The following is a 64,297-nucleotide window of genomic DNA, read 5'->3' on the forward strand; positions in this document are numbered from 1 at the left end:
CCACCACCACCGCCCACCACCGCCGATTACCACCACCACCACCTCCGATTATCACCACCACCAACCACCGATTACCACCACCACCTCCTCCCACCACCACCACCACCGCCTATTTAAGAAATGTAACAACATCAATGCAATCACAATTAAGTTATGTGACATGATAATTTTATCGAGTATAAAAGACGCCAGCCGCAGCCTGATTCTGCCATGGGACCACTCCGGAGGTATTTTCCAACAAACCCTTCACTTTAATTTGATTTTGATTGCTTCAATCGAATAAAAATCATCAAAATAGGGTTTTAGTAGGAGTTACGGAGCCATGTTCGGTTAGGCCGATTTTCCAAAAAACCCTAGTTTACTAACCGAACTTCTTGAAAATGAAGAACACGAAGAACAATTCGGTTCTATTGGATTTAAAACTAAGTCACCGAACTCTCTGTTCGGTTGTTTCGCAAAAAATTTTAAAACTACAAAGTAACCGAACTCCACCCTTAGAACCGAAAAAAATAAATCCAGTCTAATCGAACTGTGTTGTTGTGGCCACTATGTTGAGTTCCAAAATTACCGAACTTATCCAATAAAGTTCGGTTTTTTCGCAAAAAATTTTAAAACTACAAAGTAACCGAACTTAGCCAATAGACACTGGAACTTCACATTTTTTTGTTTGTTAAGTTCGGTAACTTCACAATTTTATCGCAGAAACCGAACTCAAAGTTCGGTTAGTTAGTTGTTAGGTTCAAGTGTGCGAAAGAACCGAACTTTGTAAACTTATATACTCTTATATTGCGTAAAGTTCGGTTAGATCAAAAGTGCATGCAGTTTGCGAACCAACCGAACTTTGTACACCAAAGTTCGGTTAGTTGAGAACCAACCGAACATAACGGCGTAACTCCTAGAAATTCTATTATTAGAGAGTTCGGTAACTTGCGTGTTTGGAACAAGTAACCGAACTACACTTTCAGATGAGTCCGGTTACTTGTTCATCTCACAGGGCAACCGAACTACATCTTCAGATGAGTTCGGTTACTTGTTCTTCATATAAATTAACCGAACTGCAGCTTCAGATGAGTTCGGTTACTTGTTCTTCATATAAAGTAACTGAACTGTTCAAAATCCAGTTCAAATCCGGATCATTTTGAAGATTAACAAATATTCTATGAGAGGATGGAGATGAAGAATCAGATGAGTTTTCATCATTTGAATACTCAAACTTAGTGAATTGGAAAAAAATCTATTTTCCATGTTTTCTCCTTCATCTTCTCTAACTCTACTCTCTCAATAATTCTACTCAACTAATAATAAACCCATCTTTTAATTTAATCTCACTAATTGTTTTTAACTAAATCATTCACTAATCATCATCCAAAATTAATCAGGAGGGTAATTTAGGTATTAATATAAATATCTAGATAAGGGGTGACCTAGATTTACTTCTAATGTCTTTACCCAAAATAAAACCATGGTCCCCCAAAAAAACCATGGTCCCCAAAAAATCGTTCGAAACAAAGACACCTAAAAACAATAAATAGGTAACTGCCAGACAACCCACCTGCTTAGAAATTGTGCATACCATGAGATGCGTGGATAGTAGTAACCTGACAATATGGGTCCAGAGGAAAAGAAGCAAAATAACCCTGTCAATTAGAGGGATTCGGTTGTTGCAATATTTAACCATGTCAAAATCAACGTTTGGGTAATGTCCTGTGACCCGAAATTTGAACTTCAAATCAATCTGTCATCAAAAATAATATTGGATTATTTTTTATTCCGTTTGGTGCCAAAGAAACAACCACGAAACCTTATTATAGTTGTGAATGTTTTGTTGGAAGAGACAACATTTAAGAGGAACGCACATAGTCCTGGACTCATGAGAGAGATCCTAACAATTAAACGGTAGTTCGAGGGGATATCAACGTTATTGTGAATCTACACTTTTCTAATGGTTGATTTTTTTCCCTAATGATTAGTAAACGTGGTGAGAATTTCATTTAAGCCAACCAAATATTTGAACCAATATGTAATCGGATTAGGTAATAACCTACCACCTCCGGTTAGAGAGAGAACTGTTTAGTTTTTTTAGCATCTTTTAATAGCGGAGAAATTATGTTTAAATCCTCAAACCACGATTTATAAAGGGGATACCAAATTTATGAAGGAATACCAATCCATATATTCAACGGTTAGAATTGTTTAGTTTTATATGGAATTGTAGCTCAGATTTGGTATCCCTCCTTATAAGTCTATCTATCTATCTAACTAACTAGATGATAATTGAGGCTCCGGATCCCCTGTCCCCAGCTTCCCTATCCCCAAGTGTACCACCAATCATTATATACCACCCGTCCTAAAAATCCTCACCTAGTTTAACTCTGTTATCTTTCAAACACGGAATGATTATTATCTAATAAGAGAAAGTATTATGATGATATATATTCACTCTCCTTCTTTTGATTTATTTGATGAACGATGGAGAAAACGACAAGCTATCTCTAAACATAAATTCTTAAAGATATTGCTGATAAGATAGTGGTTCCTCCATGACCATTTCTTTCTCTCTTCCTTTCACCACTTACAGGAGGTTAATCCACGAGTGAGTTGGGGGAGTTTAATGTATTTTGGATATTGGGGATTTTTAGGGAGTGTAAGAGAGTATGGGGAGTTTGAGAGAGTTTGGTGTTTTAAGTGTCGGGAGTTTGAGAGACTCTCCCAAAATCTCTATTCTTTTGAGAGATTTGGAGTGAGGCAAAAATACACTGTAAACTCCCTAGAACTCCCCAAAAAACCCAACTCCCTAGCATTCTAGTTTTTACCACTAACAGGGAGTTTAAGAGTTTCTTCCAAACTCCCCCACGACTAACTGGGTTTTTTAGGGAGTTTGGGAGACTCTTCTAAACTCTCCCACGACTAACGGGGATTTTGAGAGACTCCTTCGAACTCCCCCACGACTAACAGGAAAAAACCCAACTACACCCAACTCCCCCAACTCCCTTGAGGACTAGCACCTTGTTAGAGTTTAAACTTAAATAATATTAGTTATTGCCATTAAAGTACCCTCTGCTCAAGTTCACGTATCGGATCCAGTACTGCGAATTCTCGTAGATCTTTGCTCCCACATTAGATCTTGCCGTGTACCTTTGTAATTGAGCAGAAATAAGAGTCATACTCACTTTTTTCATGATATGATGTTGAATATTTTTTTATCTTTGAAACTTTTATTTACGATTAGGGGTCTTGTTACTCTTGTAGTTGATATCCAAAGACTTAATCAATATGTAGTTTTTTTTTTGATAACTGGAGAATTTTATTGCTTAAGTTTTTTCAGGCTCAAAATACCTGGATAACAAAGTTACTATATGCTGTTTATCATGACTAAACTCTTCAATCACTGACTTATTCATCCGAACTGATTTGGAAATGGAATCAGCCAATTGATTAAGATATCTACTAACATAACTAATCTTAGAAAACTGAAAAGAAGCTAACAAGAGTTTAATATCTCTCAACACTTTCCTATTTTCCCATCTCACAAGTAGGGTATTTTTATTTATTGAGTTGACAACAGTTTCTGCATCTGCAACTAGATGAATCTTGTCTAGCTCCATCACTTTAGCCCATTGCAAACCTTCCAACACTGCTCTACATTCTCCAGCCTCAGCATCAATCACTCAAGATGCATAAGATCCTTTGAAACCGGAGCAGTCACCTGCAGTATTGTATAAAAAAATACCAGATCCATAGTCATTGGTATCTTGATCAAAAGAAGCATCAACATGGAATTTAAATACTTCAGACTCTCCCCTGCAGTGCACATTAAAGTTGTTACTAGAATTATTATCATGTAATCCTAAATCTGGACTCTTAGTAAGATTATTTCATAAACTATCTAGCACATAAGAACTGAAGCTAAGTAGATGATGGTTAATTTTAGAGACAGTAGAAACTGGATTTAGATACTTATATATCCTGAAAGATGCAATCGCATCTTTCTTTCCAGATTACCCAATATCCCACCATTAATAAGCTTCTCCAACTTTGTAGATCGTCTACATTAGAATTTTGAACATCTTGAAACCAGGAGATAATCCAGTCCTTTATTGTCTGACAATTGTTGAGGATTTGATCAATGTTAATATTGAGAAGCCTCCAGACTGCTTTAGCATGATTGCATCTGATTAGTAAATGGTAGAGAGTTTCATCCTTCTGCTTGCAGATCTCATAATGAGTTTCCATGTCGTGCATGGCATGACATAATCTGATTCTAGTAGGAACAATGTTCTTCAGGCTTTTCCATATGAAAAGTTTCACCCGATATGGAAGTTTCATTTTCCAAAGAGCCTTCCATACTGCTTTTGGTACAGTGTCAATAACAACTTGATTTTGAACTCTTGATTCTATAATCTAGTTATAAGTACTTTTCACAGTAAAGTTACCATCTTTACTGGGAATCCAACGAATTATATCATCTTCTTGTTGAGATATATGCATACTTAATTTTGTCCACAACCTCTGGTAGAAAAAGCTCATTAAGAAGTGGCAAATTCCAGTTGTTGGTCCCATGGATAATCAACTCACTAACAAAAACATATTGTAAGTGTGTAGGATGAAGAGGTTCAACTTTTATGTCTAAACCAATGATCCATTTATCCACCCAGATTTTTGTACCTTTACCATTATTTACCTCCATGATGTAATGTTGCTGAAGAATTGAAAGACCGAGCTCAATTCCTTTCCATGTCCATGAAGAATTGTTTCTTTCACCAGTAAAATGCAGAAAGTCTTCTCTCTTAAAGTATTTAGCTTTGAGTATTTTTGTAAGTAAGTGATCAGGCTGATGATAGATTCTCCAAGCTACTTTAGTTAATAGTGCATGGTTTAGTAATTCCAGATCTCTGAAAGCAAGACCACCCAAATCTTTAGAAATACACATATTCTTCCAAGATAATAAGTTCAAACCTCTATTAGACTTAAATCCCCACCAGAACTTCCTTTGTAGTGTATCTAGTTTCCTAAGAAAGGTTTTAGGAACCTTAAAAGTACTCATTTGATACATGGGAACTGATTTTAGAACTGCTTTAACCATAGTAGTTCTACCAGCTTGATTAGGCCTGTCAATATCTGTCCGATATCCGGAATCCGTTTCCGATTATTCGAGATCCTATAGGATTTTATCCGTTTTATCGGATATAATATATTATCGGATATTTCTTTCTTACCATATCGGAATCGGATTAGCCCATATCCGTTTGTTTAGATATCCGATATGCTAAGGAGTAAGGACGTACTCGTAATTTTCTCCTACCCTAGTTATTTCACTCCACTAGACACTAGTAGTAGTGGAGGACTCGAGAAGTCATTTATTTTTTTCATTTTTTCTTCTCTTCTTAGTTTCTCAGTCGCCTCTCGTCGCTCTCGAGTCTCCACTATGTCTCTGCCTCTCTAGATCAATCAATCACTCAGTTGTTTATCAATCACTCACTCGCTCAATCAGGTACTGATTCTCTTCTATTTTCTATGTTCGATTTTTGTGTTCGATTCATCGATTCACATGAAAATAGGGTTTCTGTCTTGCAATCAAAAATTAAGGTTTGATATGACTTACATGTATGGATGAAATTAGAGAAAGATTTGAGATGTGTTTAACTTAAATATTGATAGTTATTAGTTTTAGGGTTTGATTGGATTGATCTATTTTTGAGATGGTTTTGTATTCAATGATTTTTCGACCAACGGGTTTTGTATTTGGTAATTCAACTGCCTCTATGACTATAACTACCTAATCTATTCAATTTATGCTTGGACTACATAGAGTTCTTCTGTTCTGAAGCTATTTTTTTTTACAATTTCTTTGCTAGGGTTTGAATTTGGCATGTTGTGTTACTTCATGATACAGTAAATTTGGGTTTGATATGAAAATTGGTTGAACTGGAATACACAGCAAGCACTTGCGAAAATGTTAAAAAAACCAGTAAGGGCAAGACAGTTGCAACCTCAAAGTCAACCCTTTTGCCTCAATCTCAATCAAATGCTATCGTTTCTAGGGGTGGTTCACAATCACAAAGTGTTCAAGCTTCAACAATTGGCTCAACACCGGGTACTAGTGACACTAGGAGATTACCAGAACTAGAAGATAACCTAGCTGATGATAACATGCCAGGCTCTCATACAGATGATGAAGATGGAGAAGCTGGTGAGGATCCACTGATAACTGCTCTAAAGAAAAATCTTAGAGCAATAAGGTCACCAGTGTGGGATGAATTTGAAAGGGATTGTAAAGTAAGACACGACAAGAAAACACACGTGAGGGAAGCTGTTGTACTAGGTACATGCCATCATTGCAAGAAGGTAGTTGATGATGATAGTGTCAGTGGTACTACAAGATTGCGTAATCATCTAAAGATTTTCCAAAAGAGGCCACATAACAAGGATGGACAACAACAGATTTCTACTTCACTGAAAACAACAGGTAACAAAGCTTCAAAATTAGCTAATTGGCAGTATACATCAGTGGAGAGGAGAGTGACAGATACTTATCTTACTTTCTATAGCATTTGCTTGTGTTTATTTTCATGTATGTGTGTGTAAGAGACTTACTTAGAGACATAACTACTTAAGAATAATGTTTTAAGACTTTTTGAAGACAATTTGGATGGTATGTATGAGAAATTTAACTTAAATATCACCTTTGCTGCTCTGCATATGTTTTACAGACAATAGTTATTTTTCTTGTCAGAATCGGATATTATCGGATAAATATCCGATATCCGATAGCTTAACCTATCGGAATCGATATCCGATTTTTGATATCCTATAGGATATTATCGGATATCTGATAGTGCTTAACCTGTCGGATATCAAAATTCTAAATATCCGACGGATATTCTTCCATTGACAGGCCTAAGCTTGATGCATGTTGATCCCTTGCCAAATACCAAGTCTTCTTTCAAAAGCAGTTTGTAGTTCCTCAAAGGCCTTGACTTTAGATTTACCAATAATAAGAGGAGAGCCTAAATATTTCTCATTTTTCTCCATAGTTTTAACTCCTAATATGCTACTAAGAGTATTACACACAGATGGATCCATATTGTTGTTGTAATGTACTGACGATTTTCCAAAATTAATGACCTGACCAGATTGTGAACTAAAATCCTGCAGAATTTGTAGGAGATTATGCACACTGGTTAAATTTGATTGAATAAAAATGAGACAATCATCTGCAAAAAGCAGATGATTTATAGGAGGGGCACCTCTTGCAGCAGTAATTCCCTTGATAGCCTTTGAATTATGAGCCTCTAGAAGAGTTCTTGAAAACCATTCCATTGCAATGATGAATAGATAAGGAGATAAAGGATCTCCTTGTCTAATGCCTCTTGTAGGAGTGAATTCATCACAAGGAGAGCCATTAAGAAGAACAGATAAATAAGTAGTACTAATGCACTGATGAATCAGATTACACCAATCATCACAAAAGCCAAAACTCTGAAGAACCTTAAGAAGAAAAGGCCACTCTAACATGTCAAAAGCCTTAGACATATCCAGTTTGAGTGCTAACCAACCACTTTCTCCTTCCTTCCTTTTCATAAAATGAATTAATTCACGATCTATCATTGTATTATCATTAATCAATCTCCCAGACACATAAGTAGCTTGATAAGGAGATATAATTCTTTCCATGAGTAGTTTCATTCTTGAGACAAGAATTTTGGATATAATTTTGTAAGAAGTATTGCATAGCCCAATAGGTATGAAATCTGCGGGTGTACAAGCTTTCTTCTTTTTTGGAATCAGTGAAATGTAAGTTTTATTAAGATGTTTTGGTAAAAACTTAGTATGGAAGAAATTTTTAACCATGTTACAGACATCATCACCAACTATGTTCCACTGAGTCTTGTAGAAACCAGCTTGAAAACCTTCTGGGCCTGGGGATGACCAACTTTCCATACTTTTTAAAGTTTTCACAATCTCTTCAATAGAAGGAGGTAAGAGAAGTAATCTATTGTCTTCTTCAGTGATTAGTGTAGGAATATGAAGATAATGTTGCTCCTCAATGGAAATATTATTTTAAGAACTTATACTCTTAAAATGATTAGTGAGCATTGCAGCTATGTCATCTCTTGAGTGTAACCAATTACCATTACCATCTTGTAAGGAATCAATATTATTCCTAGCCCTCTTACTTTTAGTAAGGGTATGAAAATACTGTGTGTTGTAATCCATATCCTTTACAAAATTATCTCTAGATTTTTGTTTGTAAAACTCAAATTGAATCTTGTGCCATTTATCCAATTCCTTACTAACCTCACCTGCCTTGATATTATTTTCATGTGAAAAAGGAAGAGCTTGAATGACAGATAGTTGTTGCTGTAAAGAATCCACATTCTGGTTAATATCACCAAAATGTAATGTGTTCCATTTAGAAAGTGATGCCCTTGTGTATTGTAGCCTTTTGATAAGTTTATAACCAGGTGAACCTTGGACTGATTTTTCCCAAGCTTTAGCAACTTCAGCTGCACATGTTCTATCATGTAACCAAGTTTTGAAGAACTTAAAAGGCTTCCAGAGTTTTGGTTGAGAATAATCAGTAACCAGCATGATTGGACAATGATCACTGCCCATTTGAGGAAGATGAAGGAGTTTTGAGTCTGTGAAACTAGTATTCCAAGACCCATTAACTAAATCCAAATCTATTCTTGACCTTTTTTCACCTGTACCAATATTTTTGTTAGACCAAGTATGTCCCCTGCCTATAAAGCCCAAATCTTCTAAACCAACTTCTTGAAGTATATAATTAACCATTCCATCACTTGATGAAGAACTTGCAGTAGAAGTATCAATTAAATGAAAATTTAGATCACCAAGAAGAACCCAAGGTTGAGATATATTTAATCGAATTTGTTGAATGAACTCCCATTGTGATTTCTTCTTTGCATAGTCACAATATCCATACATACAAGACAGCAACCATTCTGGATGACTAGGGTCACTTTGGACTGCTGCATGAATCATATTATTGTCACATCTAACTACATCACAAATAAATCCATCCTTCCACATAATGATAATACCCCCTGAAAGTCCAACTGGTTGTAGATATCTGGCATTTGGGAATCTAAAAGGAGCTAGTAAGGTTTTCATTTTATCCTCATGAAGTTTTATTTCACAAAGAAAAATTATGTCAGGATTTTGGGTTCTAATCAAATCTCTTAAATGATATCTAGTGGCTGGGGTTTGAAGGCCTTGAACATTCCAAAATAAAACTTTCATGATGACAAAAGATGAAATGAGAGAACAAAATAAAACTAGCATTATCTTCTTAACAGGCAAAGTGTAATTAGATATGCATGGAAAATTTAATGCAAAATTAAGTATGCTAACCGTGAGAAAAAAATGCAGAGTGACAAGAGTAATTATATGCAAAGAGAAATAAACCCTAGAGTATTGTTTTAATAAAGTGTAGGTATAATATTTAGACAAATAAAGAGTAGATGATGAGATTGATACCTGATTCCCCTTGAGTGTTTGTTATGTTGGATCATCTCCAGTTGAGATCAATTGAGCATTCATAGAGGTTGGGGTTGGATTCAACATAGTGCTTTGGGAGGAGGATTCAGAAGAAGGTGGATCATTGTCTGCAACCCTATGTCTCTTGCCTAGTCTGCTATCCTCTTCCATGGAGATTCCTTCCTCTTTGAGTAGAGAAGATAAGTTGATTACTTCACCATCTTTTGGAGGGACAAAACTAGTTGACTTGATAAACTTTTTTTGAATTTTCTTCACTGCTGGTGCCTTTGTAGATGAAATTTCAGGTATGGTTGAAACCGCATTGATAGTTCTCCGGATATTGTTGATATTACCCACAAAATATGGCTTCTCGTGAGATTTCTTCAAGAATATAGCTGCATCTTTGCAAGCATCTTTTGAGTGATTAACAATGTAACACTCAGTACAAATGCTTTTTGGTTGACGTTCATAGAAGAATTGATGCCACTTTGTGACTCCGGCATTGGTTGAACATTTCACACCCCTTCTCATAGGCATAGAAAGGTCCACATTAACACAAAATTTGACAGGATCATTACCAATGGGAATAGCATCCTTAGGTTCAATAGCAATGACCTCTCCCACAACTTGACCAATTTTTGTCACAGAAGTAACATTCATGTGCTCAGGTAGAAGATATTTGAGTTGAATCCAAAATAATTGAAAGCCCCAATGGTTTTCAGTGTAAATCATTTCTGGAATGTAGTCATGAACAACTAAGAGATGCTTGTTAATGCCCCATGGTCTTTCATCAATTACCTTATTGAGTAGATCCCATTGATTGAACTTAAAGATAAAAACATTTGGTTCTTCTTCAATGATTTTTAAGTTTTCCAATGTTAAGAAAGGCCAGGTGAAAATAATCCCTTTTTCCAATGAATCATAACTCATCCGACCTTCAATAATAACTTTACCAATAGCACTAGCTTCCCATTTGTCTTCAGCATCATCTTCCTTGTTGTTATTTTTGATGACTTCAATTTCAGTTACATCTCCTAAATCCAGGGTAGCCTTCTTGAACTTGCTCACCAGATCTATAACTTGACTAGAGGTACCTTCCTCCATCGCAATATTTTTTTGTTCAATATTTTCTATGGTTGAAAGAGATTGAGGTATTATAGGATGGTTTGATGGCTTGATATAAGAAGTACTATGATATTGGGAATAAAGATTAACGAAAATTAAGCTATAGGGTAATTGCATATAATCTTTATCCCTATTAAGAAGGTAACAGAATTGCTTGGTATCTTCAATATTTTGGGAAAGCGTATAACTGGCTCTAAGGAGAGTAAGGAGTAAAATAAGGAAACCACATAACTGCATTCGACTGATTTCCAAAAATTTGAATTTTGAAATCCTTGAATGGCGTCCTGAGAGATGACTGAGTTTGAGTGAGTTAAAGACGATCCGAGTCTTCTTCCACAAAACACTATGAGCAAAAGCTTTGAATCCAATCCTTTCTGAACCTTTAAGCAAAAGCTTGTAGATATACTCAATAAAAGCTATGATCACAACAACAAAAGAGGCAAAAGCCATTAGAGAAAAATCACTTAAACAAACACAAAAAGAGGAATAAAAAAGGGGATTATATTTTCATCTAATTAAAAAGAACACTAAGAAATGCAACTGATTTTAATCTTTTAGAGACAAGAAAAGGAGAAAGACTAAATGCAAAACATACTAAATTAAAGAAATGAAAAAACTTTGAACAAAAAAGATGAAATAATCAAAGAGAATTAAAATGAGTTGAAACGATTTATCTCCCGATCCTCAGAGCTTTTTTTTCTTCTTGAAGCGTTTGCTACTTAAATTGGTTCAAATCAATATGTAGTTGGATAGTCTGATTTACGGCTAAACTCTAATGAATTCGTGAAGTTTATTTTTTAAACCTTAACAATCTCTATCATTTTTTTGACGATCAAAGAAAAAGAAATCTTAAAATTTCTATAGCATCTTCACAACGATCAATCTAACATTCTAAGAGCTTCTCCAATGGTGAATGTGAATATTTCATATGTGGCAACATTTCTAAAACGTCCTTTGAGCATAAAATCCTAAATATTAGGAAAAACAAAGTTTTATATCCAACCCATAAAGTTTTCTACATTTGTTTACTTATTTGTAGGCATATAATTGGTTAAAATCATTCCATTTTTATTTTTCAATGAATTTTACTAATAAAAGTGTGACTAGGATGGGAAGAAATCCTCTAAGTGAATGTCTAAAACTAGAGGTTCACCTAGAGGATGTCCACATCATCTTCATATCAATGGGTTGGAGATGATTTTTCATAAATATTGTTGTGGATCCTACGTGGATTATGGATTTTTACTTCACACACGTTCCATTGGAGAGGCTCTAACTTACATAAGAACCCCAAAAGTCAGGGAGAAGATAAACAAATAAAATACAGTAATGCCTAACGCCACAGTTAACGACGTTGATTAGGTATTTCTTTTCTTTACACGTGTTGTATTATAATTGGTGGGACACGAGGGGATACAGAAAAAGGGGACAGGCGATCCCAACCCGATAAGTGAAGCCAAATACTCAGTTCTCATTCACTCTGGCCCCACCAAAACCTGATGTGGACACCTATAGTGAGAGTATTTAGAAATAAAGCTTTTTCATTCATTGTGACCCCACACAAATAACATTATATATAATTCTTTTACACCTCATTAGGCACTACCAATTCAACCAATCTCAAAAGTTAACCGTCTATCTCCACTTCCTCGACCACTTCCCAGTTTCCACATATACAAATAGGAAACCCATGATGCCCTCACTTCCTACTAGGCCTGCACATCGGCCGGTCGGCCCAGTTTTTGGCCAACACCGGCCACCGAGCCGTCTATAGGTCGGTTTTGAAATCTGAAACCGGTACCGAGAAGTTCATCCTTCAATTCGGTTTTTAACCGAGCCGACTCGGATCGGCTGGTGTGTCGGTTTTTACGGCGGTTTTGTCAGATTCTATGCAACTGCTTCTGTTTATACAATCAAAGAATCATTTGATTCATCGTTTCAAAGGAATAATAACACTATATTTTCACAGTAATCACACTTCATCAAAAATATTAATCAGCCTTTACCATCAAAATAAACAAATTAAGAAAAAAATTAATTTAGGGTTTCAGTTGTGTCGAAATTGATTTTTTTTTAAGCAATGACATGAAATCAGATTTAGATGTTAGTGTACAAGATTACAATTAAGATAAACAGTAAGAGGAGTAAAATTAGTTCCTTCAAGAGATCAGCTTCTGTAATGGTGGTGTAGCAGGTGGTATTGCTGGTGGTGTGGCTATGTCGGTGATGGTGGTGCTGCAGGTACCGTTGATGAAGATTCAAAAAGAAGAGGAAGGAGAAATAACAAAGAAATATAAAAGAAAAGAATAAGTAACGAAGAAGAAAACGATTGTGATTATGGTGCTGCTGGATGCTTTTAGGGTTTCAGAAGAAGGGTTTTAAATTTTGATACAGGGAAGAAGAAGAAGAGATCGAATGAGAATGAGAGAGATATGTTAGGGTTAGGTATATGTATCAACAGCTTACGGCTAGGATTAGATTAGATATTTAGATCTTCGGTTAATGTGAATTCTCGGTGTTTTTGGCTCGGCTCGGCCGGCTTTTTGACTGATACCATGCGCCGAGCCGACCATCACTCGGTTCTGACTTTCAACACCGTTGCCGGCCGGAGGACATTCGGTACACTTCGGTGCGGCGCCGGTTCTGGCGGTTTCAGCACGGTTCTTCGGCCCGGTCGGTTTCCTGTGCAGGCCTACTTCCTACCTTATTTTGCATCTTACTGTTCAAAACCTGCTTGCCCCATGAATTCATACATGAAAGCAAGAATCATCAATTCAGGCGTAGGTTTATTTGTGTTTCTTCATTTTTATTCTAGACTGAGATCTTTCAGTTCTTATATTATTGTGGAGTTCTCTCAATTTTTTTCAATTGATATATTAAGTACAATTGCTTGATTGCACTAACATTCTCGTGGATTTTTTTTTAATTTTTTAATTCATATTTTTAGCGTAATTATTAATTACTAAATTGGATCCATTGTTTTTGTTATGGCCTTTGATATACTGCATGTACCTATAGGGAAATTTGTTTACGTTTATGTTTTTGATCAAAATTGGTCTCTCTTAACGCACTTTAATTGTTTGTGGAAATTCCAAGACGAAATTGAACAAAATTTTTCACTCCATTGGTTTGTAATACCATCGGTAATGTTGAGGCGAAGATTTTATTATTTTTTTGTTTCTTTTTCTTTTCTGGTTTTCTGTTTAATCTTTTTTTTTCCAGCTGCGGGAGTTGATTTTGTTTTTAAGTTGAGTTTTAATTTGGGTGTTAATAAAAGCGTACGAGTTTTGTTCGTTGCAGATTGTGGATCCATCATTGGCATCATATGATGTTGAAAACCGCACGAAAATCCCAAATTAATTAGTATTGGCATCATGCTTATATGACAGGTATCACTGGTTGCATGTGGTAGTATATTGCATCTTCAATTTTTGTCTTGCTTACTCTTTCCCTAATCTGTCAACAATTGCAATATTTACAGGTACATGTATTTCTCTAGCAAATGGGGATGATTTCAATTTGTTACTCATATTATCTTAAAATGTGTATTTTATCAGTTTTAACATTGCATTCTTTGATTTTATTTATGTATAATTGAATTCATAGGTTGGATGTTTTTCAGGCTTATGAAACCAAAGTTTGCCGAAAATAATATAACTTTAGGACTTCCATTTGACAAACTTCTTCACTTTCCATGAAAACCCACATATGTACATTTAGTCTCTTTCCATAAATTGTGGATGATGCATGTTTGCATTTTTGTTTTCATATTTGCATGGTATGGGCAATAGTATATGTAGTCTCACTTTCCATGGATGACGGATGATGCATATTTGAATTTTCGCTTCCATATAATTAATCAAATTTCAAGCGCCAAATACTACGAAGGGAGAGTGTTGGTGAAATTGTTTTATCCCTTTTCCTCTATTACCTCAACGAGAAATCGTCAAATACTACAAAGGGAGCAGCTTGGCACTTCTTGATTCCCTTCACAAACCTTCATGGAATGGGATGATCTTAACAATTTCATATGGAATACAGTATTAGAAAGTTGATTGGAGTGTAAGCTACAATGTACAAGAGATGGGCATTGGACTACTTGATGTAAGTTACAACTTTATAAGTTACAATGTACAAGATTGGGCATTGGACTACCCCATACAAGATTGTGCATTGGACTACAATGTATATTGCAACTCATGTCATACTCTTTCGACGTTTACATAATTACTAACTTGATTGTGTGTATTAAAAATTGTTCATACCTTTACTTTGAATTCCAGATCATCGTTGTATAACATAACTTATTTAAGATTCTTCATGCAAGGTTAAGGACACATTAACGAATGACATGCAATGTACAATTAAAATTTCTTTAAAAATGATCAAATCTCAACAAAGTAGTTTAGTCGAAAAGGAGAGCTACCCGGTGAGAAGCACGAGTTACTATCTAGTTACTCTTCAAACTTATAAACTAAAGTTGTTCACAAAATAAAAAAACATGTCGATCCACGTGGATTGACATACGCACAGATGACGTTTTCCATTGTAGGAAAACTGATTGAGAAACAATAGTTCAACTGAGCCACAAAGAAAAGACCTAGCAGTCATGAAATCGATGTTCTAGGAGAATGGTTAGATATGTGTTGGGTAATTGAGTGGATTGGGATGGAATTACAGGTAAAATCAAGTCTCGGGTTAGGAAATTGATGGTGGTGATCGATTTCAGGATTAGAAACGATAATTCCATGGTTTCAATAGAAATGATTGGTGAAGTAGGAATTCAGAGGATGCTAATGCTTGGGTAAGCCTCTAAATTGTTTTAATTTCTGTATTTTGAATTGAATTGTTAAAATTCTTGAGTTTCCGTGAATGTGAATGAAACTGAGATTGCGATGAGTACAAAATGGTGTTGTGATTGTAGTTTAGGATAATTTAAATCTCAGGGAAGAGAAAGATATGGTATTGTTACTGAATCTTGAATAAACAGAGTTACATGAATACTAGGTTAGTTAAAGGTTATAATTGTGAAGAGAATGTATAGAGTTAGAACTGAATAGTTATTACATATGGAGCAAACATAATGTTGGTGGATTTGAGTTGCAGGATTTCTAACTTAAGAAGCGTAAGAATGGAGTTCAATGTGTGGCGTTGTCAGTGTTGATTTCAGGAAGAAGAAAGGGTGTTGCAGGTAAAGGGAATTGCAGGAAAGAAAACTGAGATGAGTATGAATTATTCGAAATGGGACGAAAATGGAGAGGATGGAGCAGCATCAGTATTTGGATGCCAATGCAGGTAATGGTTGAGATATGATGGTGAGAATGAATGAGTTGTAGGAGATGGAAATGTAGTTTATACAGTAGAGTAAAACTGCAACATGGAGAGGCTTTTGCTCGAATTGATCATGTTGTGTTGCACCATTCTGGTGCAACGCTTCGTTTGATACGCCATCATGGCGCACTTTGGTCTATGGCGTGCGCAAATGGCTCAGGCCTTGAACCTTGCAGCCCAGTCAGACGACCGACTTATCCCTCACTTAGTCAATATGACTGAGTCGACTCCATCTGACTCAGCCAGCCCTGTCAGCTGAATAATTCATCTAACTGAGTTGACATAGTCTGACTCGGATTTGATTTACCTGACTCGTTGACCTTGACTTGATCTAGACTAGACCTTGATTTTGACCAGATTCTGACCCGCTGACCCGTTGACATAACCTTGATTCATTTGATTAAATTGACTAAGAGTTGGACTCTCACTTGACTTGACTTTGGACTGTGACCTGACCTTGACCGCCAGTTGACTATGACTTGAGTAATTTTCTGGTCACCTGGAATTTCTTTAGCAATGTTTCCGACCAGTTTTTCTTAGTAGTCTGATGACTAATTATGAGATAAAAAATTTCAATGGATGATCTAATAAAGAAAGAGATAGTAGAATATTATAGAGCATATTAAGAAGAATCTGATATATGTTTATGAATTTACTTCAAATGATGATAATGATGAGCGGTACTATAGGTTTGTAGATAGGAAATCTTGGAGTAGATGTGGTTTACCATCAAAACCGTTGGAACGTTGTAACCTTCTTGTGATCATTAAATTTATTTTATAGAAAGCATGATGTGTCTTTATCACCCGTGAGCATGTTTTTTGTGTAATTGGATGGGCATGTTGTGTGATATGCGTTGTTTGGATTATCCAATGTTATATTTATTTTATGCTGATTAGGAGTTGAACTCCAATATTATTATATGGAGTTGGAACTCTAATATTATCTTTTACATTTTCTTGTGAGAATTCATTAACGTGTATAAGTAAGACCTTCTAGACTTTAGATGGTAATTTCCTTAATCATAGGGGTGGATTTTGTGTGGATGACGCTAGTATTTGAGACTGGAGTCATTCTAGCTTTGTCTTTTCCAATGAGTTTCGTGAAGTCAGGGTAACATATTTTTAGTTGTTCTAGCGTCACTTGTGTAGATCATCTGGTGGTGGTCTTTTATGGATATTGTTATTATGCTTGCAATATTTGAGGAGGTGGGGTTAGAACAATATTTTTTTCATGAATGTTATATTTCCGATGTATGCTGATTATTGAGTGAATAATTTAATGTATGTTTGTGCGGCTTCCCCACGAGGAGTGTCTGTGGTCTTCCCATAGCTCCTTGCTAAGTTAAGTTACACTGGAAATGCAATATTATTCAGCACGAGAAGTGAAGATATTATTATAGCACGGAAAGTGCAATATTATTACTTTTTATTTTATATCATATTTTATGTCTTAAATAACACGGATGAGGCAATATTATATACCGAGGTATCAGGGGAAATTACTCATATGCATGTTAAGATTAAATTACTATTTCTCTTAGAATTGTGAAGCATATTAGTGATTACTCGGAAGCTATTTGTTTCCACTGCGCACCCCTTTGAGATGATGTGCTCATTCGTTTCTGCTTCAGTTTCAGTTATCAAAAGAAATAATATACACTAAGATATATGTTTTTGTATCTTAAGGATTTAATCGAATTAAAGATGTCTAATATATCTATATCACTTGAGTGATTTTCATTTATAAGGATCAGAGATATTAGGTTGGTTTTAGCTCACTTTACTTAATTATGATTCTTAAAATCGATGATCTAGATTTGATGCTTCAATAAGGTTGTAATCCTAGCAGCTAAGTATTGGTACATGAAAATAGTTGCCCCTTAACAGGGCTAGGGAGCCCCTAAAGATGGTGATAAGCCCGCCTTCAAACATAGGGGACTGAAGCCCAAACCCAATAGTATATATCCATGAAGTAGAAATGATAAGGAAGGGATTAGTAGAGAAGTAGAAGGTCACATTAGCAGGAATGACAATAGATATAAATAAGGGAATTTCTGTAACATGTGGCATGATGTCATGAGAAGATGGATTTTGGGAAAAGCCTATAAAAGGAAGTACATAATACAATAGAAAACAAGCTTTCTCTCATACTATTCTAGGAAGGTGTTGTCATTATTGTGACTAGAACGTGTAGGACCAATCTCACATTCAACCATTTATACTAAGTAAGTTTAATATTTGGGGCATCACATTATAATTGTTCTATTAATTCTTTTCTAAATTCTTCTTATTTTTACGATAGTTCACCCAAATTAATTATGCCTGGATGGAAAAGAAGAAACAGTGATGTGATCTTAATATCTACCCTCCACCCCCGAGAAATTTGCATTGGGAATGGACAACTTGAGTTTAATAATCCATGATTTATTTTTGGCCACAGTTTAGTGACAAATCATATATCTTAACATTCAAAGTGAGAATACTATTACAAATTGAGTGGTGTAGGGTACGTACGTAAGAGCATCCACAGTGGGCGAGTATAACCAAAAATTTGGGATGAGATCGTGACGCAGTGGGACGGAGTAAAGATCAAATCCCAGCCAAAGATCAAATTCCAGACCATATTTGGTCGCGACCAAATACCAAATCCTAATATAGTCGGGCGTAAATTTAAAGTACGCTTGTTGTTGGGCGTAAATTTAAAGTACGCGCGTTAACGGGCGGAGATTTAAATTACGCCCGATGAAAATTCAAATTAAAAAAAAAAAAAAAAATGAGGCGTAAACTTAAAGTAGCCTGGTGATTGATTGGGCGGACATTTGAGATACGCCCGATGAAATTTTTTTGGGGCGGAGATTTAAATTACGCGCGACCAAATTTTAATCGGGACCATTACGTGACAACACGGACTAAACCCAAAATTTGATCTTTTTTATGATCTTTGATCTTTGGTTTTGATCGCACCACTGCAGTTGCTCTAATGTGATCAAAGAAATAGTAGGTTTATATCCTTGGACGCGTTTTTATTATATAAATCATCAAATTCATATGACCTAATGCGTTATAGTAGCAGAACATTGGTGGCCTACCACATACACTTTTCGTTCTGCGGATTTCAAAATTAGTAAGTTCATTTGTTAAATTTTTTTTTGCTTTCAATATTATTTTTCATATATACTGTAAAATGCGGAAGGTTGAATGATGTAATTATTGAAATAAAAATTACACCATTTGGTTTTTATTTCATTACCGAAATACCCTCTGATTTGACCAAACAAGGTGGTTATCTATAAAACGACTCGTCCATTACATACCTGTGATATAGAAGCGATATAAACTAAATTGTTATTAAAAAATGGTGGATTTCAACGCTGGTTGATAGATTTTTTTAAGTGAAAAGAACAATCAACTAACCTGGACGAATGATGAATCGAAGAAGTGTTTATATTATGGGTATTCGGTTAATGTTTTTTCCAAAAATGTGTTATATTGCTGCAAAGGTTTGGTTCGCTAGAAGCACTGGAAGATTGATGTGTCCCCAAATCTTGATTAGGTGTCTGCAATTTTTGTCGAATCATACACAACACTGGATTGGGGGTCTTCAATAGCTGATATTTTTCTTATCAAGGTTATGAAAATGAACCTTCTACTTCAACTCATCAAGCTTATCTAGCTAATCAAGGAACCTCCAATATAATTATATATAATTCAAACTAAAAATGTTCAACTTCAGGTTGATGCTGGTGGTGACTTGATCTTCGTTACTGGAGATAAGGGTGAAATTAGTTCATCTAGTTAAGAATATTGAAATAATGTTCATATTGGAAATTTTTGTTATTGTTATTGAATATAATTTTGTTTTCGAAAACGAGGACACAACCCCATACTGTTATTTGATACGATGGATCTTGAGTTGATGACATCATAATTCAAAAATTAACGGAAGATCAACAAAACCGAGTGGTCTACTCATTTCACTGAGAAGCCAAGACAATGTTGCCCGGCTGTGGGTCTACTGCTAGGAACTTACTCTGCCAAGTGGTATACTCTCTACCATCATGAACAATGAGTGTGAGCATCTGAGCATCCCACGGTGGCCTCTTCTTGAAAGATTTGTCTATTAGAGAAGCCTATAGAAATTACCAGATAACTTGAAATCTAAACCGTCTGAATTGTAAATGATAGATACTAAATAAAAAATAAAAAAGTTTGGAACTTTGTAAACAAAGGGTGGGAATATTTTAGGGGTCCAATCGATTTGTTTAACCAAAACATTGTATCTTTGTTATTTTTCACAACCGGATCATGGGTTTTTCTAACCAAGTATGTATTTTGGGTTGTGGGTTTCCTAAGTCCAAGTCCTCAAGGATCGTAAGTCGTTTGTGGAAGAATAAGATCATGATTTTTGTTTATTTCTTTGTTGAATAATCCTTCTTCGTAGCCCATCTTTTTCCTTCTTCGTATCTCCAAACCCGTTTAGCCACAAAAAACCTTGTCTGACTTCTCGATATGTAAAATTCCCGACCCTCCAGCTTCATTAGGTGTGCACCATTTGGCCCATTTCTCTCAACATATGTTCTTCTTAGAGCAAGAGATGTAGAGTGCGGGTTCCCATTTAATATGAATGAGTTTGCTCAAATTTGGTGCCACTATGGGTAGTGGAGAGGTCCACTTTCTCACAAAATCAATCACACACTCACCGGAGAAAAGGTGTGCTCGACATTCTTCACTAAGAGGCAGATGTTCACCCGCTTGGGAAAAAAATTCTTGAGCGGCTGATGTTCAGCCTCTTAAGCATATTCTTTTTAGTTTTTCTATTTATTTAAAACCGTAAAAAATGGGTCCCATATTCTTTTTGTCAAAAATAAACCCTAAATATATCTTTGGACGTCTAAAGATAAGCCGTCCAAGTGATTATTTTCTTAAGCGACTAGAATTCAGTCTCTTAGTCTATTTTCTCCACCTCCCATAATGCAAAAAACACTATTTCACCTAGTCTCTCACTAGATTTGGCAATAAATGAGTACAAAACATACTCATTCCATAGCCTTTGCTCTTAGAGCATCACCTATGGGTAGTCTCACTTTGAGATTACCTCATTCGTACGAAGAAGAACTTGTTCATTTGAAGGAGCGATCCTAGTCCTATTATGGAAAACTTGGTGAAAGCACACTACACGGGAGGACAGTCTCCCGTGTAGATTTTTTTCTTCTTTAAAATTTATATTAAAAAATGAATCGAACGGGAACTTTATATTTAAAAATATTAAAAAAAAAAATCAAAGTTGTTTTGGAGAGTGTTTATTTTTTAAAAAAAATATATTAAAAAATGTGTCGGAGGGGGACATTACGTTTACAAATATTGAAAATAAAAAACAAAATCTCATACGGGAGATAGTCCCCCGTCTTATGTCACACTGCCGACCGCTCGTTCATGCGAGCAAGTTGGGGTAGAAATGGAGTGAAAGATCCCATAATAGCCTCTAATTTGTTCTGATAGGTAGTCACTCTTTCATCTTAAAGGGGTGACACCGTGACACCACCCTTAGGATTTGCTCTTAGCAGAGAAAGTCCCGCATAAACCTGCTCATCTGCTTCTGACTGGTATGGCAAAAGGTGACTTTGTTGCAACTTTGTGCAAAGGGGCCAACAAAGTCAGCACAGAGCATGTCCGACAAAGGTGTTTACTGGGGCCAACAAGGTTGAAGTGATCTACATAGGAAATACAACTCTACGGCGGATTACATCGCAAAAGAAGAAGCTCATTTAAGACATCTTCAGCACAGGACAATACAACTTCGGCTAAGAATATCTACATCTAGTGTGATGTCCAATATGTTTAATAAAAATGATCTTGAAGCGTAAAATAAGAGATTAACAACGTCATCTTGCTAAAATGAACCGCATTGCGTATGTTTAGATCAGACATTTCTCTGTACACCGTCTCTGAAACAAGTCGGTGTAATAATAAATGTAAAAGAAGTCTCTTCAATGAGATTCAATTACTCACCGATTTCAATATCTCTTAAAAGAAGATTACTAATGGCTACAACTCCAACATCCCCGACACCCAATTCATCATCGATTTCTAACTTAATTGATTCAAATTCATCCTTCGGAGGATCACAAAGACTTAGAATCTTAGCTCAGCAACTTCGTCTTTATAAACCACCACCATCACATACAGAGAATGATGAAATTGATGAACAAAAAAGAGAAGAAAGTGGTGGTAAAGTCGTTTCTCAATTAGGTTTTGCACAATCTGCAACACCAATTGCCGATCCAGAACGATTTACATGTAAAAAAGCTGCAGTTCTTGTTTGTTTGTTTGAAGATAATGTTGGAGGTCTCAGGGTTATTCTTACTAAACGTTCTACAAGACTTTCTTCTCATTCAGGTGATTATTTTGATCAACTAGGGTTTAGGTTTGAGAGGATAAAGAATGGATTTTTTGGTTTCATTTGTGTTTTATCTGAATTTTATGAAATTGAGGTTGGTTTTGTTTGTGTAGGTGAAGTAGCTTTACCAGGAGGAAAAGCAGATGAAGGAGATGCAAATGATGAAGAGACGGCGACTAGAGAAGCTAATGAAGAGATTGGATTAGATCCTTCACTTGTTAATATTGTTACTGTGCTTGAACCTTTCTTATCTAAGGTATGGAAAATGACTAATTAGGGGTATATAAATGGATTCATTTAAGATAAAATGGCACTTTTAGTGTTTTTAGTTTTGTTTTGATTTGTGTTTGATTTCTCTGCAAAATGAAGAATTAAAATTTTAGACTCATTGACAAGAATAAAATCTGTTCCAGTGTTAGATAATGTAGGTATTCAAAGCTATGCTTTACTCGAAGGTAATAACTAATTAGTGACAAAATGTAGGTATTGAAAGCTATTCGATGTGCTTTACTCGAAGGTACTGATTAGTGACAAAATGTTCCGGATTTTAGTGTAAGCCTCTGAGTTCAAACTTTTACGTTGGTCTTAAGTGACACTTCTGATGGGTTGAACTTGCACTAAAGTTTTATCCTTATAGTTCGAGTTTAGGTTTGCCCTTTGAGAATTGGAGTTCGTTTGATAGTCTGAAATTGCAAGGAGTTGATAGTACAGTATCTCAGTTCTGGTTAATTGTAAAATATAGCTCACATGCTAAACTAAACAAAGATACCGTAGACAATAATGTTTTTCCACTTAAGAAACGAGATGTGTTAGTTTGTGATGTTGCATTGCATATCCCCGAGTATGCTAGAGAATGTTATTAAAGATATAGAGCCAAAGAAGAGGAGAAAGAGCAGGATAGGAATTTTCAGGAATTTGTGATTCTTAACCAGCCAACAAGTAGACTTGTTATACATAGTATGAGGGGAAAATACACTTTGGCACTTCATATTGGTCTAGCAAAATCATTGTTCACTTTACTTTTTCTTTGTTTTTGTGTGTGTTTGTGCAGCATCTCATGAGAGTGGTTCCGGTAATTGGCATTCTTTCTGACCAACAAGCATTTACGCCCATACCAAATCCTGCAGAAGTTGAAGAAATTTTTGATGCTCCATTGGAGATGTTTCTTAAGGTTTTCCACATTACACTCTTCCTGTCTTCTCTAGTTTGTTGTAATGATGAATCTTTTCTGTTACATTTTTGACTAAATATTTTGATGGATTTAGGACGAAAATCGAACATCAGAGGAGAGAGAATGGTTGGGAGATAAATATCTGATCCATTTTTTCGATTACAAAGCAGAGAACAAGGAATTTGTCATTTGGGGTTTAACTGCAGGTATCTTGATTCGAGCTGCATCCGTTGTATATGGCCAGCCACCATCCTTCGTGGAGCAGACGCCTAAATTTTGGGTTCCTAAATATGTTAAAAAAGGAACCACCATGAGATGAACACATACATTACCATGCAGGTGGCTGTATATTTTTTGCTGTTTTTAAAATTCATGGAAGTCTGCGGACTATCTTATTGACGATACTTGTAACAGTTGCTACTTATAGTATATATAAAAGCAAGAAAGGAATCCCAAATTGTTTTCTCGATTGTAAATACCGCTTGCAGTTCTGCTAAAAATCTTGTGTGTTCTTATCTCTGTGTTAAATCATAGTCCAATATGCTGCTGCTTATCAGCTCAATCTGTAACGGTGCACATAACTCTGAGAGAGATCTATAAGAATGGAAGATGACTATTTAGCAATTAGCCAACTTAGGCATATAGCGAACCAAAACATGTTCGGTGCCTTTGTTATCTGAACCAGTGAATCATGTGAATGGATATTTCCTACAGTTAGACTTCATACATGATTGGCCGACTTGTTCTGGGTTGTGTCTGAAACTTATTCTACGCATTTCTTGTTTTTGTTTTTGTTTTTGGAATGCCTACATTTGTAGCAGAATTCATATTTCCCTGAATTCCCTCCCCAGCCTCCTCCCCACTACTCTCCCCATACTCTATGTGGCACATCTTACTGGAAAATTCTTTTATTAACCAGGATCTCTGTCGTCTATCTTCTGTGACACAATCAACTTTGGAACATGAAAAATGGAGAAATCGCAGTAGGAAAACATATCAGCAAAAAAAGATTCAGCTAGAAGAGAGTGAAAGGTACTGCACACAAAGTTTCTCCACTTGAACAGCGATTGAATGACAGAAAAATATCCACTTTGGGAACCAACCATCATTTCTATATGTTGGCAGCTCGGTCAAGAGCTACCTTGGTTTCCCTAGGAACAGGGCGTAATTGATCAATTTCATTTCAGAACCATTACATTCCAGAATATCCCAGTTCAGTGGTAAAAGCTAAAATGCTCGAAATCGAGAACCCTCGTGATTAGAGTTTGTTTCTGAATTGGCATTCTTAGTGTTCATCTAGCTAACCAACTGAAAATATGAACCTTATACAGGAAAAACTAGGATTAAGAGAACATGAGAAATGAAAGAAGGAAAATAACACAAAAGAACGGGTGTTGTCTAAAAGAAGATTAACCAACAAACATTCGAACAAAAATTGAAGAACATAGCGCTTATTTACCTCCTTCAACCAAAGACCTCGTAGAATTTTTCAATGACGAGTAATCCAGAGTCTATTGATTCTAATGGATCCTTTCTAAGACGATGTCTTAAACAATTGGGAATGACAGTTGCAATATCCTCCGGAGTTACTCGATCTCTTCCCTTCAGAGCAGCTAAAGCTCTTGCTGCCCTGTTAGTAACAATATCTCCTCTCAATCCATCAACATTCAGTTCTGCACAAACTTTAGATATCTTCACACAAAGATCGCGATCAACCTTGACAGAAGAAAGAATTTTCCTTGCAGCAGTTATCTGTTCTTGGAGTTTATCTTGGTCTACATTGTAGGTAGTACGAAACTCTTTAGGGTTCTGGTCAAACCGTGCCCTCTCCTCTACAATCTTCACCCTAAGCTCCGCATCTCTCACAGTCCCAACTTGTGCATGCATTCCGAATCGGTCGAGAAGTTGTGGTCTAAGCTCACCTTCTTCTGGATTTCCTGAACCAATTAGGATAAAACGAGCAGGATGAGAAATAGAGATTCCTTCTCTCTCGACAGTGTTCCACCCAGAGGCAGCAGAATCTAAAAGCACATCAACCAAATGATCATCCAAAAGATTTACTTCATCCACATATAGAATTCCTCTATTAGCTTTAGCAAGTAGACCTGGCTCGAATGCCTTCACTCCTTCTGTCAGAGCTTTCTCGATATCAATTGTACCACAAACCCTATCTTCAGTAGCACCTAGTGGAAGATCAACCATGTTGATTTTAGTCGTGACAATCTCTAGTTTCTCACCATTTAAGACACTTTCTCTGACTTCCACACCCATGGATTCAGGATCTTCCGGGTCAGAATTGAATGGATCCCCTGCTACCACTTTGATTTCAGGTAGTAAATCAACTAGAGACCTAACAGTTGTTGATTTTCCAGTTCCTCTATCACCCATTATCATAACACCTCCAATTTTTGGGTCAATAACATTAAGCAGTAGACACAATTTCATTTCATCTTGTCCTACTATTGCTGCAAAAGGATACACTGGTCTCTGACTTTCCTTGGCACGTTTTTTAGCCTGAAAATTTCATGGTCTCATCCCCTCAATTCTAATAGCATAGCAGAAATGGGCTAATTAAAAGTACACATAACAAAAACAACTACACATGAAAGGCTAATTTAATCAAGGTAACATAGTAGGTAAAGGGTTTCAAACCTCTGCAGGATTGATTTCAGTAGCAACATTTTTCACTGAGAAATGAAATTGAGATCTTCCCTTTTTAATAAGGTTTCCAATTCCTCCTCCATTGAACTTTCTCCCATAAATTTGGCCTGTACATAAAATCAAACAAAACTAAATTGAGAATTATAAACATAAAAATTGAAGCAAGAAACTCAAACAATGAAAACCCATGTAGTAGTAAAAGAAGAGTAGAATGTTTGTACCTGAAGTTGAGGATATAGAAGAAACTAAAGGAGATAGTTTTGAGGAAGAAGAAGAGGAGGGGAATCGAGAAGGTAAGAGAGCTGAAGAGGAGGGTACAAGTAGACCCGCCATGACTGCAAAGGAGAGAGAGAGAGAGTTTAGTTTGCAAATGCTGCGGATATATGGATGAAGTACAATTCCGTCAATCTTTTGCTGTTAACAGATTTTGCGGATAAGAAAGAGGATAGAGTAGTAGAGTGGTCTGCTGGGATTCGCTTCTTCTCTCTTTTTTAATTTTCTGAATTCCGTTTGCTCTTAAGATAACAGAATTTCATGACGCCGTTTATTATTCATCACCGTCTACCAGGCAGTAATTACTGATCGAATAGGGCCTGTCAATTCTCCAGTGATAAAGCCTATTGTGTAACCATGGGCCATGGAAGTAATTTGAGGTGAGCGAACCATTCGGTTTTGTTAGCTAAATTGGCATGGAGACCGGTAGAAATAGGGGTGAGCATTTTATCCGTCATCTGCGGATTCAACCGGGACCAATCGTTTTTTTGCGGATGGATGCTCGGACAGTTCATTAATGGATTGGATGCGGATGGAATTTTTGAAATCCAACGGACTACGGATGGGGCTCGGATGCAACCATAAAAATCTATTGGACATCCATATCTGTTAAATTAAGGACATTTATATAGTTTTAGAAAATATTATGGATCATTTAGGAATTCTTGATGTGTTTGCTTGGGGTGTTACATGGCATTTTTATATTTGTATACATATATAAAATATATAGGTTTTATAAGGAGTCATTAGTGTTGGCTTTATGATCTTTATTATAAATTTTAACTAAAATAAATCCATTGGATTATTCGTATCCAATCCGTCCATCCGTGCATCCATTGGATGCAAATCCGTTGGATGTTGGATTGGATGCGGATGCGAAATTTGATATCCGTAATGTATTGGATTGGATGCGGATGAGGTGAAAACCGGCCCAGGCTCACCCCTACATAGAAAATCCCAACTCTTTAATGTTACCTCCGTTAAAACCGAAGTATTTGGAGAACTCTTCTTCTATTGTTTCCAAAGTGTCTAAGTGTAGCTCGTGGATGTGGAAATGCATCAGCAAAGGCCTGGTCTTCATTAAACAAAACAACATTTGGGAAGTAGGTGATGGAAAGTCCATTAATATATGGTTTGATAACTGGATACCTGGTTTTGATAAAAATTTGTCTGAAATGGGCTTGCCCATTAACACCAATCTACCAATTGTTGCAGACTTAATTGATTGCAACAATAAGTGGAATTTAGTTTCTCTTCAGTCTTGTTTTCCTTCTGTCATTATCTCTAAAATTTTGAATATCAACTTATTCTGCAATGCCGACAATTTGTCACATAAAGATAAAATTAGATGGAAGTTAACTAGAGATGATAACTTCACGGTTAAATCCATGTATACTAAACTTAATGATCCTTATATATCTTTAGGGAGTAATGAGCATTCTAATTTTTTTTGGAAGAAGCTACGGAACCTAAAGGTTTCGCAAAAGATTAAACTTTTCAGTTGGATATGTTTGAATGATTCTTTACCTGTTAACTATACTCCGTCTAGATACACTAGAAAAGGCTTTTCAAGATGTATTTTCTGTGAATCAGAGAATGAGACAATGGAACATCTATTCTTTAAATGCCATTTTGCTAAATATATTTGGATGTTGCCTCCTTTTCCTTCAGTTCTTTCTGTTCATTCAGGCGCTTCTTTTAAGGAACATTTCAGATGAATGGAGCTGCTCATAGCATTTCTGTAGAATCTGCAGCGACAAAATGTTGGTTTATATGGAAGTAGTTTAGGAATAAAGCTAACTCCTCAATTACGACATCCCCTATTATACAAAGGCACATTCAGTTCTGGACACCTAGAGCTGAAGTTCTTAACCGAAATGTTTTATTTCTAATGGTGGTAAACACATTACGTAGTCAACCTCAATGGATATCTCAAAGTCTAAATGAGTTGAAAGTTAATGGAGGCTGCTTGGAAATTGGATACTAATTCTATTACAGGTGTTGCCATTATTGTTCGTAATCACGTAGATACTATGGAGGGAGCAAGAGAAGGACCCAAAACTACATCCAGTGCGGAAGAGGCAGAAGCAGTCACAACTCTAGAAGGAGCTAGTTGGGCAAAAAAAGCAAGGATATCAGCTTTTAGCATTGAAGGAGATTGGAAGAGAATGGTAGAGTACTTGAATGGCACAAGCAATAGAATTCTATGGCAGTGTGAATCTGTTTTAAATGAAGCGAAGAAAATTGCTACTCAATGCGATAATTTTTTAGGTTTTAAGTATGTCCCAAGAGAGGCTAATAGAGTTGGGATATTCTAGCCAAAGAAGCAAGAAAATTTGTACATGGTGTTAATCGGAGTACTGTTGATCCTTATTGTATTCGTCAGTCTTTATTAGTTGATAAATCCAAAGCTGAGATGTTACAACCACAACCATCTTTACATTTCTCTGACAAAAATATTGTAAGACTTTCAGGTGACCAAGTTGGTTAGCTGCTTTTAATGCATTTTATTTCTACAAAAAAAAAGAACCATTCAGTTTTGTTTATAAATGAATTACCATGGGCCATGGTAATAAATTGAGTTGAGCGAATTGGTTATCGACTTGCTAACACGGTAAATTTATTTGTCTCAGACCCAAAATATCCTTATTGATTTATACAAATTTTACAAACTCGTGATGGTGCAAACTATCTATTAACCACCATAGTGCTGAAAATTTAGAAATCAAATGACACTTATCTTTTTGGTCGAACTTCTTCCTTCCTGACCCCTGCTTCTTTTCGTACCATCAAATCTTAGAGAGAAAATCGAACAGATAAACATAAATAGTGTGTTATAGTAGACAAATTTAGGGTTTTGATTTTTTGTTCAATAACCAATTTAAATTAGGGTCGGGGTTCCGAGTTTAAAATGATTGATGACGAAACTTATTCTTCATCGTCTCATGAGTGTTGGAATGTATTGTTTCTCAATCCTATTTCATTGTAAACATCTCGTTATGTACATCAAATTTATTTCTAGTCATGCTCATGAACAATCGTTCATGCAACAATGATGATGACGAGCCAGATATCCACGTCCATCTTTTGAACACAAAAATCTACTAGAAAGATTAGTTGATTAACCTTTTTAAAAATAACCCTAATAATACCCTTAAAATAATCATTAAACGAACGATCTCATTCTTGTTAATATTGTATGCTAGGGATTTGCTTCCTTACGCCGTAATAAAAGAAGCTGAGCCGACCTTCCATTATTGCCGAAGCTTAGCCCCAGGTTGAGATATTCCTTCTAAATCATTCACTTCTCGACTGAACGCCGTGTAACATCGACTCCTTTTACGCAATTATGAACTAACCTTTCTCGATTCCGATGCAACATCTCATTTTTGAAGAGAATTCTCAAACTACGCGAGCCTCCTGACGAAGCCAATAGAGATCCTATTTGAACCGTAGTTCGTCAATATTAATTATTCTTCAATATTCATTAATTTAAGTGGACTAAAATTGGAGTATTCAGAGATAGATGCAGAAATAACATTTATTGATGCTTCTAAATCAAGTACATCTTTAATAAAATTAGTACCACCAATAATGACATGTATATTGAAACTACAAGAATCTCTACATTTTAGTCGGATTTTCTTTTGTAGTAGTTTGAACGCTCTCCCCCAAACTCATTACCTCAATATTGGTTAGTTGTTGCTTAATGATGCACAATTCCTTCATAAATTATGCGTATCTATGAAATTACTTGATTATATCTATAAGTGGGATGCTCATTGGGATCCTTTTGAAGGCATCCAAAAGCTCTTTGTCTCGTTCCATCTTCTTGGACTTAACAAACTTGCAAAAAAAGGTAAGACGAGGTAAGTAAGTGGGAACATGAGTTTTCAGGGTTGTATTTTGTTACCGTATCGGCTGTAGGAGTAATTATGACGTCCTTTTTTTTTTGTCTCGGCTCCTCTGGGGGATCCGTGCTTTTTCAGTAATGAAATGAGGAGGGTACCAAGTACACTACAATCTTGTCATATCAACCTATTGTTGATGGGTAAACAATTTTTGCTGGTTTTTGAGGAAAAGTGAAGAGTTGTACGTATGGAGGATCCTTGATTGAGCAAATTGCCTAAACTTTAACAAATGCACTGCATAAGAGTACTTTGAGTTCGAGAAACCAATCTGTAAGACTCCGGCCTAAACCAAGACAGTGGTCGTTCCAGAGTCAATTCGGTCACAAAGAGGAATGAGGGTCGATTTGTAGGAGGGAAGCTGAGAGTTATATGAGATCAATGATGATTGAAGGATTGTGGATGTGTTGGAGACTTCTGCAAGTTTGATGACCCGTCAGTGAATTCTGATCATATTGATTGAGTTTTGTTCAGTGGTGTTCGACTGAGATCCGTTGAGTTGAGTTAGCTTAATTTTTGATAAGTTATCAAAATCATATATTGATGAACCTATTTATATTGCATAAATAGTTAACACATTGATCTCCAGTAAGTGTGACGGTTGTAGGGGAGTGGAAGAATGTGGGAGTGGGAAATCGTAGTTGAACTAGTTCATATTGCGTGGGAGACTTGGTTGATTGTCCATCCACTACTTTGCTATATCCTTCAACTGCTTGCACGACTTACACATATTTCTTATCGTGGATGTACTGTTACATCGCACGTGTTATAGACCCCCAGACCAAAGCCCTAGTAAATATCCCCTCATGTGACATGATTGATGTCTCATGCATGTGGAGTCTGCAAGGCATAGGTGTATTTAATTGGTCAACTGTTGACTTGGATAGACCATGAATTTTAGCCTTGATGAGTCGAGCATGATTCACGAATGTGATATATTCTGTGGCTCATGGATTGAGGATAAGGCGTCACCTGGGACAACAATAATGCATAGATGTCGAGTCTGATGAATTGTGTTATATCATTGTGTCAGCTAAGGCAGCAATGATGCTCGGATAATTTGGTCGGTCTAATGAGATTGATCGATCATGAACCTATTCTGATGTGTCAAGCATTTAACAGGAAATTAGATATTGTTGAGTTTTGTAGGTGTTGATGGTGGATTTTCGACAAAAGTCAAAATCGTAAAATCATGATACTGTATGTTTCTGACCTGGCTTCAGGAATGTATGTGACGATTCATGTTTTATGATCCGTGAACCATTTCATGATCTCTGACTGAGCGAACATTCCTCTCAGAGCTATGATGAATATGTTTCTCGAAAGGCCTCTCAGTTGAGCGTTGATACTTCACACATTTCATCATCACCTTTACGTAGAATCAAAATGATTGGGTGGTTCCTAGACATAATGTTTATTAGAGAGCTTAACGCCTTCAGGACGTCACGCTGCACGTTGTTCATTGACTACGTAGAGAGACCGTGTATATAATCTCTTGATGATTCGACGGTTCCTAGACATAATGTTTTTTAGAGAGATTAACGCCTTCAGAACGTTTCCCTGCACGTTGTTCCATGAATATACACCCCTCAGAACGAGTATGATGCTTCAATTATCTCACATCTCGATTCTGCAAATAGATTGATTCTACCGTGTCATTCATCAACTGAATTCCTAGAAAATAATCTATTTTATCCCATTACTTTGTTCCTTGAATTCTCAGCTGAATTATATGAATTAGTAATAGATACTCAATTAATTTTATCGCTCCGTTTCATGACTGATTCTCAGCTGAATTTCATGAATTAATAATAAAGATTCACTGCTCGGGCATCTGGGCCATCACCGAGTAAGCCCCAAGAAAATGGTGTAAGTGTACTTAGAAATAATGCACGAACGAACACTCAAATACACGAACGAGCATTCAAAATATGGACAAACAAGGAACCTATGCAAAATAGGAAAGAAAATAATATTAAATAAAATAAACAAGAAGCGTGGGACCAGGCTCACCGGTCGGCCGGTCATGCCGCCGTGGTCGGTCCCCCTCTTTCATTATTTTATTTTATTTTAATTATTATATTATTTTCCTCATCTCATGAAGACTCCTTAATTTGAGCAAACTCCCTCGTTTGAGCAAAACTCTTAGTTTCTCCATATTTTCCTTCAAACGATGAAAAATAGTAAAAATAGGGAAAGGTACCACGGGACCGGGCCACCTAGCCGAACGGCTATGCGCTAGTCGTGACCGGTCCCACACCTTTACAATTCCTTATTTTATCATATCATTATTTTTTTCATCTCATGAAATTCCATCGTTTGAGCAAAAACCCTAGTTTTTCAATATTTTCTCAAATATTGCTCAAACCATGAAAAAGCCAACAAGTCAAATGGTCAATTGAACGACTAGGATACTCACGTCAAATACTAAAATGTTATTATTTTAATACTCTCAAGATATTGGTCACACGAGCAAAATTCTACTTGCTCATTCGAGCAAAATCGAGAGTTTTAGTCAAGATCAAATTCTTCTGAAAATCCAAAATATTGGTCAAACGTGCACTAGAAAATACCAAAACTCTCAGGACTGATACACGGATATCATGGTGACACGGGCATGCTACCTTGACCGACCAAGGCTGGCCCTAAGGCTTGCAAGGATCCGGTCCCACACATCTTCATAATTTTGACCTAATTTGCTCTCAATTGCTCATATTGGGTCCAAACTCTTTCCAACCAACTTGGAATTTTCTCAAACGACCATCAGCTGGTCCCACTACCACCAAGGGACGGTCCCATGACTCCTTGGTTGGTCCTCATCTCTCCATAATTAGGTTTTATTACCTAACGCTCAGACGAGCACTATTTCAATAAATGATTATACCGGCATTTAATCATCCTTTCACCAACAGGTCAACAAAGGACATGCTCACTCGAGCACCTGGGCGCTACATGTTCGGCCATCATCCCATGTAGCCGGTCCCTCCTTCACTAAGTGACTTATTGTCAATAAATCATCAATTGATCAACAATCGATCAAAATTAGGGTTTCAAACTGAATGCTCTGCAAATCATAATTCTGAGCAAGTTCAAACACTAATAATTTTATGTTGATCCAACAATCAACATCTTGATTAATTATATAATATTCGATACAAATCCCAATATTTTAATTAATATTTTATTTGGTCATGCTACCAATAATTCATCAAATGAGCAATATTTGCTCAGACAAGGAATATTGATTCAACTATCAATATTCAGTAATTCATCAAATGAGCAATGTTTGCTCATACGAGCTCTATTTGCTCAGAAGAGGAATATTTTATCAGAAGAGGAATATTGATTCAACTATCAATATTCAATAATTCATCAAACGAGCAATATTTGCTCAGACGGGCAACATTTGCTCCGAGGAATATTGATTCAACTATAAATATTCAGTAATTCATCAAATGAAAAATATTTGCTCAGACGAGGAATATTGATTCAACTATCAATATTCAGTAATTCAACAAGTCATCAGACGAGCAATAGTTGCTCAGACTATCAATATTCATCATGTTGATCCAGTTATCAACATTTGTTCGAGAACTATACGTCCCAGCAGACATATTCAATTCATAAATCATAGAGCATTCGGCATCCATGCTCTACTGAACAATACTTGAAATCATCATCTAATCAAGTCAATAAACGACTAATTAAATACACGTCTGCCTTGCAGACTCCACAAATCATGAGACATCAATCATGTCACCTGGGGGATATTAATTAGGATTTTGGTCTGGCGGCCTACGGCACGTGTGTTCATCCACGATGATAAATGTGAGTAAGTCGTGCAAGCGGCTGAGGGAGTTAGTAAAGTAGTGGGTGTACAATCAACCAAGTCTCTGCACGATATGGTATTTGTTTAATCACGATTTCCACTTCCCCACTCTTCCACTCGAGCAACTGTCACACTTACTAGAGATCAATGTGTCCACGTTCTAGCAATATAAATAAGTTATTTGAATTCATGATGATAAGAACAACAGATATACGGGAATTATCACAACAATTCTCATTAGAACAATCACTCTCATTGCAGAAACCTACAACACATTCACAATCCTTGATCACCATTGAACTCACACACTTCTCATCTTCCCTCCTACAGATCAACCCTCTTCCTTCTTTGTGATCGAATTGACTCTGAAACGACCATTTCTTGGTTTAGGCCGGAGTCCTACAGATTGATCTCTCGAACTCAAAGAACTTCCGTGCAATGCATCTGTTTGATGTTAAGCAGTTTGCTTGGTCAAGGAGTCCCCCTCTGCACGGTCGTCTCTTCACTTTCCTAAAAAATCATTAAATCGTTTTGCCCCATCAACAGCCGGAATGACCAACGAGCGATAATTTGACCATCTATCGCTCGCTGGAAAGTATGTCGTATATGCCTACATGTTATATTTGACATATAGGCATATATGTTTGGCACTTCGGCATACCCATAGTGGGTACATATATGCAAAAAATAGATATTTGACATGTGCATAAGATTACGCCTTACGATCCAATACAACATAGGGAGCATCGTACTAAATTACATAGAATATTTCGAATTATACCAAAAGTTATGGATCAAGCCAATGTCTTTTTAAAATAAAATAAATCAAAGTACCTCTTCATGAAGGAAATTTATAAAACGAGATAAAATTTAAATTTGATATCGTTGTTTTTTCGCATTGTGCACATCTCTTTAAAATCTTTCAAAACGAAATAAAATTTATAAAATTTCAAGGCACGGATTTTTAGATATTTTATATTGTAGTTTGCTCGTCAATTATACCCCTGAAAAAATAGGATACATAAGGAATTTTGTGAAAAGGCTTCACCGAAAAAAGCTTCACCAAATTTCCAATCTTTTTTTTATCAAATTGCACATTTGCGTGAGGTTTCATTTTACAAAAAAAATAATGTTATTTTAATATTTATTGGTGAGAAGACCTGACGGTCGTGGGACCAGGGGAATCCACAGGGGTGCACCTGGGGTCTCGTTCCCCCACAAGTTGTATATATATAAAAAAATCCCATATGTTTCTCGTTTGGCATGCCCACGATATTTATACCTTTACAAATTACAAATTACAAGCCTATAACAAAGAAACAGACTTCTCTCTTTTTCCTCGGTCAGCCTATCTCACTCCCACGAGCCATCAAACTAGCCTAAAATCAAGGATTTTTTCTGCCCAAAATCCCTAGTTTACTGCTAACAGAGATGACTTCCTTAAGTTTAGGTTTTACACATCAAAAAATAAAGATAAACCAGGATATATCGATTTCTTCCAGGTTAGGGTTTTTTACTCCACAAATTTCTCAGTTTTTTTCTTTTTTTTTTCTTTTTGTTTCAGTTTTATTTGGAAGCATGATCAGACCTTCTTTAGAAATTTTATTCGGTAATATAAGGATTTATCCATTGTGAATGAAATGAATGGTATTTAGTATACTTCAATATTGTCGAAAGGAAAAAAAATTCTAGTTATATGTTCGAGAGTAAGTTGTCCCCCCCTTTGAATTTTTGTTCTGGATTCGCCACTGCGTGAAACCATTTGATTTTTGTAGGCTTTTTGGAGAATTGAGCAACATTTAAAGAAATATGGAAAACTAAGAGTTTGCACGAATGTGGAAAATCAAGAGTTGTGGAATAATAATAAAGTAAGGAAAAGTGAGGAGGTGTGGGACCAGTCGCAGCATGGCCGGTGGGCCCGGTCCGTGCGCCTCTTTTCTTTTTTTTTTTACATTATTATTTTGCATAGCTCTCCATACATCCACATTCGTCCATATTTTGGGTGTTCGTTCGTGCATTATTGGTAAGTACACTCGTAGCATTTTCTCGGGGCTTACTCGATGGTGACCCATATGCCCGAAAGATGAATATGTATTAATAATCCATGGAATTCAGCTGAGAAAAGACGTGAATTGACGTAATGGAATATTGTGATGAAAACAGAATATTTTCTAGGAATTCAATTGATGAATATCACACTATAACTAATTAATTGATGGATCTATACTAGCAGGAAATCTGTCTAGGAGCATTGCACTTATTCGAGAATCGAGGTATGAGATAGTTGAAGCATCATATCGTTCAGAATGTTTATTCTACATAGTTAAGGGACATTGGCGACATCTTGAAGACGTCATTGCTCTATACTAGTGGTCAATCCATCTAGGAGCCATCCAATCATTCTTGATTTTATACGGAAGCATGTACTCGAATTGCTCGGCATAAATTATGAAATATGCAAAATATTAAAAGCTTAGATGAGAGGCTTTAATAATTAAATATTCATGCATGCTCTGAAGAGGCTATATACTCGGTCAGAAATCTTCGTGACATGAGATTTCATGTCTAAATTCTAAAATATGAATTTCATACATTCGTCTGAAGCTAGATCAGAAATATACAAAATTATGATTTTGCGATTTTAGCCTTCGTTAAAAATACATCATCAACACCTATATAAGACACATCTTGTGTAATCTAGTATAGACAAGAACTGTCAATAAAATAGCAACCACAAGATGTACACTTTGTATATAGTATAAGTTCAGACCGAAGCAACTATGGGATCAAACCAAGTGTTTGATTAACTTACATTATATTTAATTTAATTATAAAGATAACTAAATAATGTGGAAATAAATTAAATAACACGACACAAGATTTTGCTAACAAAGAAAGCGCAAATGCAGTATAATCCTAGGACCTAGTCAAGTTTTGAATACTTTCAGAATTAAGCCGTTATACAAAGACTACTACCAACTTCATACAGCTGAGATCAAGTAAAATAACTCCAAGGTACTCAGTTCTTTCAGTATCCATGCATCTACTACCAATCTGGCCAATACACATGAATCCTAACATAAAGTACACTATCTTAAGTTGTTTCACCCGCTGTGAGGACTTCTAACACTCAACTCTTTTAGATCGTATTCTGAAATAGTAAAGGACTAATCTGCATTCGGTAACTGCTCTATCAATCTCAAGAGCTAAATCAGAGATATTGTTGAGTTATACAAAGGCTCTTCTGTTTAATCAATATAAACTCTTTTATATAGGTTTAGATCAAACAAGATATAGATTATCGAGATAATAAAATTTTAGTTTATAATCAGATACTCAAGAGAACCACCAAATGATAGATCGTCGATCTACACAAAAAGTTATGAAAGTCTACCGAAGATAAACAAACTTGTAGGATCTCGGTCAATCAAGTGTGCACAATGTATAATCTCAAAGATCGGAATACCAATCATAAAATCTTCTTGTCTTCAAATCTTAGGTCTAGTATACCGTCAAAGATAACTTGATTCCCCATGATTGATCATGTACAGAACATGAAATATTAACAATGGATTATCACAAGCCTATCTTCAGATCTAAAAACAGATTTGAACTTTGTCGATTCTTGATCTAGTTCGAGCGTCAGAAGAGAAGGATCATGGAATATCAAGGTTCAACTACCATTAGTCAATCAAATTAATAATTGAAAACTAAACAATACGACTCAGTCACCCGTCAACGGTACTTCTAGACGCTTCTGGATCTTACAGAAGTCTTTAAATGAAGCGGACGTAAGAGATTCCACCTAATTGGGATAATCTTCTTTCCAAGTGAGTATTACAAGTAATACTGCTAGTTGGCTTCCCATACAAACTACAAAATAAAGTGCATGTTTTCTGGGATAAGTTTGTAAAAATAACAAACTTCATTATTTATGGACCAAGGTAGTTTGGATACCAAGGAATTTCCAAAACCGAGAATATTAAAAGATATACAATAAATACCAATTTTCAGTTTTCATTAAATTCCAACTAATATACCGAAATCTCTCATGGATGAAAACTCAATATTAGCTAGCATACAAGTATGAAAAAGCGGGGTCTAACAACCACACCCAATATTTCGCTAAGCAATCTGTATGGACAAGCTCTAATATACTTTCTAGAGAATCAACTAGACAGTCAGACTCAATCTAGACAAAAGTATATCAAAGAGTTTATATCTCAATCTCTCGATTTGATTTTTACTCAAGAAAATAGAAATCTGCGAGTCTTTATCAAAGAGACATAACTTGGATGGTACCAAAGACCAATATCCAAGTGTCAATCAATTTAAATCAACAACCAAAAGGTCGGATATTCTAGTTGATTGAACAACGCACAACCTGTATTATTTCAATTATATAAACAAATATAATGCGGAATAGAAATAACACAGACACCAGAATTTTATTAACGAGGAAACCGCAAATGCAGAAAAACCCCGAGACCTAGTCCAGATTGAACACACACTGTATTAAGCCGCTACAGACACTAGCCTACTCCAAATTAACTTCGGTCTGGACTGTAGTTGAACCCCAATCAATCTCACACTGATCCAAGGTACAGTTATGCTCATACGCCTCTGATCCCAGCAGGATACTGCGCACTTGATTCCCTTAGCTGATCTCACCCACAACTAAGAGTTGCTACGACCCAAAGTCGAAAACTTTAATAAATAAATTTGTATCACACAGAAAAGTCTATGATAATAGATAAATCCGTCTCCCATGAATATACCTACAAGTTTTGTTCCGTCTTTTGATAAATCAAGGTGAACAAGAACCAATCAATAATACCAGACTTATATTCCCGAAGAACAACTTAGTATTATCAATCATCTCACAATAATCTTAATCGACGCAGCGAAAAAAGATATTGCGGAATCACAAACGATGAGACGAAGTTTATTTGTGATTACTTTTTATCTTCCCTATCGGAGATAGAAATCTCAAGCCAATTATTACAATTGTACTCGTATGATAGAAACATCAAGATCAGATAATACAAGTACGATAAAAGTAGTATCGGTCTGGCTTCACAATCCCAATAAAGTCTTTAAGTCGTTAACCTGGTTTAGAAGAAGAAACAAAAGGTTAAAGGAGAATTGACTCTAGCTTAGCACAACTAGTATCACACAAAATGTGTGGGGATTAGGTTTCCCAGTTGCTAGAGTTATCCCTTATATACACTTTCAAATCAGGGTTTGCAATCAATGTTAGCTTAGTAACAAAGCATTCAATATTCACTATTAGATGAAAACCTGATTAGATTCAAGCTAATATTTCTCAACCGTTAGATCGAAAACTTAGCTTTTCACACACAAATGAAATGTCCAATTTTGGGTTTATGAACCGTACCCAAACATTAACGTTTGTTGGTTCAACGAGTCAACCAAAAGGTTAGCCATATGATTACTCTCATATCAACCTTATTCTTCTTCACCTTAACTAGTTCAAATGACTCAAATGAACTAGTTAGAGAGTTGTTCAATTGAAAGGAAATCTTATGTAACTACACAAAACACAATTGAAGCAAAATCGGTTTGATTCACTCGAATCGGTTCATGAACTTTATAGCCACGGTTTGCAAAAGCGTTCCTTAGTTTATTTAAACATTAGTTCAAGAGCAACCGACTTTAGATATAATCTTCTCAAGTTCGCGGACTGGGTTCGCGGACTTAAGCTCATGGAAGGAGTACACAAACTCCAACAGAAAATCTTGGGCCGAGAAGTTCCGCAAGTTCGCGGACTGAGTTCATGGACTTGGCTCACGCCACTTCCATTTTTCTTGATCAACAAAGTTCGCAAACTTTGGTTCAAGGAATAAGGACTTATGCATATATGTGTTTCCACAACAATGCTTATATCCTGCCAATGGTTATGTAATCTAAACTCTCATTTAAATCATTGAAACATTCTCAGAGAACGATATATAGCCGTTATTCACAGACCATTTTTCGTCAGAGCAATTTTCAAAGTGATTGAAACATAACATGACTTTTGTCACTTGGTAAAGATGAATTCGGCTAAAGCGAAAGCTTACCAACACACATTTCAAGAAATAGATAGGCGAGATAAACTCGGCTCGAAATAGCAAATGTGTATAATGAAAGTCTATATATCAAAACGACTTTTGTCTCAAGAGTAGGAGATAGAGTAAATAGACTTTTGAGTGACAGATAAGTTCAAGTCTCCACATTCCTTTTAGTCGATGAAGATCCACCAGTTCCTTGAGTAGTCCTTCGTCTTGTATGATGATTTCCATGGAGTCTTGAGCTCAACTAAACTTTCTATCCTAATCCAAGACCTTAGCTCTAATAATCTAGTAATCAAGACTTATAGTTTTGATCACTAATATTGACAAACATGCTTGAGATAGCAGCGCATGCGAGTTCGACCGAGCAATGCTCTAATAATCTCCCCCTTTGTCAATTTCAGTGGCAAAACTATTAATACATATGGAATACAAAAAATAAACAAATTAACTTTTGTAGCTCCTATTCCACATGCCTAATCTTCAACATTACTCGAAATCTTCGTCACTTCCAAGTAATCCAATGATCCCAAAGGTTGTAAGTTTAGCATCATCGTTGTTGAAAATCCGTAGCTATAACAACAAGAAAACAATAGTTCTCAATCATTGTTATACAGTGTCATAGTATCATTACACAATGTCAAAGTTCAATTGTATCACAACTTGAACAACAATACTATGGTGATATGTATCACTCCCCCTTAGTCAATACTCCATCTCACATGGAAACCACTCCCCCTTACATAATGATCCGAAAACCATATGTATTTGTAGTGTGAACTACATATTAATTCTCCCCCTTTTTGTCAATAAAATTGGCAAAGGTACAAGAACGAGATCCTAATGAAATTTCCGAAAGAGACATTTCATGACCAAAAGAAAGAACACACATCATCTTATTTAGATGCAATCATAAAGCCTAAGCTAAATGCATTCATCAAGGAGTTTAAAGATACTAGATAACCCTTATAATATTCCACAACCGCACTCCCCACAAAGATATGGAAATTAAGCGCAAGTTCAAAAGAACTCTCCCCCATAAAATGTCATTCCCAAGGGAACAACAAGAGCGACCTTAATTTCGAAAGAAAAGAAGGATTTCTTTGGACATAAAAAATCACATACAAGTATGAATTTGAATCCAAAAAGTTCAATAAAATTAACCGCAAGAGAACCCATGATTAATTTAATCGACAAGTGCTCAAACATAAGTGAACTTATGGAGACTTAAAAGATACAATTAGATTAATCACAAGAGAACCCATAATTAATCTAATTAAAATAATCAACCAAATTAATCACAAAAGTAATTAATTTAATTGGTCATGCTCGACATAAGAAAACTTACGGAACAACAACTAAATAACCAAACAAGATGATTAACTTAGTTTAAAATGCTCGACATAAAGTACCTTACGGACAACAACTTAGCTAATAAAAAATAATCAACTTGGTTGTTTAATGCTCAACATAAGACACTTTACAGAGCCTCACAGTAATACATAAAATATGGATCAGGCAAGATCAATTACTGCGGAATACTCAAGGATTCATTCTATTTTCCATCACTATTTGCACAATGACATACAATAGACATAATCCTTGCAAACAAAAGATTTTAACCTATCTTCCATCAATAATTGACAATATAGGCTTAACTTTTGTATTTGTCAAAAGTCCATTCATTCTTTCATCAATACATGCATATCAATTCATGAACGACTTTACTTTTGACAAGATATGGGAAAATCAAGTTCACTGACGCAAACACACATATCCCATAACAATATTGCAATATATAAAACCATAAATATTAATACTGCAAAAATCATCTTCCAAACAATTTAGAATTTAAACCAATAAATCTAAAAACATGAAGATGAAAATGTTGGATATAGCTATGTGTAATCACAATAATGGCTATTCCAACCTCTAGTTATTCTTCTAAACAAAACATAAAAATAGAAGATTTACTAGGCAAATAAACTCCTATAGAGAACATTATCTGAAAAACACTAGATCCGGTAAGCAACCAGAGATTGAACATGGACGATCTCATTAGATGCTTTTTTCAGTTCGTTTTTCAAAAACTCAAGATTCCTTGTTGCAATTCCGAGTTGTTCACGTACGACTTCAAAATCTTGAAGAAGATTTCCTACCAGTTGTGATGATATTTGAACTGGTAGTCTGTTTTCATGATCAATGACATGAATGCATGTTATGAAAACAGGATTCTCATGAAACTCAATAGTCTTCCCTTTCTTGACTTCATCATCTTCGTTTCTTCCATTCATTGTGCACACCAAATTGGTAAAACCCTTTGACCTTTCAAAACAGTGTAACACGGGATGACACCCAAGTATATAAATACGTTCCATGGAAAAACCTAGGAAACTTGTACATGTTCGTGTGGGCCAGGAGTTCGTGCACTGGTGGTCACGGCCTTAAGATGTGACCAAAAGAAGAATGAAGTTCGAAGGTCATGACAAATAGTTGAGAACCAACTATTTAGAGGAAGTACACGCAAACAAAAAAAATCTCAAGGACAAAAGATCATGATTATCTACAAGAGAGAAACTGGAGCGAAGCTCAACAGAATTTAAAGAAAAAAAAACTAGAAGAGAAAAAAATACAACCTGGACAACACTTCTCAAGACACACTTCTTGAGAACAATGAGCATCCTTCTTAAATTAAAAGAGGGATGTTGTATTGGGCAGTCATGGTGTATTAGGATGAGCATTTTGCTCATCAATTTTGACTTCTTCTTTTTCTCCTTCAGAAGGATTTAGAGACAAATCACATGACATAGTTGAAGGAGTTTTATTAAGAGAGGAACTAGGAGTACATGAGTCAATCGCTTTCCATGATATTTTGATGCCCCGTTTGAGTTTTTTTATGCTTACCTTTAGTTCTGAGACTCGATTATCGATATGTAAGCAATCTGGAGCTGAATTCTTGGAATTGCGGCCTTCTCCAGGGAGATACAAGAAACTTGACTTTTCTTTCTTTCTCCTATGTCTTTTCCTCTTTTCAGAGTTATTTAATAAGTCAGTTACTCTTTGACCATTCTTCCTTCTACCATTTTTCGTTTCAAAAGCACAATTAAGAAAAGGTTATCATAGTAGTTTTCTTGATTATCGAAAGTGCCTTTTACTCCAATAATGTGAGAGAGCGGTTTGATAACTTCTTTAGACATCCATGCAAGCATGTTGTGAAGTTTTTCATTCCTTAAACGAAACCGACATCTTCGCTCAGAATGTCCTTTCTTTCCGCAGAAATAGCAGTTAAAGGATTTATTCTTAACCGTTCTCGTGTGAGTATATTTGGAAGAAGTATACTCCTTGTTTTTAGGGGCATCACCAGCTGCGAAAGTTTTTTCACATGAAGAATTATCAATGGCCTTAACAAAGTTGATCTTACCAGTTTTTGGAGCGTCTATTCCTTTATAGCCCAGACCACTGCATCATGATGTTCTTTACATTCTCCAATTATAGAAGACAATTTTGTAGAGCTAGAATTGAATCTTATCAGACTCTCTTCAAGTGATTTCACTTTATTAAGAGCAGCCGCAAGGTCAGTCTCCGATGATTTTTTTTGGCAAGAAGACTAAGTTCTTTGTCATCAAAACGTTTTTGTTGAGAGTCATATCTTGCTTCATATTCTGCAAGTTTCTCTTTCAACAAGAAGTATTTTTGATAAATATTATCACATTCAAGTGACTTCATACGTAGATTTTCCTCAGAATCCTTGAGGATCGATTCGTTAGAACGATTCGAAAAATAAACACCTGCGTAACATCTTCTCAACTTTTTGTTTTCTCGACAGAGAGGAGTCAGAAGAGGTGAGACATGAGAAGTTGTAATCTTCTTCATATTCCACGAATCCATAAACTTAACATACTCTGAGACTTCCTCATCAACATCTCTATTAATATCTGAATCACCTTCATCAGAAAGTTGATCCAACTGTTCTTCTATGAGAGTTTCCCAATCAACAGTTTTTACATCTAGAGAATGTTTAGATATTGACTTAAATGTGACAGTTCTCTCAGGTGAATCCAAGCTTTTAGGAACATCTGGTAATTTCTGAACTGGTACGTCATTAGAGATAAATTCGTCGATAATCAGATCGCTACAAACACAGACTTGTGAGGTCTTGAACGTGTTTGCCTGCTCTGATACCAATTGAAAAAGCGGGGGTCTAACAACCACACCCAATATTTCGCTTAGGAATCTGTATGGACAAACTCTAATATACTTTCTAGAAAATCAACTAGACAGTTAGACTCAATCTAGACAAAACTATATCAAAGAGTTTATATCTCAATCTCACGATTTGATCTTTACTCAAGCAAATAGAAATCTGTGAGTCTTTATTAAAGAGAGATAACTTGGATGGTGCCCAAAGACCAATATCCAAGTGTCAATCAATTTAAATCAACAAAAAAAAGGTCGGATATTCTAATTATTGAACAACGCACAACCTGTATTATTTCAATTATATAAACAAATATAATGCGGAATAGAAATAACACAGACATCGAAATTTTGTTAACGAGGAAACCGCAAATGCAGAAAAACCCTGGGACCTAGTCCAGATTGAACACACACTGTATTAAGCCGCTACAGACACTAGCCTACTCCAAATTAACTTTGGTCTGGACTGTAGTTGAACCCCAATCAATCTCACACTGATCCAAGGTACCGTTATGCTCCTACGCCTCTGATCCCAGCAGGATACTGCGCACTTGATTCCCTTAGCTGATCTCACCCACAAGTAAGAGTTTCTACGACCCAAAGTCGAAGACTTTAATAAACAAATCTATATCACACAGAAAAGTCTACGATAATAGATAAATCCGTCTCCCACGAATATACCTATGAGTTTTGTTCCGTCTTTTGATAAATCAAGGTGAACAGGAACCAATCAATAAAATCGGACTTATATTCCCGAAGAACAACTTAGTATTATCAATCACCTCACAATAATCTTAATCGACGCAACGAAAAAGATATTGCGGAATCACAAACGATGAGACGAAGTTTGTTTGTGATTACTTTTTATCTTGCCTATAGGAGATAGAAATCTCAAGCCAATTATTACAATTGTACTCGTACGATAGAAACAACAGATCAGATCACACAACTACGATAAAAGTAGTATCGGTCTGGCTTCACAATCCCAATGAAGTCTTTAAGTCGTTAACTTGGTTTAGAAGAAGAAACCAAAGGTTAAAGGAGAATCGACTCTATATTAGCATAACTAGTATCACACAGAATGTGTGGGGATTAGGTTTCCCAGTTGCTAGAGTTCTCCCTTATATACACTTTCAAATCAGGGTTTGTAATCAATTGTTAGCTTAGTAACAAAGCATTTAATATTCATCGTTAGATGAAAACCTGATTAGATTCAAGCTAATATTTCTCAACCGTTATATCGAAAACTTATCTTGTCACACACAAATGAAATTTCCAATATTGGGTTTATGAACCGTACCCAAACATTAACATTTGTTGGTTCAACAAGTTAACCAAAAGGTTAGCCATATGATTACTCTCATATCAACCTTATTCTTCTTCACCATAACTAGTTCAAATGACTCAAATGAACTAGTTAGAGAGTTGTTCAATTGCAAGGAAATCTTATGTAACTACACAAGACACAATTGAACCAAAATCGGTTTGATTCACTCGAATCGGTTCATGAACTTTATAGCCACGATTTTTGCAAAAGCATTCCTTATTTTATTTAAACATTAGTTCAAGAACAACCGACTTTGGATATAAACTGCTCAAGTTCGCGGACTGGGTTCGCGGACTTAAGCTCATGGAAGGAGTACACAAACTCCAACAGAAAATCTCGGGCCGAGAAGTTCCGCAAGTTCGCGGACTTGGCTCACGCCACTTCCATTTCTCTTGATCAACAAAGTTCGCAAACTTTGGTTCAAGGAATAAGGACTTATGCGTATATGTGTTTCCACAACAATGCTTATATCCTACCAATGGTTATGTAATCTAAACTCTCATTTCAATCATTGAAACATTCTCAGAGAACGTTATATAGCCGTTATTCACATACCATTTTTCGTCAGAGCAATTTTCAAAGCGATTGAAATATAACATGACTTTCGTCACTTGGTAAAGACGATTCGGCTAAAGCGAAAGCTTACCAACACACATTTCGAGAAATAGATAGGCGACATAAACTCGGCTCGTATTAGCAAATGTGTATAATGAAAGTCTATATATCAAAACGACTTTTGTCTCAAGAGTAGGAGATAGAGTAAATAGAATTTTGAGTGACAGATAAGTTCAAGTCTCCACATACCTTTAGTCGATGAAGATCCACCAGTTCCTTGAGTAGTCCTTCGTCTTGTATGATGATTTCCATGGAGTCTTGAGCTCAACTACACTTTCTATCCTAATCCAATACCTTAGCTCTAATAGGCTAGTAATCAAGACTTATAGTTTTGATCACTAATATTGACAAACATGTTTGAGATAGTAACGCATGCGAGTTCGACCGAGTAATGCTCTAACAAATTATACTTAATATATAATCCATATATATGCTTTAATTATTGGGAATTTAAAGACACATAAACGCTGAATGTCAAAAGATATTATGAATCACTTCAGTTGGGATCTCACTTGAGTATTAAGGAATATATTAAACAATAAATAAATAAGATTTCAGCGGATGCTCAAATACACATAATGTCAACGTTGTAAATTTTCCTAACCTAGCAACTCATATTCCGAAATCTATGCAAACCCTAGAGTAAACCTGAAAATACAAGTGCTGATCGATCCTGCAAGATATCATTGTTAACGGATCGGTCCTGCTAGAAATCCCTAGGATGGGTCCTAGTAGAGATCTTTTGCTAAGGGATCGGTTCTACTAGAGATCCTTAGGATCGGTCCTAGTAAAGATCCTTGTTTAAGGTATAGGTCCTAGAGTAGATCTTTTGATTCCTTTTGACTACGAAACAAGTTTTGCAAGTTTATTTCCTTAAACTCATGTAACTAAATATAGTTTTCTAGGCATGGAATCAACCCAAAGTTCAATAGACTAACTAACAATGAACTACAAAGACAGTGTTATGCCGCATATACGAAGTTCAAAAGATAAACATTACACTTTGTATTTCAATATACCAAGGTCGTAAACATTCTTACTCAACACTATGACCATAATATAATGATCAAGTCATTACTACTAGAGATGCATGTATATAACTTTGTATGTTATGTTGTCAATATAAACGACTAGAAAGCAACGTAGATAGAAATAAAAACAAGTCAAGTCTATATTATTAAGCTCGAACAAAAGGATGATGTGTTCGTTGATGTCGATACGTCTTCAGGTACTTCAGAGTAACACGAGCTTGTCTCAACATTTCTAGACTTCCTAGTCTAACCTAGCGAAATTTGAGCATAATCAAGAAGCTTCGGTTTTTGATCTAAAATACGATAACCAAACTTGACATACCAACACTTGGTGGGTTCAACCAAGCAATGATCTTACAATCTCCCCCTTTGTCATTTTTACTGAGAAAACTCTTTACATATGGAGAATACAAGAATTAAAACATAAAGATATTACATTACATAATAGTCTTTTAACTCGTTCTTCATCCGCTTGATTCCAAGTTTCAACAACACATTAAACTGCATATATTTAAAAATAGATGTTGCTATTGAAGCATTTGACTAACAAAAAGTTTCACTCCCCCCAAAAGGAAAGCTAGATATATGTTCAATGTGTTATTGACTTTCGTAGTATGTAACACTACACAACATGATATGTTTCTCCCCCTTAATCAATGCTTTACTCTTTATGTTTATATATATACATTTCAACACATATATCCTTTCACAGTGAGTATGAGTCACCGTATACTCCATATATTTCTCCCCCTTTTTGTCACAAAAATGACAAAGAAATGAACAAATACAACAAGTATTTTGAAAGGACCCTTAAGTTCATAGAGCTTGATACAACCTATAAGAGTTAAGCAAGAAGGTTTAACAAACCACTTTTAATAAGCAACACTAAAAAACCGAAATTACCTAAGTAATTTGATTTTAGCCTCTTACCGAGGAATAATTACCCGAAATAATTTTCCTTTATTTCGATAAGTCAAACTAAGATCAGAATTAACTTAGTTACTTATCAGGATCCAATTACACAAATATAATTGTGCCTTGTTTCGATAAGCCTAAATAGGTTAGATAACTTCTTTTCTTATCCTGGACCAATCAAACTTGAATAATCGTACCTTATTTTGATAAGCCTAAACTAAGATCATCATTAACTTACTTTTTCTTATCAGGAACCTGTTTAAGAATTAGTCACGCCCTATTTCGTTACGCAAAACGAGGTTAGATAACTAATCTTTTATCAGTAAAACGATTAACCAAAAATAATCGTACCTCATTTTAATAAGTCAAACAAAGATCGGAATCAATCAAGTTACTTATCATGAAATAGATAATCAAAAATAATTCTTCCCTCGATTTCCATAACCACACACCCCACAAAAATATATCGTTTAAGCACCAGTTTAGTATAGAAGTATTCCCCATTGTTTTGTTATATCCTGAAAAACAAAAGAATAACAAAAAGAGAACCTTTACCAGAAAAAGGTCGAAATATATTAGCTTTTACCTTCCACAAAGTGAAAAGATAAAAATGAAACTCATATGTATACTAAATACAAAACTTGTGAAATATAAATAGATATTAGTATAATCGCGACTTCACACATGGGTTAAACAATAGGGTCGGGATCGTGTAACAAAAGCATTTGACAAAATATTTTGACAAAAATTCTCAACCACAAGATCACACAGATCTGATGGTCAATAATATCGATGATGTGGCACTTAATTTGCTTTTGGTTTGTGTTTGGCTATGCAAAATATTCACAGATCAATATTCGTCTTCTTCTCTACATCTAAAAGAGATCCTAGCTTTCTAGGTTTACAATATTTCATATGAACCATGAAAACCATAAACCAAATACGTCTTCTATTGTATCTAATGGAACTCCAAAAAAAATATATGACTGATATCTATTTACTTTACGATTGACACTATTCGTATTCACACTTTGATTTCTATTCCAAGTTTTTACCTTTTTTTTAATCAATAGGATGATCGGTTTGGATAAAGTTATGTTTGAGCCCTGCTCACCATTCATCAGTGAGTGTGACTATGAATTAAGATTCTAAAATCATGATGGGGGACTATACCATCTAAACTGAGCATACGATTCTTCTCCATCAAAATATGAATTTAACAGAATGGGGAAAAGAATTGGCCTTAGATGTACCGTTAGAACAACGCCAAAATCATAGTTCTTGAAATCATATTAAAATATCCATCCATCATGATGTATCTCGTTGATCATGATTATATAACATACATAAATGCCTATTTACATCTAGTCTAGAATTTTCGGATCTACATTGTGATTGTCTCCCCTATAATCTTGGATGACTACTACTCAATTAATCATCAAGCCAAACACATACCTGAGCTAAATTGTGTGACATGTCAACAAAAAAATGAACCGCCGGATATATAAAATCTTACCGCCAATAAGTTTTGTCAAATTGTTTTTTAAAACCTTTTGTTACATGATCCCGACCCTAAACAATATTATCTACTTATGATTATTTGATACAAAGCATCCCTAAAGGTTAGATATGAAGTCTGCTAAACCAAACAGTCACAAAATCATAAGAGATTATCCAATGTCAGATGGAAATTCATAGTTAATAAAAACTGAAAGTTAACCTCATAACCTGAAGGAATATCAAGAGATCTTAAACAGGAACAAGCAATGCAATCATAACTATCAAAAGAATGACACAAACATTTAAAAAGAAAAACTTATCATTCATATTTATTGATAGTTTGAATAAACTTTTCACAAGACATCTTACTTCTTTTCCCCAGTGATTTCTTTTAGTTCAGCTCCAAACTCAGTCAGGTTATTTTTGCAGTAGCTTAACATATCCATATGGTGGATGTCTTTATAGGATCCCCAATAACCGCATGAAATAATATTCCATCATATATAACCATTTGTATTAAGTCTTTTGGAAGTTCCCTTCTTCCAATTAATTTGATTATTCCTTCGAATAAATTGGTAGCACTGACCTTTGTTAGAAAAGGCTCGATAAAAAAGGAAGAAAACTCAGAACAAATTTCGAATCCTCCTTTTCCTGTGGTAGATGAGTCAAGTATCCTTTCCACTTGATCAATGTAATATTCTCCAGAAAAATCACCATTGTCTTCTTCATTCTTCATCGAGAGAATTATATGAAGTTTTATAAAAAATATCCATGATAATTTACAAGGAGTTTATCACAACAAATATTTTTTTTGCTAAGGTGTTCCACATATTCTTCTTCAATATTTTTCTTTTTGTATGTCATTGTAAACAAGTACTTTTGAAAGCAAGAGAAGTACCTTTCAGACATACCAAGAACTTAATCAACATAGATGTGGAATTTCATACTATTGAGCGCACCTTTTTATATAAGAATCGGATATAGTCTTATAAAGGAAATTCAAGTCCAAAACCGGAAATCAGCTGATTTTCGGAAATATTCCAAAAATCGGAAATTGAGTACAAAAAATATATATTTCCCTTTAGGATTATGCATGATGACTGAAACTAAAATCTTTGAAAGACAATAAAAATTAAATTATGCCCTTTACTATCACAAATTCTTAAATGCTAAAGAAAGAAAGAGTGATATTGACATAACTTATGCAAAAAAGTAGTTATTTTATAAAAGTAAACAATCATATTTTTAGAAGACTCACAATATTTTTATGAGTTTCTTGTATTCTATTACTTTCTTCACAAACGAAATTTTATGAGATGTATGCAATAACAAATTTCTCGCAATGTAATAGAACAAGTTGCTTTTATTAGCATTTTCTGACTGATTTCCTTTCCATTGACTTGTGATGAGGTGTGACATTATCAAAAAATGTCAAGAGACACTGGACAACATGAGGTATTTCTTGAGTCTGTTGAATAGACATTCGTAATTGTTGTTGAAAACGAGAGGGTACCAAGTACACCACCAACTTTTTCATTCGGCAACTTGTTTGGACAAAATTAACCTAGTACAACTGCAAGTATACCAACTTAATGATCCTTCATCATATGTATATATAGTTTATATCTTTATTTCTTCTCAACCATAAAGTTTATACAAAGGAGTTCGTGAACTTGATTGTTAAGAAGAGTACTTGGACGATCTCAAAAATCAATATCCAAGATCAATCTATTTGTATCCAAATATTCAGATCTGAATTCTGCCGAGTATGAAACTTGTTATCTATCTTTCAAGATTAATCGATCTTAATTATATGGACTGTAGGATCAGAATCTCGCAGCAATAATGTCTCAGCAAAATTATCAACAACACAACACAACAGCGTCGCAGAACAATTTCGGAAATGACATAATAAACGACGTCAGCTAAAATCATGAGAAAAATGTGATGGTCCTGCGAAAATTAGAGAGTTTGCGAGAATAACATTTGTAAGTATGCGAGAATTTCGCAAGACATATCCGAAAATAAAGGACAGATTAGCTGTCATCCACTATGTACTTCCCTATAAATAGTCGTTTAGTTGTAAAGGAAAGAGAGAGATCTTTTTCTGGGTGAGAAGCAAGTAAATAGGAGAGAGAAAATCTAGAGCAGTGGTTATTCTTGATTCCTTTATATTTTCTTGTAAGATTGTTCAAAGAATCATCAATAAAATTAAGATTGTTAATCTAAAATGAGCTGAATGTTAATGAAATCATATGAGGGGTGTAGTGTAGGATTTCCTACAACTACATAATGGCGCTAGAAACAGGGAGGATGAAGATCGAAAGTTGAAGATTGTTGTTGACATTATTCAAATCAAGAAAGTGATTAAACAAATCAGTGAACCAGTTAAAAGAAGAATGATTAGAGTCAATGAAGATGACAAAAGATTGGAGTGTAATATGATAACAAAAACAATGGTTAATGAATTCCATGAAAACATCAAAGGAAGAATACATAAACGAAATTTTGAAGGAAGGAAGGTTATGCCGGTAGAAAAGACATCACCCTTGAAAGATTGGGAAAAGCAAAAAATCACATTCATGGTGGCAGAAATACCAAAAGAAAATTTGAACCACACATCTCCATTGGTTGTTACAGTGCCTATTACGCGAAAAGAGAAGGGGACAACAACAAAATCCACGGAAGAATGGATATTGAACAAAACTTTAGTCGATACAGGAAGTTCAGTGAATATAATATTTTATCAGGCGTTCAGGGGAATGGGATTTAAAGATGAAGAAATGTCCAGTTCAACATATCTTGTTCATGGCTTTGGAAAATCCACAACAAAACCTAAAGGATAAATAGTGGTATGAATTCCACTAGGAGAGATCGAAACACACGTGACACTATGCGTGGTGGATATGGAATCACCATATAATATGTTTCTAGGAAGACCATGGATACATGCAATAAAAGCCGAAGTATCAACGTTGCATCAATGTATTAAATTCCCCACACCAAATGGAATAGGTGAAATCAGAGGAGATGTTGACAATGCGAGATTATGTCATCAAATTGAAGTAAAGCATTATGAAGGACGAGCAAAAAAGAAACAATTTCGCAGAAAGTTGGCAAAGGAGGCAAAGAAAGAAGAAGAATTTAGAGTATACACGATAAGGGCAAAAGAAGGCAGGGGAATACCCAGCAAAATTTCGGAAGAAGGAGAAGGACCTGTAAAAACAATAAAAGAACCAACACCAATGGGAGAACCCAAGTCCAGTTACACTGCCGCAGAACCAACAAAAGAAGTAAACGTTGGGACTATAGAAGAACCTCTAATATTGAGAATTGGAACCAAGATGGATGTAGAAGAAAGAACTGTTAACCTTTTGCGAGAATATAAAGACGTTTTCGCAGGGAGCATGGATGAGATACCGGGAATAGATCCATCATTGCATGTCACAAGTTGGATATTAACAAGAATGTGAGACCATTTAAACAAAGAATAAGAAAAATCGCAACAGCTTACCATTCCCAAATAGAAGAAGAACTACAAAAAATGCTTGATGCAGGAATCATAAGAGAAGCTAAATACCCAGAGTGGATAGCGAATATGGTCATTGTCCCAAAGAAAAACAAAGGAATCAGAATTTGCATAGATTTCACTGATTTAAACAAAGCTTTCCCTAAAGATATTTTTCTGTTACCAGATATTCCTCAAATGGTGGAATCCGCAGCGGGAAATGATAGGGTATCGTCTTTAGATGGGTACAAAGGATATAACCATATCCCTCTCGCTGAAGAAGATCAAGAGCATACTGCTTTCTTCGACCCTAGAGGTTTATATTGTTACACGAAAATGCCATTTGGTTTGCGAAATGCAGAAGCGACATACCAAAGAATGGTAGAGAAGGTGTTCGCGAAATGGATACACAAAACATTAGAAGTATACGTGGACGACATGTTAGTAAAGAGTAAAGAAGCCAAAGACCATGTACAGGACCTGAGGGAGATTTTTGAACAAATGCGGCAGTATAACATTAAACTGAATCCTGAGAAGTGTGCTATTGGAGTTGCATCGGGAAAATTTTTAGGCTACATTGTATCAAAGGAAGGAATACAGGTTGATCCAGAAAAAGTGCAAGCAGTTCGTGACATGCCAACACCAGCAACAATAAAAGATGTACATAAGTTGAATGTACTTTTAGCTTCACTGGGGAGATTCATTTCGCGATCATCAGACAAATGCAAATATTTTTTCGATATACTCAAGAAGGGTGCGAAATTCAAATGGACTGATGAATGCGAAAAAGCTTTTGAAGGGATCAAATAACATCTTATGAATACAACTATTTTACAAAAAGCAGAAACAGGAGAAGAATTATTGATCTATCTTGCGACGACGTCGCATGCATTAAGTGTCGTGTTATTGCGAATAGACGCAGGAGTGGAGAAACCCATCTATTACATTAGAAAAACTTTTAATACTGCCGAGAAGAATTACTCAAAGATTGAGAAGCTAATCTTAGCATTAGTTTATGCATCATTTAAGCTCCGCATATATTTTCAAGCGCACAAGATAAAGGTATTAACAAAAGTACCAATTGAATCAGTGATGAAGAATTCAAAAAGATCAGGAAGAGCGGAGAGATGGAATGCACAAGTAGGCCACTTTGATATTAAATATGAAATTTTGTCTTCACCAAAATCACAAGTTGTTGCAGATTTATTGGCAGAATTTCCTTTAGAAGAAGATGAAGCGGTAGAAGAAATGATGGATATATAAGAAGAACACGGAGATCCAAAAGACTTATTAACAGAACCAAATAGATGGGAGATATTGGTAGATGGATCATCAAATGGAGAAGGCAATGAAGTTGGAATTGTTTTAATTTCGCCAGAAGGAGTGAAGATGGCTTTTTCATTCAAATTGGAATTCGCATCCACTAATAACGAAACGGAATATGAAGTTGTGATACATGCCTTAAAGTTCGCAATAGAAATGAAACTAGAAAATGCCAGGATCACTAGTGATTCACAACTAGTTATTCGCCAAATAAATGGAGAGTACACTACAAATGAACCATCCTTGAAGAAATACAAGAAGCTCGTTGAAGAATTGTCAGCGAAAATCCCAAAAATAAAATGGAGGCACATTTCAAGAAAGGATAACAGACTCGCAGACGCTTTTGCTTTCATCTCAAGCATGATGACAGATCCAACTGCGAGATGCATAAAAATACAAACACTTCTGTCACCATCAATCAATAAAGAAGAAGAAGAAGTCAACATGATGATAATAAACGGTGAAGAAGAAGAACAAACGAACAATATCGCAGATTGGAGAACAGATCTTCATGCATATTTGGCGAAAGGAGAAACACCAAGAAATAGATTGGAAGCACACAAGTTAAAAAGCCGCACAACGAATTATGAATTAAGAGATGGGTTGCTATACCGAAAATCCTTTAATGGACCATCACTCAGATGTTTGACACGAGAGGAAGGAGAAAAAGTGCTAAAAATGTTACATAGTGGGGATGCTGGCAATCATAGCGGGGGAAGATCTTTGGCACATAGAGCAAAAATGCAAGGCTATTACTGGCCATACATGCACGAAGATGCAAAACAAATATCAAGACGTTGCGAAGATTGTCAGCGGCATGGAAAAAAATACATGCACCTGGAGCACCATTGTCATCTTCAACCAGTGTGTGGACTTTTGGAAAATGGGGCTTAGATATTGTGGGACCATTTTTACCAGGTTCTGGTCAAAGAAGATACTTAATAGTCGCAACAGATTATTTTACAAAATGGACAGAAGTGAAGGAAGTACACCATATTCGCGACAAAGATATCTTTACATTCATATTCGAAAATATCATTTGCAGATTCGGAATTCCTGCGCAGTTGGTATATGATAATGGGAAACAGTTTGAAGGACAAAACATAGAAATGTTACTTAATGCATTTAAGATAAAATGTGGAAAGTCTACTACTTTGTATCCACAAGCTAATGGGCAGGTAGAGGCAACAAACAAAACAATTGCAGATATATTAAAGAAAAAAATTAGAAGGACATCATAGAGCATGGTTCGAACAAGTACATAATGCAGTATGGGCTTATAATACAACTAGAAGAGAAGCTACTGGAATGTCACCTTTTTGTTTAACATACGGAGTTGAAGCGGTGTTACCAACAGAAGTTGTTATTCCGACAACAAAGAGAGAAGCTTGGGAGAAAAATCTTAGTGCGGGTTTGATCTTAAACAAACTTGATGAATTAGAAGAAAAAAGAGAAAGAGCTTTACAACATATGGAGAATTATCAGCAAAGATTAGCCCGAGAATATAATAAACGTGTCAAAGTACGCGAATTCCAACCAGGAGATTTAGTATATCAGCGATAAAATGGTGGAAAATTAGCGAAAAAATGGGATGGACCTTACATCATTAAGGAGATAGTTGGAACATGAGCTTATAAATTAATGGATCCAGAAGGTAGAGATGTTGGTCATAGACTTGACATACCATGGAACAGGTTGTACTTAAAAAGATATTATCCGTAATAAGCCTCGAGAAGTTATGGATTATGAAAGAATAATTGCGAGATTATTCATATCAAAACAATATCATGATGTGCGAAACTTTTGCAAAGATAATCATAGAACAATGACATAAAAGAAAGGGGCGAACCTTTATGGCGTAAACCCTAGTTCGCGAATAAAATTTCGCAAGAGGAAAATGTAAGACCTAAAGTACGTCATATAAGGGGGTACCTGTTGCATGGCTCAGGGAAAGGCTACACCGCCACCGGAACCTGAGTCATGGAGATTTGAGGTCAATAAAGCCCATCCGGGAGAGGCACCTTGGATTCTCAGCTTAAGCATATGACTTAGGTTGGGCGACTAAGGTAATACAGACTCTCCCAAGGAGTGCATAATCTGATCAAGGCGTCGAGGTACACGGTTGAGTCAAGAGTGCCAGGGGCGTTTGAAGCGTACCTTGCCATTCTTGACAAGTCTTGACTTATACTGCACTCGGACCGAAGAAAACCCCACTTAGGGTGCAGTCTCGTAAACATAAGCCTTATAGGTAAAAGGGATAAGAGGATGCGAAAACAACTGGTTGTTGTTAAGACTGGATGGGAGGAGCTAACCTTGTATGGTAGAAGTACGCCTCCTTGAAGGGGAAACCAGGGGGGAGATAAGGGCGGCACCCTCCATTAGGGAGTTGATAAGTGTCTTAAGACGCAAATGCCATGAGGCTTTTTAATCGCAAGGGTATTAAGTCTTGTCATATTTGTGCAACAATCCTGAAGAGGCAATAATACAAAAGAAAAAGATAAGACGAGATCAATGGGTTTCCGCATGAAAGTGCGAAGACGTCCTGCGATTTCGTCGCAAGACGACAATGTCATGGGGCTTTATTTTCGCAAGAATATTTATGCCTGTCATATTGTCGCAACATTCCTGAAGAGTCCATAATACAAAAGAAAACGTTAAGGCAAGATCAATGGGTTCTTGCATGAAAGTGCAAGAACGTCCTGCGATTTTGTCGCAATGACAAGAGGTGGCATAATAAGACCTTTAATTAGGAAGGCAAAATAAGACCACATGACAAAAAAAAATATTTATAAGTATTCATAACAGATCATTTCTCGCAAGAAAGATAATGAGAGGAAAGTATGGGAATCAATAAACAAGAGGCATTATCTTTCTCACCAGCAAAATACTAAAAGGGAAAATTAATTCCAAAGTTGGTTGAAGAATATTATTCGCAAAAAATAATAAAGATGAGACAATTCAAGAATATAGAACTATATAAGAAGCTCATGCTTCAGTATTAATTCCAGTAGAAGGAGATAATAGACGTTCTTCGCCATTGTTCTCATTATCGCCAACCTCTCCTTCATTTCGATTATGATCTTCACCTTGATTAGCACCTTGATTATCGCCAGCAATTACTTCTTCAGAAGAGATTTCTTTTTCGTTTTCATCTTGATTAGCACCAGCAGTTGCTTTCTTATAAGGATTCTCTTCTCCATCTTCCAAAAGACTATCCTCTGCACCACTTTCATAATCATAATCACTGTCAGCAGGACGAGGAACTTCATCATCATCTACTTCCAAAGGTTTGATTGATGTAGGAGGAAGAGATTTAGAAAATAAAATATCATTTACAAGGACTTCATCCCGGAGATGAACTTGACGAAGAAGTGCTCTTTGATGATTCCTATCTTGAATATCCTTAAAGTAAGCAAGATAATCAAGTCTTCTTTCTGCTCGGTCGCGAGAACCAGTAAGGACAGAGACGAGTAATGCATTTTCTTTGCAAATTTTGGCATATTTAGCCTCCAAAACAGAAATGGAGGAATGAAGATTTTTTGCAGACTCTGCGAAAAGTAGAATACAAAATTTCAGTAAGATGAAGAACTCAAAAAGATATGACAAAGAAAAGATAGTTAAGGTAGTCAAACTATTATGACTACCTTCCTTTTACGAAATAAGATGTTGAATCAAGTTCAGACAACTATTCTCCCAACGGTCCATCACATCATCAAATTTATCTCCAACTAAACCTTTAAGTCAAGACTGAAGATTTTTCTCTTTAGAAATAAGAAAGGCATTTTTCTTTGCAAGAGAAGAATAAGATTCTTCTAATTTGGAATATTGTTCTTTAAGTTGATTCGCCTTTACACTTAAAGCTATTCTACCTTGAATGAGTGTATCTCTTTCAGCGATAGATGACTCTGTTACTTCTTTAATTTCATTTCTCAAAGAGCGAAGAGATTGCTCTTGGTCATCACATACTTTCTGAAGGATGCTAAGTTGTTGCGAAGATATCGCCATCTTATTTAAACAAACTCGTTTCTCTTGAGATAGAGTTTTATTCTCATCTAATAAAGATTCCATCCCAAGATTAGCTTTAGTTAAAGAATAAGAGAGGCGAGATATTTCACTACTTAATAAATCTTGCCTCCGAACTAATTGGGTATTTTCGTTGGTAAGATTATTTATATGATCAACAGAGTATGAATAGAGGTTATCTAATTGGTTATATTGATCCATCAAAATCTCTTTATCAACACGGGCTTCTTCAACAACAGATTCAAATTGATATCTCTCCATTATTCGTTCCTGGTTTAAGGCTTAACATGCGAAAGAGGGATTTCAAGGATAATTAAATATGGAAAGGATAAAATCATTAGAAAAAGGCAAATTGAAGACACAAATAAGGAAATCATACCTCTCAGTTCATCATTCTTCTTACGAAGGTTGTCGTGATCCAGCAAAACATTCTGAAGCTTTTGATTTTCGAGACGAAGAGCATTACACTCTTTTTCTAAAGCTGTTTGCGAAGCAGCTCTGTCAGAACCGAAATACTTACTCAGAATTTCGCAAATACCAGACTTGACAGGATCAATGGGAGACTTCTTACCATAATCCAGGACTTCAGACAAAACTTTGAAATCAATATCTATTCCTTCCACGGTTTCTTTCGAAAAGGGAAGAGGCTCAGGTAGAGAACTGGAAATGATAGAAGGTTGAGAAACATTATCAATAGGAGGAGAAGAAGTTTCATTCATAGAAGGATCAATAATGGGGTTTTCAATCACTGAAAGGTGAGTTGAAGAAATGAAATCTGAGGCAGCCTTTCCGCGAATTGGAGATAATGGTTTAACTTGTGAAGATGTCGCAGGAGATTTAGAAGAGATGAGTAAATGGAATGGAACAGAGGTTTCAATGGTTTTAAGGTGGCGAGATTTCTTGAGAGGTTTATTGACATCCTTATCACCTTGCGAATTACAATCCAGATAAGAAACAGAGGCAACAATATTGTTATTAGAAAAGAATAATGTTTCTTACTACCTTCTGATTCGCAGACTTTCTTTTGTGTACAACAATCTTATGCTGCGATTTGGGAATATTAGGGTTCTGAACCGTAAATTTGGTGTTGGAGGCGTTTTTGCTGAAATAACAACAGTATGGGAATCACATAAGCAACATCATTAAATAAAGCAGTAAGCAAGATCAATTTCAGCAAAACCCATAAGAAAGAAAAAAGAAAACTAACCTCGACGAATCCATGGAAAACACCAGCAGGAGGATTAATTCGTAAAAATTAAGAAAGTTACGAACGGTGAAGATCTTCAGAGGGAACAATATGGAGATGAAGATGAAAATAAAAAGAGTAAAAGAAGAAGAAAGAAGAAAAGTTGCAATGGCAGAATTTACGGAAGAATAATAGAGTTGCAGAGATGAGAGATTAAAAAGAGAAGAGAAAGTAAAAATAAAATGAAAAGAAGAGTAAGAAGAATATATAGAGAGGATTTTCTACTCGAAGAAATAAACACCATTAATACGAAAAGACAAGAGCGGTTAAAAAGCAACGGTTACAGAAGACGTGTCAAGAAATATATGGAAGAGAGGATACATGTGATAAATGAAGAATATGAAGAGATGAACAGTTGCGGCATTTCTCACATCATTCTCTATTTCGCAGAGAAGATATGAGAAGAGGCAAGATGTAGGATCAGAATCTCGCAGCAATAATGTCTCAGCGAAATTATCAACAACACAACACAACAGCGTCGCAGAACAATTTCAGAAATGACATAATAAACGACGTCAGCTAAAATCATGAGAAAAATGTGATGGTCCTGCGAAAATTGGAGAGTTTGCGAGAATAACATTTGTAAGTATGCGAGAATGTCGCAAGACATATCCGAAAATAAAGGATAGATTGTGGGTGAGTGAATTCTGAATATGATAAGCTCTGAATGATTGAAATTGCTCAATTCATGAGTTGATGATCTCGTGTTGTCGATGAGACGTGATATTGATGATACTGTTGATGATGATCCTTCAATCATGATTCAGAGACTTATTTATATTGCTGGAATTTTAGACACCATGACCCCATGAAGTGTGACAGTTGATGGAATCAAGGAGTGGGGAAGTGGAGATCGTGTTTTGCTCAGCGTGTGGAGACTTGGTCGATTTTCCACCCACTACCTCGTGAATTCCTTCAACTGATTGCACGACTTGCTCACATTCCATCGTGTGTTTGAACACACGTGTCGTAGACCGCCAGACCAAAACCTAAGTGATATCCCCCCAAGTGACACGATTGACGTCTCGTGGTTTGTTAGTCAATTGATGACTTCATTGTTTAATGGGACGATGAGTCCATGTAGTCGTTGAGTTGAACATGATGTTCTGAAACTCGTGAATTGAACATGTCATGAGACAGAGGTATAGTTCTTACGATGAAGTGATCAAGTATTGCTCTTTCGATGGATCGTTGAATATTGATTGTTGAACCAATATTCCTTGGTTTGAGCAAATATTTATCATCTGAGAAAGTGTTGCTCATGTGATGAATTGTTGAATATTTGATCGTCTGAGCATGTGTTGCTCATCTGATGGGTTATTGGCAGCTTACCAAAAATATTAATTAGAATACTGGTCGTTGAACCGAGCATAATTAATAAAATTAATGACCATGAGGTCATCATAAAATTATTAAGGTTAGAATCTGGAATGATGATCTTTGGATTCAGAAACCCTAATTTGATCAATTGATGATCAATTCATGGTTCGTCAGAATTACAACCATGGGACGAAGGAGGGAGCGACTATATGGGACTGTGGATCAACCATGTAGTGTCCATATTCTCACGTGAGAAAATACGAAGAACTCCTGAAGAGTTGACGATTTGTTGGTGAAAGAATGATTAAATGCTGGTTTAATCATTTATTCGAAAATGCTCGTCTGAGCCTTAGGTGAGAAAACCTAATTAATTATGACGAGGTGAGGGACCGACCATGGAGTCATGAAACCGGACCTGGGTTGTCCCGTGACCGCCTGACGATCACTTCATGAAAATCCAAAGTGTTTGGGAGAGTTTTGGACCTAATACGAGCAATTGTGCAAATTAGGTCAAAACTGTGAAAATTGATGGGATCGGCTTCCGTGAGCCAAAGAGCCAATCTTGGTCGGTCAAGATAGCGCGCTCATGTCCCCAAGGCGTCCGCGTATCAGTCCTGAGAATTTTGATATCTTCTGGCGTGCAATTGAGCATCCATTCGAGAAAATATGCCAAAATTAGGGTTTCGACGAAACTGAGGAAAACACCATGAGATGATGAAAAATAATTATAAAATAAGGAATGAGGAGTAGTGGGACCGCCGTGGTCAAGGCATGGTCGGCCGGTCGTGACCACGGTCCCATGGTGCCTTTTTCTTAATTTTATAATATTTTGATGATTTTATGAAAAATTCATGAATTTTGAGAAATTTGATGAATTTTAGGAGTTTCCATGAATTGAAGGAGTTTTCATGAGTTCAAGGAAGCAAAAAATATTAAAATAATAAAACAAGGGCGTGTGGGACCGTGGAAGGCATGGCCGGCCGGCTAGGGCCCGGTCCCACGAGTTTTCCTAATTTTTTAATATTTTTAGGTATTTTGATGATTTGAGGGAATTTTTCCTAATTTGAGAGAAATACCATGAAATCAAGGAATTTAATAAATTCAAGGAAAACTAATAATAAAATAATAAAACAAAGGGGCGTGTGGGACCGGCTAGGGCATGGCCGGCCGGCCAAGGCCCGGTCCCACAAGTTTTCATAATTTATTTTATTTTATTTTATTATTATTTGATGATTTGTGCAAAAATACCATGAAATCAAGGAGTTTTTTCATGAAATTAGAGAAATAATAATAATAATGATAAAATAATAAGGAACCGTGGGTGTGGGGCCGGTTGGGACCAAGGCATGGCCGGTTGGCCAATGATCACGCCCCACACTCCTTTTATCAATTTTATATTATTTTTGTGGATTTATGGAAGTACCATGAAACCGAGGAGTTTCCTCAAAACGAAGGAGATTTGATAAAATGAGAGAATTTTCATCAAATCATGGAAAATAATAAAAGTGCATTAAAAATATAAAACTGGCGTGGGATTGACCACGACACGGTCGGTCGGTCGTGTGTTCGTGCTCCCAGCACTCTGGTCAATATTTTTAATTATTTATTATTTTCTTCTCTATTTTGCATAGGTTCATCGTTTCGTTGTATTTTTGAAATACTCGTTCGTGCGGTGACTGTTAGTGTATCATCGTTGAATACACCTTCACCATTTGAATCCGGGCTCACTTAGAGGTAGCTCAGACGCCCGGTTGTTGATTATTTATTACTAATTATGGAATTCAGTGGAGAATACTTCACAAAACAGAGTAATAAGATGTTTATTATTAATTCATAGGATCAGCTGAGGATTCGACTACGAATTCAGAACAATAAAGTGAGCATTACCATTCCATGGGATCGTAGATTCGACCATAGAATCGGAATAATTAAGGTTTATCTATTACCATTTATGAGACCAGTTGTGGATTCGATCATGAAATCGGAGTAATGAGATAATATAGTTATTGCTACTCTATGAGATCAAGCTGTGGATTCGATCATAGAATCAGAAAAATTGTTATTGTCATTCCATGGGACCAGTCGTGGATTCGACCATGGAATAGGAGCGATTATAATTAGGAATAATTAACTTTGTGGCTCTATACTAGCAGAGAAAGCTGTCTAGGAGCATTAATTATCCTGATACGAGCTTGCCGGTAAGTCATATCCTTTATATAGTCAGGGTAAACTTGTTGTTTGTTCCTGAAGATGTTATCGCTCTATACTAGCAGAGCAAGCTGTCTAGGAGCCGTCCATCTCGTGATGCTACATAGAAATAATCACTAAAAGTATTCAATATTCATGAGATATGCCGTTGTCCAGTCGTGAGACTACATATCTACATGTACTCTGAGAGAAAGTACTCTCCGTTGAGAATTCGATGAGAGACACGTGTCTCGATACTCACGTTTGATTGCTGAATCATAGCTTCGTATAATTATGAGTTTACGAATTTATCCTTTGTCGAAAATCCACCATCTACATTAAGTCCCTTGCTTACTGAGGAAAGTTGTGTTCCTCAGTCAGCATTAAATGGTGATTTTCCGGCCATAAATAATAATACCAGTAATTGAACTTAGTCGTAAGTTGAGACGTTACCGGATTTAAAGAGCATGAGCAAACCACGACTTGATGAAGTCTTCAATGTCATGATTGGAGCGTCTTTTGATGAACATAAATTGGTGTTGAACCGCTGGTTTGGACGACGAGTCCGTGGTCGGTTAGGATTCGCGGGTCGGGCCCAATAAGGAAATCCTTAGAAAATTAGGTTTTGGAAATAAAATTGATATAAAAGGGACTAATCATTTTTTTTTCCATGACCAGTGCTTCCATCACCTCTCCACCACCTTCACGTCAACAGGAGCAGGAGAAGTTATCCGCCGATCAGCGCCGCCGCTGCCGGTGCCGCCGGCCAAATTCCGGCCGACCAGGTGCGCGCTTTTTTTTTTTTTTTTTGCTGATGTCCATGAGTATCATGG

General features: G+C 36.0%; 2 protein-coding genes across 2 annotated transcripts; one reads left to right on the forward strand and one right to left on the reverse strand.

The window, feature by feature from the left end:
* The first annotated feature begins 21,800 nt into the window (after positions 1–21,800).
* LOC113297065 (nudix hydrolase 15, mitochondrial-like) lies at positions 21,801–24,003 on the forward strand. Its single transcript, XM_026545466.1, has 4 exons — positions 21,801–22,355; positions 22,470–22,612; positions 23,408–23,527; positions 23,622–24,003. The coding sequence occupies exons 1-4, from the start codon at positions 21,950–21,952 to the stop codon at positions 23,844–23,846; spliced, it is 894 nt and encodes a 297-aa protein (XP_026401251.1). The 5' UTR covers positions 21,801–21,949; the 3' UTR covers positions 23,847–24,003.
* Positions 24,004–24,599: 596 nt separating this feature from the next.
* LOC113297066 (magnesium-chelatase subunit ChlI, chloroplastic-like) lies at positions 24,600–26,676 on the reverse strand. The gene is made up of 3 exons (XM_026545467.1): positions 26,410–26,676; positions 26,180–26,295; positions 24,600–26,041 (listed from the first exon to the last, which is right to left on the reverse strand). Exons 1-3 carry the CDS (start codon positions 26,519–26,521, stop codon positions 24,992–24,994), a joined length of 1,278 nt encoding a protein of 425 aa, XP_026401252.1. The 5' UTR covers positions 26,522–26,676; the 3' UTR covers positions 24,600–24,991.
* Between the last annotated feature and the right edge of the window lie 37,621 nt (positions 26,677–64,297).

The sequence above is a fragment of the Papaver somniferum genome, chromosome 7 (genome assembly GCF_003573695.1).
Source record: "Papaver somniferum cultivar HN1 chromosome 7, ASM357369v1, whole genome shotgun sequence".
Lineage (NCBI taxonomy): Eukaryota > Viridiplantae > Streptophyta > Magnoliopsida > Ranunculales > Papaveraceae > Papaver > Papaver somniferum.

Excerpts from the sequence above, each read along its gene's own strand:
- LOC113297066 (XM_026545467.1), bottom strand. The coding sequence starts at position 26,521 with ATGGCGGGTCTACTTGTACCCTCCTCTTCAGCTCTCTTACCTTCTCGA. Across the intron at positions 26,296-26,409 it reads TTCTATATCCTCAACTTCAG|GCCAAATTTATGGGAGAAAG; the intron begins GTACAAACATTC and ends TTTTATGTACAG. Across the intron at positions 26,042-26,179 it reads CTGAAATCAATCCTGCAGAG|GCTAAAAAACGTGCCAAGGA; the intron begins GTTTGAAACCCT and ends TGAAATTTTCAG.
- LOC113297065 (XM_026545466.1), top strand. The coding sequence starts at position 21,950 with ATGAGATTCAATTACTCACCGATTTCAATATCTCTTAAAAGAAGATTA. Across the intron at positions 22,356-22,469 it reads AAGACTTTCTTCTCATTCAG|GTGAAGTAGCTTTACCAGGA; the intron begins GTGATTATTTTG and ends TTGTTTGTGTAG. Across the intron at positions 23,528-23,621 it reads CATTGGAGATGTTTCTTAAG|GACGAAAATCGAACATCAGA; the intron begins GTTTTCCACATT and ends TGATGGATTTAG.